Genomic DNA, 72,089 nt, shown 5'->3' on the forward strand with positions numbered 1-72,089 from the left:
ACCTGCTATAAAAAGCCTCTAGCATCAGTGTCTCAGCTGCTTCTGAATCTTTCTTCAAGCAAATACACCTTCCCTGTTCTTATTTTTATAGCTTTCCATAACATGATTGCATTTGATCATAAAAATAACGGGATTAATCTGTATCTCTCTCCGCTGCTTCTGAGGAAACTGATCTGGGACTGCACCAAGCAGTCTCCACACTGCCTCCATGCTACCATCTTCGCTCAGAATCCTTTTTCCTTTTGATACTGTCTCATGTGAGATCAAAAAAGCCTCATCATCCTTCTTCAGAATATTGCCAGTTTCTCACTAAAGAAATAAAAACTTCTCTCTTCTTTTTCCTCCCTCAAACTGAATATACCTGTACTTGTCCACTCATCTCTTAGTTAAAAATATCCATGGCTCTCTTAAGCCATTCTGTCTCAAAAAATTGACCATTTTGGTCACAATTATGCTATAGCATACTTTTTAAAAAAGACATTAAATAAGTCAAAAACCTTTTTCCCCCTTCCTTCTTCAGTTTTCAAGTTGATTTTGTTTGAAGATTTCAGATGCATTTTTATGCTAATTGTTAATGTTTATATATACCCTCTCTATATATATATACCTGTATAGGGTACTTAATTCAACTTTTTCACCATGACACCTTGGACTAAGGGAGCAAAAGATGGTTTTTTCAGCAAGAAAGCAAAAGCAAAAACCTCAGGGTAACAGATGAACTTGGGATCCTTTGGTTAACAACATGTTAGGAAGGAGCCTTCTGCACAGCAATCACCTTTGAGCAAATCTGTAAGTAGAAGAGATCTACATTTATGATAAAAAGCGCAGAGAATGTTTAAACTTCTTGTTTGAAGTGTGATAAGTTAAAAATGTCTACCTAAATTTCAGGGAAAAAAGAATCTACAAAGTCATTTCTTTGCAACAAGTTGATCAGTTCATCACACTGAGCAAATAATGGCATGTTTAATTATTGCGGGAATATTCCAGAAGGGCTAATGTTATATGTGACACTAAAAGGGTTTTGATTAACCAGAAATTGTTTGGTAGAGTATATATGTCGTTTGCCTTAAGTCTTTCTGATTTTCAGAGATAAACTAAACCTATCTCCGTCCCTGCCAAAGGCTGACATTATGAACTGGAGAACAGTAATCTATATTATTTTATTAGTAAGTTTTACTATAGTCAGAGCCCTGCCAAGAAGTTATCGGGACACAGGTAAGAACATATCTCATATTTTTATTCTGTTCTTTCATATAATACTGATGACTGCATCTTAGCATGCATGGTTATTTAGTATTGTTTTATCACTGCTAGTTCTACACTAGAGTTTTCTTGTAAGTGAAAGGTATGCAACAGAACTGTAGCTGTATAATTCCAGCTCTGTGATTAGCCTTAAAAATATCACTTCCTAATGTCTTGAGAGTCCATGAGCTGCATGATACAGGCTAGTCCATGCAAAGAGGATGCCCACTAAAAGGCAATTTAATCTACAGGAGTGTGGTTATTCCACTAAATTTCAGGTACTCCAAAACCTGTTGAAGCAAAGACTGCAAGTTGTTCTAGCATCCATACACAGTCCATGGGAGAAGGACATTTAAGTAAAGAAGAGGATGTGACATCCAGCTAGTTATTCAGTGTAGCTGTGTCAGGAAATTGCTCTTCATTATTCTTTGGAGAAGTCTTACTCTCCACTAACCGCTGAAGTAGCCTATGATGACTGTATTTGGCACTAAGTTTTAAGTTCCAAAAAAGAGAAAACTGAAATCCTCCCACAGTGTGCAGGTCAAATGAGTCTTTCACATTATATATTTCTATCATTGGTCAAATGTTCTCATCTTTAGAACTTTCAAATGCACTAACAACTGCTGTTTTTCCTATTTATCTTTAATCATCATTCCAACTGACATTTCCTCATTACTTAGGGAAACTGGGTTAACTCTTAGTTTTTGCCTGATTCTTTTATACTGCTCTCCGAACTACTGACATGGGTGTGAGATAGAACCATCCTGATTAGGGAAGATGCTCCTAATTTCAAAATTACTCTCTGAAAGTATTCTCTAGGAAACAAGAAACTCAAGAAACAATAGGCTTTAGGCTTGGCCATTAATAAAAGATCCACTGGCAAAGGAAAATATTTGCATATAATCTTCAGATAAATTGGACACATTCGTGTTCCACAGGGCCAGTTAATAGAGAAGGATGAAGTTCTGTGATTTTTTGTTCACCAAGGTAGTCTTCAATTTACTGTGTATTTTCTACACAGGGAAGCTTTCACCTGCAGCCAAATGATCATCAAGTACACTTTTAAATAGCTAACACAAGTCAACAAATGGTTTCTAAGATGTTTATTTAATCATGTGATGTGTACCATCATAGCTGAACACCTTCTAGGTTTGATTGTATCTGCGTTCTGCAAAGCATGAAATAGGCAGGGAAATTACATTGTAGCTCAAAAACAAATTGTTTCCCACCTTCAAGTCAAATAGATAGCATTGCCTCATGCCCTCCACCTTAGTAATAGTACTACTGGCACTGCATTCTGTTTTTCTGAAACTCCTGTATATTAAAAAATATATATATATATTTGATGAAGCATTTGAAACATATTCTATTCAAATGCTAATTATCTTGTTTTTCAGAGGAAAAAAACAGCATCAGCCAACGGTTTTCTCAGCTGCAAGAGAACAATTTTAAAGCCATGTAAGTTGTCTGGGTAAAGAATCTACTTGCAAATTTGCTGCCTGTGAACATCCCTATGGCATTTTGTGTCATTTGGAGATGAGCACGCACTGCAAGTTGCACACTCCCTGTTCCATCAGCCTGAGCGAACTGGTGATAGAAGCTCTCTAACTGTCTCGTGCAAAAAGTAATACAGTTATTTTTATTTTTTAGATAGACAGAAGCATTCTTAATGATCTCCATTCTTCTTATAGAGCCATGATCATGTTTGCGCAGTATGTGCAAGGAAACACATTTGGCCAAGTGGTTAAAATGGCTGAAGCTGTAACAGACTTTGCCAAAAGGTGCACTGATGTAGACAGAGACAATCCAAACTGTCAGAAGCCTTTGGTAAGCAAGCTTGTACTTTTAATGCAGTACAGATTTTCAGAAGTGACATAATTTCGGGGTACTGGTATGCATTTTTCCAGCAGGAGTAAGATATTAGGAGACATGGTTTACTTGTGTGTGAACGTTTGCTCTTATTGACTCTTTCCTTCTCCATGCTCCCACCTTAAAGACATCTCAAGATGAGCAAAGGATGACAAAGTCCTTCATAGAAAATAACACCGTAGCTTTTGAAATCCTTGGCCTCTTAAAACGTTTGTAAACTTGTGCTTTTATGTCTATCATAACAGAACTCAGTAGAAGTCAGATCAGATATTTCTAGCAACTATGATGCTCATAGGAGCTTTCTCCACTCCATTAACTCACATTGCTAGTATTCAGTGGAGTCCACTTCAATGCACTGTCAGAGATCAGCAGATTGAATCATGGAAAATGGATATGAGTCTGTTACAACTCTTATATTTGTTAAACAAGGGGCTGACGCAAATCCTGAATTAAAACAATTCCCAGCTGAAGCATGACTGACAGCAAACCTGAGCATTGCTATGTGATGAACAAGGAACCTGAGAACTGTTGTTACACAAACCTGAGACTTGTCACTACACACTGATTTTGATTAGAAAAGAATATGGATCCCGTTGAGATATACAAATCAAACAATCATCTTGACTCTAATCAAGAAATGAGCGTCTGAATGTTTTAAGTTCAGTGGAAGCTGAACAATATGTTTGAAAACTGTCTCATAATAAAGTCTATCTTGGCATAATAGTAGGTACCAGAAATTGACATATGTTTTAGAAGTCACTCTGACACTGCAGGCAAAGCAGCAGTAGTAAAGAGAGAAACTATACATTTACGCAAATTAGGGCTTTTTGGGTTAAAAAGTCTCCTCAGAAAACTCCTGGGGGTGAAATAGAATCCTCACACACATTAGCTTTTTTTCTAATTTTTCACAGGACAGGATCTTCCTCAACACTATATGCCAGGAGGACAATCTTCCTGGATTTACTGACTGCTGTGCTAAAAAGGACCCTGAAAGAAATGATTGCTTCCTCTCCCTTAAAAATTCATCAAAAGGATTCATTTCTCCTTTTGAAAGGCCAAATGCTGAAGCTGCCTGCAAAAATTATTCAGAGCATCGCCATTCATTACCAGGATAGTAAGTAAATGACTCATAGATTTGTTGTCTGCATATAGTGGTTACGAGCCTTGAGACCACAAATGCAGTATCAACCAAAAAGTTCAATGAGACTTGCTGTAGAGCCATCCTCTTTTTTCTTCCTAATGATAAATATTTGAATAATTCATCCAGGTCTATTTCTCATCATGTGAAACCTGTTCTACCAAAGCCTACTTTGAATATAGGTCCAAACAAATAAAAAATAAAACAACCTGATATATCTCATTGTAGTTTAAATAAAGCACTCATCTGAAATACTAGGGATTTGTCTTTAGTCCTTAAAACCCAAGCAGATGTTCCACTGCCTCTAGACCAGAACTGGAAGGATCTCAGCCTTTAATTTCCAGAAAAATGTCAGAATTCTTCCAAGACACACTGCATCATACAGCTTGTTGTTTTGCTACAATACCACTGCAGCTCCCTACGTTTCAAGGCTTAATCTGATATTAAAAACATTTATCTCTGTTTCAGTTTTATCTATGAGGTTTCCAGAAGGCATCCTTTCCTCTATGCCCCTACAATCCTTTCTGTTGCTATCCATTATGATGAGATGATGAAGGACTGCTGCAGAAGCGCTGAAGACTCCACTCATAACCTGGAGGAATGCTTTCGGAGACAGGTATTACAAAGTGAGGTTTGGTTTTGTAGCATGGGACCAGTGGCTTTCCCATAACAAAACAAATGCTCAAACAGAGCTATTGATTATTTCTTTTTCAGCCTCTGCATCTGATGTTAGAATTCACCCTGCTAAGGACAGGGTGAAATATGACTTGAATGCTACTTAACTACTTAAATCAGTAGTTTTACCACAAAGCATTTTCTTGGCTTTCTTCCATTTTCACAGTCTGTACTGTCTTTCTACTAGGCCCCAAAGGTGGTGAAGCCCATCAGAGAAGATGGCCTGAGGCAGGAACACACATGTGGAATCCTGAAGAAGTTTGGAGAACGGACCATAAAGGCTCTGTGAGTCTTCCTGATGCTCACAAAACAAGGCTTTGGCTTCTTTGCTTCAGCAGTAGACTGGCCACACTCACTGTTAAGATGCAATATGTTGCTTGTTCCAGGGCTTCCTGGCTGCTTCACTGGAGTCCCTTAGGCATACGCATTTTGAAATACATTGTGGATGTCATATGTCAGCTGAAAGCAGATCTGCACCTGCATGCAATACAATGGATGTGAATATTGCAACATCGTCTTTCTGTGCAGGCCAGCAGTAGCACCTAACGAGGCAAACGGACTAGTACAAATTGATGCATGACAGTAGTCACTGTTTTCTCTTGGTGATTTAATGTTTACGAGCCAAATACAGTTTAGCTCATATAAGACACAAGATTGTTATTGTAATTTCATATTCACCTACCACATTTCTGTTTTCTCACACTAAATTTCACTGGAGATCTTAAGATAACTCTGATTATCTCAGCCTTTGGTTTCAATTGGCATTTTTTTTATCAATATCAGTGACAGCAGTAACAGGCCATTTCTGACCAGTTTGCATACAGCCCTCTACAGACAAGTAATGGAAGCTATCACAGTTTCACACTGAGAATATGAGCAATAACTATTTTTCTTCATTTTAGGAAACTTGTGCAGATAAGCCAGAAATTCCCTAAAGCTGATTTTTTTACTGTTACCAAACTTGTGTCGGATATTGCTAACATGCACAAAGACTGCTGTCGTGGAGATATGCTGGAGTGTATGCGTGATAGGGTAAAACATTTAATATTTATGTACATTTGCAGAAATTATATGTCTTTTCTTCTTGTTTTCAGATTTCTTTTCCTTCTGTGTTGTACTGTTTTCTCCGGAGATTAATTTTTCCGACTAAAAACATGGTTGATTATCCCAGTTTACTTTTTTCTGTCATGAAGTCTTTAAAAAAAGTCAGCAAATCAACTTTGTGACTAAAACGGTCTAATTCTGTTTTAGGGAATCCTGTTGCAGCTTCTAGCTGTGCCATATATTTTCTGTTCAGTTTTCAGCAAAACATGTATCTGCCTTTCCTCTGTTCTCTCTGCTTTTCTAACACACCAAACCCATCTATCTCACTACTTGTCTGTGATGCCTAGCTAGATAACTAACTTCTCTGTTCAGGTGGTTATCTGGAACCTATCAAATGGAAAGCAAAAGGCTTCAGCAGGTAGAGTAACATGACTTCTGTCCTGTTCTGCCAGATGACTACTGTACAGCAGTCTGTACAGCTGACTGCTTTCAGCTCCTTCTCCCCTTTGAGTGTCCCCTTCTCTGGCTGTAAAATGGGGATAACAATGCTAATAAAAAAAAATTAAAAATTAAAAAAAGACCAAAATCTGATTAAACTTCCTTTGTTTGCTTTTCAGGAAGAAATTCTACACTATGTCTGCACTAACCAAGACATCATATCAAGTAAAATTAAAAAGTGCTGCGAAAAGCCACTGCTCCAAAGAACTGAATGCATTGTTAATGCAGAAAATGATGACAAACCTGCAAACTTGTCTCCCCAGGTTAGGGAGTTTATAGAAGACAAAGGAATATGTGAACGCTTTGCTCAGGAAAAAGATACCCACTTAGCCAGGTAACATGCATCTTCCTCCAGTCTTCAATTTTGCTGTTCTACTACTTGAGTTACAAGATGGCAGTTTGAAAGATAAAGATCAGCTCATTTAGCCTTGGATTTGTCTGCACTGTGAGCATGTGGGCATGTAGGAACTGCACAAGGTTATCTTCATAAAAAACCAACCTAAGAGGGTATGGAATGAGAACAAATGCTGAACAAGACACAATTATTTCAGAGAAAACTGAAGAAATGCATGTGAAATTTAGGTACTATCAGTTCTGATCTTAGGCTCAAAATCTAGCTTTGACACACTCTTACATGGGAATAAAAACACATACCTAAATGATGCTCATGTCTTGATCCAACAGGTTTAATCCATTTCTTTTCTAGACACGTTCCTTTGTCTGACAAAGCCCTGACCTCACCTGTAGCAAATCTAGGCAAAAAAAAAAAAAAAAAAAAAAAAAGCCACAAGCTGCAAGAAGCAGTATCAAGACACAAATAAAGATAATTAATTTACTTCAAATGACATCCATCACTTCCATTTATGAACAGTGCAGCTAAGAGATTGAGCACAATGCTACGTAGAGTGACTGCTTTTAGGACAACTAATCTTTTCAAGATCTTTTGAGAAATGGCTCTGTTACTGGAAATTATTTCATTTAGATAGGAAGAGCTTAATGAGTCATGTTCTGTTCAAGTTGAATTCTGGGCTGTGATTTTGTGAAATTCTTCCCATTACATGGAAGGTCAGATGAAAGCAACCCAAAAGCATCCCTATTGTCCTTACCATCCCCAATCTCCTGAAAGCCATGGTTTTGTCTTATTGCTAATTCCCAATGCATACATATTGCAGGTTTCTTTATGAGTATTCCAGAAGACATCCTGAATTTTCTGCTCAAATGCTTTTAAGAATAGGTAAAGGATACGAGGACCTACTGGATGAGTGCTGCAAAACTGGCTCTCCAGACAACTGCTGCAGCAGAGGGGTAAGTGCCTTCTATAATACATGGATGAATTCAGGCACACAACCACACAGCTTGTTCTGGCTAAATAGTGCTTCTGTGGGTATCAGAGCTACTGGGGATGGGACAGGAAGAAACCTTCTCTTGGTGTGCATGTCTGATTTCCGGTATCCAGCCTCCTCCTCTCTCTGTGGATAATTTGCAAGAAGCTGCTGCTGCTTCTATAATGATTTAACATGGATAGATAGAGATGCCAGTGGGAGGGATGGAGACAGCATTTCTGTGAGCCCCACTCTCTGTTAGGCTCCCCTGCAGCACCACTTGCCCACTTGAAAATTGAAAAGGCCTTACTCAGAGGGTGGTGAGGCACTGGCACAGGCTGCCCAGAGACCTGTGGGTGCCCCATTCCTGGAGGTGTTCAAAGCCAGGTTGGATGGGGGCCTGGGCAGCCTGGTCTCGTGGGTGGCAACCAACCCATGGCAGGGAATTGGACTGGGTGGGCTTTAACGTCCCTTCCAAGCCAGTCTCAGATATAGACACCTGCATTGCACACGTCTGAAGCTCGGAGGAACTCTGTCTCAAACCTAGCCTTCCATTACTTATAGAATTAATATTTAAAGATGATTGAAGTGGACTTCTGTCACATTCAGTCAGTTTAGAGGTTTTAGACAGGTTTCTAATGAAGTTAAAACTTAGTGGTGCATTTCAGGTGAGAGGCAGCTATGGAGATCAAGGCCTCATCTTAAGGCAATAGGACATTCTGCATTCCCACTGATAAAGTGATTCCTCAAATTAATTCTGTTTCCTCAGGAAGAAGAACTGAAGAAACACATTTATGAAACCGAAAGTGTGATGAAAACAAGCTGTGACATTTACAAGGAGAAAGGAGATTACTATTTCCAAAACGAGTATTTATCTTTTGTTTTTAAAACATGTTTCTGCTTACCTGATGCCTGTACCAGATGGGAACAATGTAGGGTAGAATTAATTCATAGATGAGAAAAAGGCTGGACTAAAAGACATCATCTGAATGTTTGGTCCAATAAGTTGTAAGATTTTCTTTCCTTCTAACTTCCAAGATAAAGTTTTCTCCTCACCTGGCTCCTGAGGCAGTGAAATGACAACCTGTTCAATCTCTCATTCACTTTTGCTATGGATTGGTGTTTTTTGTTTTTGCTTTGCTTTATAACTGCATTTTGAGCTGTGAGATGTAACTTAAGAGTCATTAATTTGGCTAAAAGGCCATTTCTGCACCTTCTGCAAAAGACCTTTCTCTAATTCCATCAGCAAATGCAAATACTAACAACTGTAACAAAAAATTAACTACAGTAGATTGGCTTAGCTGTGTGCTGTGCTTCAATGCAACATGCAGGCACAAGCCTCCTGCAGGAATTCTGGCCTTGATTTGCAATGTTAATGAGTACATGCCTAACAAAGTATGTAAGTAATTTCAAATCTATAAACTGCTTGCATGAAGTTAGGCTTCTGCTGTCTTTGTCTGGGGAGAAAGATAAAGAGAGCTTTTTGTACTCTTGGGCATGTTTGGTCTTTAAAAGACTTCTGGAACTAGAGGTTTCCAACAAATCCAGTATGCTACTTCTACCTAGTGTACCAGTTTTTATAGCTCCCCCAGCCACCAGGACTAATAAGCACAGTTTTTAAGTAGAAAAAAAAAAAATCAACTTTTTTGAGCTTATCTCCTGCTGAGATCAGCTCTGCCAAGAAGTCACTCGAGTTCAGTTTTGCTTCTAAACAAGCTCCCTGCACTCCCAGGAAAGTGAACAAAGCAGGAAAAATATACATACCATTTCATAAGAGAGCCTACCAAAATATAAACAGCAACATTAGCATTAATTTTATTTAGCCTGGTAGGAGACTGGTCAGAAAAAGGAGAGATCTCACAGGGAGCATGCTTATACTTGCCTACATGAGTCCGTAAACACCAGGCTGAGTTCTGCCTTAGTAGGAATGAGTGTTCTGCTGTGGGATTTGGCTGGAGCCTTACACAGTTGAAGGCAGTGGCTTGCTCACTGTTAGCTGCTTGAATGTAAGCACCAATATCAAAGAAATTATCATTTCAGGCTTCTCCTGAGCTTCACCAAGAAGATGCCTCAGCTAACATCTGCAGAGCTGATAAAATTCACCAAGCAAATGACTACAATTGGCTCCAAATGCTGCCAGTTGAGCCAGGACAAGCTATTGCCTTGTGCTGAGGAAAATGTAAGTTTGGTGGTTTTTTTGTTTCCTTACTAGTCTTAGTCCTATTTTTTTTCCTGAAGCTCTGTGTCAATTCCTACTACAAGCAAAGTCCAATAGTTTGGAGTACTAGCAAATGAGCAAAATGCTCAGTGAGGTATTAAGCTGCCCCGAAGAGGTACTTCCACATACACACCTGCAGTAAGCATAACACTGTTACTGAAGTCAATGCTTGAATTACTCTCTGTGAGCATGCACTGCAAGCAATCCATTTAGCAGAACGAATTCAGGAAAAACATTCAGCAGAAAAAATCCCTTTTATCTTACAGACAAAGCTTAATTTAAATCTCAGTTATTATTTATAACTTTACTAAAAGCAGCATGTATATCAGGGATTTTTTAAAATAAGGGAATAACATGAAATTGTGTTTTTTACCTCTTCCTGTAAAGCTGGATCTTGTGCTTGGAGAAATATGTAGAAGACACCTGACCAATCCGATAAACCCTGCTGTTTGCCACTGCTGTAGTAGCTCCTATGCTCTCAGGAGGCCATGCATGGGGAAACTAGAAATTGATGAGAATTATGTGCCTTTATCATTAACGCCTGATCTGTTCACTTTCCACGAAGACTTGTGTACAACTGAAGAAGAAAAGTTACAGCACAAGAAACAGGAGTAAGGCTCACCTCTTTCACTCTCTTACCCGTGTTCCTTATTTTTACCCTGGCAATGCTTACCTTTCCCTTGTCCACTGTACTTGTTTGCCTTCTATAAAATGCCTTGGAAAGCAGCCATGTCCAGCCTCAGCAGCGCACCTACCTAACTGCTTTTGTTTCTTCTTATCTTTGTCCTAGTTTCTTTTGCAGTCTGGTTGAACCTGTATTTATCTGCCTTTAATTAGAGGAAAGTCATTTTTCAGAGGTGGTAGCTGTACTGGTATGTACAGCACCAGATAGGAAGCAATAAGTGCTCAAAGTTAGTTCCTCACACTGTCCTCTACAGAAACTGTGAAAGTCATATCATAAAAACATACCAGAAGAACAAGGAAGCTAATGCACGACCTTTATGATTTAACTGAAGCTTGTCTCTCAGTGAGACAGCCTATGTATTTATCCAAAACCCAATCACTCCTTTGATCTCTGGATGCTTGTTTGCCTTTGTCAGAGAGAACTGTCATGCTGGACCTCCCACTACAAGGAAAAACAAGTTATCTTGGATAACTCATGCTATATTAAACTTATATTATCTAGGACATTCTTGAGTGGTAACAACACAAATCAACTGTATGATTTGTTCAGGGATATTAGTGGTGGAACAACTTCAAAAACAAGCACTACTATTTTACTTCACAGGAGAATAGGGAGATGCTCCCCACTGCAAATACCTGCCTGGTTGTTTCAAAAAGATGAAAAAAGCTATAGAAAGCAAGTGGATAATAAGAAAACAAAGATCTTACTGGACTAGTGATTGAGAAGTGCTTCTTAAGCTGCGTGCTCACCTTCCAGCTTCACAGGACTTTGCTTCCCTTGCAGAATGCTCATCAACCTCATCAAATACAAGCCCCAGATCACACAGGAGCAGTTGACTTCCATCACCGTGGCTTTTACTGCCATGAGGGAACAGTGCTGCAAAGAAGAGAATCGTGAGGCATGTTTTGTGAAAGAGGTATTTGTTCCACTTTCAACTGTATGTTCTTAATCAAAATGAAAGCACGTAAGTGTAAATTTCTCCATTAAGCAACAAAAAACAAAGTCTGTTTTTGCAATTTGCAACAATTCCTTTGGTTACTTTTCCAAAGATCTTTCTCTAGCTAACAGTACTTGACTGAATTTCCTTTTAAAACAAGTTCCTTTGCAATAGGGAGGGAAGGAACATTCAAAATTTTGTCAAGGTATTTCCTGTATTTATTTCTCCACATCTGCTTTTCTCTCACCCTTCCCGTGTTATTTTAGCTTTTTGAACTTCATACTACAGAGCTACTTAAATTTTTCTCTACCTATGAGTACACTTGATTTTCCTTATTTCTCATCTCTCTCCAATGTATTCCTTAACTGAAGTTTAAGAAGCTTTCCACGACCCTTGAGAAATGTTCAGCTCTGCTTTACCCAGCCTATCTACAAAGAACCACACTACTAGCTCTTTATCATAAAACTACTTCAGTGTTTTTCCAACAAATACAAAACCACCTAAGACAATCTGAGCTGAGCAGCGGAAGTATCTTACATACATGTGTTTGTACACAACCCGCAAAGATATAAAACGTTAAGGAATTGACTTACTGATGCACACACATTATTTTTCTTGCAAGTACGTTACCTGAAAGAGTGGTCAGGTGCTGACACAAGCTGCATGACAGTGGGGTCACCGTCCCTGGAGGTGTTCAAGAAACATTTGAATGTTGTACTGAGGGACATGGTTCAGTGGGAAATGTTGGTGGATGGTTGGACTGGATGATCTTAGAAGTCTTTTCTGACCTTGGTGATTCTGTGATTCCACGATCCTTCTGATTTTATTGCTTATAGTTGTTTTGCTTCTTTCAGGGTCCAGAACTTATAAAAAGAAGTGAAAAACTGCTGTCAGCCTAAGGAGCTCATTTAGCATATTGGAAGATATTGGTTGAATGCTATGTAGTTGCAAAAATTAAATACTAAGCGTACCTTTTCTTAATATTCATGAAGTATAAACAGGAGAATATGAGTTATCATAGTGGAGAATACTGTGCTGTGGTTCTTTACCTACAAACCCAATGAAGTCAGTACAATTTTCACCAGCTATAGCTCTGCCAATGCCTGATTTTTTTCCACCGTCAACAAGGTAAAGAGGTGCCTCCAGTAAAACATCACTTTCTGAGAAAAATCTGACAAGCTATGAAACTGTAAACGCAGTCTGCCTTCAGATCTGAGCCTAACAGAAATTTATATAAGTGTATGAATTTCATTCAGATGTGGGAGAAATTTCTGTGATAACTGAATGTGCAGCTCATATGCCCCTGATTCAAAATGATCATGAACACGTAAAATTTAAACCAAAGCAAATAACTTAAACCCACTTGAATCCAAAAATAAGGTGCAACACAAAAGGTAACTGGATGGAAAATGAGGTTTTAAATGTGTCCATAATCTTATGCTACAGAACATTATTTTTCTTGTATGAAATGGTCATAGAAAAAGAAAAAAGTATTCTAATCTGGCTTCTTATGAATCATAAAGAAAAACAAGATTGAAAAAATCTGACCATAACAACTTTTAAAATATTTCTGAATCACCAAATATTTTTGGATATTTTAATAGAACTGTCTTTGAAATACAAAACATTCATTCACTAATAAGGGCTGCAGTAGGGAACAGTAAAATTGCCTTTAAGCACAGAAAGATTATCTTGGTCATCCCAAGCAGAACAAGGAAGAAGATAGATGAGCAAAATGTCATTAAGATGAAATGTGACACTTTTGGTCAGCAGACAAACACTTACAGAAAGCATCAGAAGGCTGCAGAATTTAAAGTATATAATAAGAGATAATTTTTCAGAGTCAGATTGAAGAGGTTGACCAAATGAAGCCTTCTCATAATCCATCTTGTGTATATTGCCAGGCAACATTTTCATTAATGATATAGTGAAAGGAAAAACTATTCATTAAATGTGTGACAGACAGTGGACAGAGACTGTTGCAGATCTCACTGCAGCATTTCTGATGTCAAAATCATCTTGGCATATTACAGAAATAGCCTAGGAAAACACCAGCTGTGTGCTGTGAAAACAAATTAAACATTTGACATAAGTATAACTAAGCAACTGCAGTAGTACAGTACAGGAAAAATATTCATTACAGCATCGAATGAAAAACAATGCAGTTACAACAAATCACAAACTGATCAAAAGTCACTGATATTTTGCTGCTAAGTGAAGCCTAGCATCATGCTTGCATAGTGGTGGTACAAACACAATACTAACTGATAAAACAGAAGAACGAGATATATCAAATATGCATCACGGTTTTGTTTTTCTCACCTTTCATCAGGACTTTGCTGAAGTACTTGAACAAATCTGGGGTCTCAGTTGCAGACAGAATTTCACTGAAAAGAAAGCAACAATTAACAGTCAAAGTTACATTTAAAAAAAAAAAAAAAAAAGGGAAAATGAGACTAGATTGGGGTTGTGTGGTTTAGTAAGAAAGGTTTTAAGAACATGTGAGTCTTCACCTGTTGAAAAAAGCAGGTTGCAGGACAAAGATAGCCAGTCAGCACCTAGCAGGAAAAACAAAGCACTGAAATCAATGGTCTGGGAACAGTAGGGAGCTTCAAAAGAGAGAGCACACACTACCCAAGATCCAGTGATGTTTTCATACAGAAAAATAAACAAAGAGATCATCAAAGAGATCATCAGCACAGTTTTCTCAGAATTTAATGTTCTAATGTACATCACTCTTCCAGAATCTGGGGGTTGGGTTTTGGCGGTGTTTTTGAAAAAAAAATTATCTTTCTTCCTCAAAGTCCAGTGATGACTTGGGGTTTTTCTCACTGGGTTGTTTAGTAGCAGCAAAATTATATAGTATTTTTTACTCTAGTATCTTCTTCATTATGTCTTAGGACTTGAATTTTTTTGTTCATCTTTGAATTTTTTCATTACTGCTACCTTGAGTTTGGAATAACACTTTGGAATAAAATCTTCTTCTGTTCTTGTCAGCATTTGTCAGAAACAGTTCATTTAAGCGACCGCAGTATTCACACAACTCACACCAGTGTAACAGAGCAGATTTATTTCACTAATGCTTTAAATCCAGCAACCTACGTTTGTATTTGTGCTAGGCTCCATTGTTAGTTTTCCAGTACCATTTAGTCCTAATTCAACAAGACAAGTTAATTCAATGGGATCCAAGTGTTTAACATGGCGATGTTAAAATGATGGCAAAAAATGACTCAATTTAGGAACACACAGGATTGGACAATCTGCTTCGCAAACACTTCCACATGCTCAGTGCTCTGGCACTATCTTTCTTTTTAGTTTTTCAAATCTCAGACCAAAGAATTATGACTGTACCATGCTCCATTACTTTCATACTGCACATTCATACAACCACAAGCATTTACTAAGTGGAGCACAACAGAAATAGGCTACCTACACAAAAATACCTTAAATACTTCTTTCTGGTTAAAACAATGAGAAGATGCAGCAAGGCAGCAGACAGCCCTGCAGCACTTGCAGGTTTTTGAGTGCAGGCTAGATTTTCTCCCTGCTCATAAGTTTGAGCTATCTGCATATTGTTCTGTGTTTCAGTTCTGATTTGCTCCTTAGAGTAATTTAGGCAGAACAAAGCAAGAAATACAATCCAACATGGGTCTGTTCCCATACTTTAGCATAGTTTCTAGTGTCTCAGTATGGCCAGCTGGTGCCAAAACATACCTGTCTGCAGCTGAACAAAAAAATGACAGTGCTTGATTTGGTTCAAGCTGACAACATCTTGGCTTTGGACGAAGAACAAGACATGACCATAGACTAACTACTTAAACTTCACTGAAATTTGACCTTACAAGCCCAACCTGTGATGTTTCATGGGGAGTTTCCTATCTCCTAAACACTTGGCTAATCAATATATGAATGGTTCACCTGTGAAATTTCAGTGACATTTGCATGCATCAATGAACTGACATCGGCACACCCAAGGCAACTGTTACAAATGCCATGCATCTTGCTTGACTACCGAACTGTTTTTATTTCTCCCCTCCGTGCTCCCATGCCCACAATAATTTCCTCTGTAAGATTATAATAGATTGCACATTAAAATAAGCACCTGCCCCAAGCAAAATAGTTTAATTAGCACAATGACTTCTCATTTTTTAGTTGCCATCCAAGTAGTGTCACCTCACAGGGAGTACAGCTTTTCACACTTGATTTATTCCACGTGATTTCTAGATATCATTTTCTGTAACCAATTCCCTCCCTCTCAGCACATACATCCTGTTATGTGCAGAAACCAAACACACTGCTGGTACAAAACACAGACATCACATTAAAAAGAAGGTACTACAGGAGGGCACTTGATTGTGCACATTTTATTTACATCTCTACAATTTGAATTTTACTATTCAGCATGATTGAACCACATAGGATCTGATAGAGGAATGCTATACACTGTGCAACTGTCAGACTGTCCAAAAACTGCATCTGCAGAAGGATGCCAACCCCATCCTGTAAGAGTTTTGATGTCAGCCTCTCACTAAACACTTCTCCTTTCCTTCTTCAAATAGGAAACAGAGAAAGTAACATGGAATAATATGTCTCAATGAAAACATGGGATGCCTTCTAGCACCCAGTCAAGCAAATGCCACAATACTTTGTGAGGATTCTTTGCAGCTTAAAATAAGTGTCAGAGATAGTTTTGCTCATACATTAAGAGCTGAGTAGCCATGAAGATGGTGGACTTTGAATTTATATTCTTCAAACTTTGACTCAAAGGTTATATGAGTTACTTACCTACCAATTGGAAGCCACTGGGCTTTCAGGTCTCTCTTATGTAGGTATTTTTGTAAGCTATGTGAAATGCCTAACTGCAATCTTAGATACATAAATACCTTTTGCCACTTAACTCTACAGAAAAGCTTCCTCCTAATAAAATTTATCATTTTTTCCTAACAGAAGGAAAGTCATATACTTTCTTTTCTTATTTTTGGCACGATTAGCACACTGGTTATTGCAACATTTTCCTGTATACCAGACTCTTGGTAATGGTTTGGAAATTAGAAGATTTTGAAGCCTTTGCTTTTCAGAACAGGACTTTTCCCAATCTGAAGTTTCAAGTTAGATTCAGACTTTGTCTTTTGGATGATTTAGTCCATCTTCTTAGGTGGTCCCCAACTTGCATTCCAGAGCCATAGGGGAGTGTGTACAGTTTCAGTTGCATAATTGTCAAAAGAAGCACTTTGCACACCTTTGTGCTCTAAGTGCTCTTCAGTGATGGCACATTCAAGAAAACACAGACTTTCCTTTGCCAAAGGCAGTGGGTGGTAGTTGCAATATGCCAAATCACATCAGACAGTAGTCTCTGTTTTTTTAAAAGTTCGATTTTGAAGGTGCTGGCATATCACACGCTTCTCTTTAAGGTATCTGAGAGAGAGAAAGAGAGGGAAGGGAGGAGAGAGAAGGAGAAATAGTGTGTTTAATCACACAGAATCCTTTAGAAAACATTTTTAACCTGAACTTGAACATTCTAGTTGAATGGGTAAAAAAAGTTGCAGTGAAAGCCATTCTAACAGAAAATGGCAATAGCTTGTATTTATTTATTTTTTTTCCTCTGTTCCTGGCTATTTTTATTCAAAATGATTTGATGGACATTAGTTAGCAGATTCACAGCTAGTTTAGATTCACATTGGTCTCAACCTCATGGTTTCAGAGCCACTGGTGTGGCTTTAATCTCCAGCTGTTGTGAAAACTGAGCTACCATCAAAACCACTCATGCCATTTTTCAGAAATTAAGTTCTAAAGGATATTCTTCTGCATCTGGAGTTCTGCATCTGTCTAAATTGAATGCAGTGACACTTAAGTAGTACCACAATATTTACTGCATTTACACATTCCAGGGAAATACACAGCAGCAAGTAGAAACTGAAGTACCAGTCTAAGGCTCACAAGACATCCAAATCACAACAGAAGTGACCCTGGGGCTCCCAGTTTTATGAAAAAACTCTAACCTTGTATAAGTGGTCTGGAATTTACTCTGGTATCTTCCACAGCAACAGCTCATTTAGGGATGCAGGATACAGAAACAATTGCAATTCCCACAAAGTTCAGTGTAAGCAGTAACTGCACCCTGATACATAAATGCATTAATCTATTGAGCCAAACTATAACTGTAAGAATTCTAATGGACTGAAAGTGATCCCCCCAGATTTCATTTCTATTTACTTTGCAATTGTCTGTTGAATCTCCTGTTCTTCTTCTTTGTTTATTCTGTGCAGAATTGATTCCAAAAAGGGGAGATGAAATTGAATATATTGAGCAACCTATCAAGAAAATGAAGAGAAATGCTCATTAGTGACTATGTTAACTGGGAAAAATACTGTTAACTGTTAGAATGATGATATACATACATCGCTGCTGACCTCTTCCACATCCCTGTCCATGAGAAAAAACTTGGCAACCTTCTCTGACGGCCCCTGCAGGAGTCTGTGCAGCAAGGGAATGTCTCCACTTCTCAGCTGCTTCTTTTCTGAGATTTAAAAGCAATGTGCTGATACATAGAATATACAATAGTTCTTCTAAGTACTAGATGCATCTGGAAGCCTTGTTTCTTGGCAAAGTTTCTATCTTTGCCTGATGTGCAATTATTATGGATATAACAAGTCTCTAATGCATATTCTCAGGAAGATGTGGCACCTACATTTATACTACCATATGCCAGTGTCTTTCAAAATGCAACACAAAGGAGTTGCAGTTTAGGTAATCAAGTACATGTTTAAGAGATTAGTTCTAGGCCTGACAATGCAGCTGTAACTCACTGAGACAAAATTCACTTCATAATTTTCAAACATCCTTTCAAACTCACATTTGGATATTTAAGGTACATTTCCCTCAGTTCTCCCATTCTCTCAAGTATTATTTTTAACAAAATATATATATATATTTTCAAGAAGAAATAGAATCGTAATGCATTGCGAAAGTGGGCATTTTCTATTAAAACTGAATACTTTGAACTAGACATCTGGGGGATCCAAGACTATGTCTCAAAATTTTGAAGTCCAAATGAAGTGCTTTTAGTCTGGTTTTCACAGGTTAGCATTTCAAAGCTGAGCTGGGTATCTTCCAGCACTCCCTAAAACCTTTATATCCCTTTTCCATAATACTGCCAGATGGAAACTGGCATCCTAAGACTGTCATGTGGTCATCTAGAACAGAAGTAACAGCAGAAGAGCATCTCAAGTAGATGTTAATTACAGGAAAAGCTGAGGCTTGTTTAATGGAAGCAGCCATACTCACAGCACTCAAAGCACCCAGAACACAATTATTCAGGTTTTCCTGTCCATCAGAGAGGCACACATATCTAAGGGGCCCCAGAAAAGCAAAAATGCTGCACTGTGTTTCGGCAATGTGTGCAAGGACAGATGCCTGTGATGAATCCTGTCACTCCAAGGTAAGCAGTCTCCCCCATGTACACAGAAGATAAATAGAAATGAAATGACCCCACAATTATATCTGGCTTACCTCCAGACACATGGATAATATAAAGTGCAAATTCATGGGGACTGTTTTCTATCTGTAAACACAAAACCAAAACACTATTCAGACTGACTGTTTCCTGAGCATTTCATCAGCAGCAGATAAGCTACATGTTTCTCAACTCAATGTTAAACCAAAACCCACTAACTAGGACTTTGTTAGAAGTTAGAAGACACTTTTTGTTTGGATAAGATTCAAAGCTGCGCTGCCATTACCTGTCCTTCTACTCCAGTGCCTTATGATTTCCCAATACTACCATATTGCCTAAAGGAGCAACACACACCTTCTTAGACAAAAAAGTGATCTTACTGGAGTTTCCTTTCAGTATCCGTAACTATCTCATACAGTTTTCTTTTCAGATGATAATCGGATTTTCCAAGAATATTATCACTAACACAGCAACCTGTGATCTCTTCCACTTCCCTGCACTACCAGGTTCAGAAAAAAAAAAAGACTGTTTCAAAAATTATTTTTCAATATATGTGTACAACTGTATAGAAGTCACACCGCACAGAACAGAGCACAGAGTGCAGTTTTTAAACTTGGCTTCCTGGATCTCTCCGTGTGCCTGGATCCAATAGTGTGCATACCAGGCACTCACACTAAGCAACGCTTCCTTTTTGCTTTCAGAAAAATACAATTACTAGGGCCTGTCACTAGGGGGAAGCACAGTCAAACATCCTTACTCTGCGCTGAATAACGCTGAAGGTGAATTTCCCCTCCAGTGCACGAAGGCATAAAGAAGCCATCACTAGTTCTCCCGTCACTGCAAATTACATATCTTTTCTAGGCATATCTAGTCATTAAGCACTTGTAAAGTAAAAGCGCCACTCCTCTTACTTATGGCTTACTGTCATGTATATATGTTTTATTTCATGTATTATGATTTCAGTTATGTCCTGCTTTTCACACAGGACTGGTGGGACACTGGTCAAGTTAGCATTTCTAGAATGTAGTTGCACTGGCTTCTGTAAGCATGCAATTACCTTGAACTTTCGAAGCAATTGTTCTATTACTTCTCTTGTTCTCATATGGCTGTTAATTCTTATCTTGGTTTCTGATCCAGAAGCTGGAGTGAAAACTGATGTCTAAGAAACAAAAATAGCAACAAAAGGCTGTGAATATGAGGACTCCTGTACTCAAAAGTTGAGACTCAAACGAATCTAAACCAGTGCAGCTCTGGGATGAAGCAAACTGTCAAGTACATTGTCACTGCTGCTGTGAAGGTACATGGTGTGCTCAGGAGAAGGGAACGCACCCCCCCAGGAAGGAAGGACCACTGTGGATTCTTTGTAGCCCTGACCAAACCACACTTTTGCTGTATGCACTTGAAACCTGCCTCCCTGGAGCTGGAGGCCAAGGCCCAAGGACGCAGGAATGACCGTACAGGGGGGACCAAGTGGGGAATGTCCCCCCGGCTAAGGTGATGCAGGGTAAGTCCAGAAGCTCATGAGAGGTTTTATTCTGCTCCAGTACCCAAACCTCAGGTGAAGAAAAACTGACTACATCCGTACCTCATAGTTGTAGAAGTGGCCATTAATAGAAAACCTGTGAGTTTCTACTTCTGTTCTAGCAATCATGGGGAATTTGGTCCTCTTCCTTACAGCTGCAGCACTGCTGACCGCCCTGGGCAGAGTAGCACAGTCATGTTCCTGCTCGCTCTTGGACTTCAGTGTGTTGCTTTCGTAATATGAATAACCTAGACAGAATGAAACTGCATCAGCATATTGTACAGCTGCACCTTGCTCCTTGCCAATACCAACACAGTGAGAAGGTTCATGGTGGAGGGATTTATTTTATTTTACATTTCTGGGAGAGAGTTGGGCATGGGCACACAATGAAGAGCAGTAGGCTGCTTGCAGTGGCCACAGGCAACAATTGCCACTTTTTCTACTTCTTGGGAATGTTTTTTTTTTTTTTTTTTTTGGTAAAAACACAGCCTACTAGTACATATAATTTGAAAATTTATCAGTACAGCCATATTTTTACCAACCAGTCATATGTCACTATTTCAGCAACATACAAAAAATGGTAAATAGACTGAGAAAAATTACCCTTTACTGAGATCTAATATGCAAAATTATTTCTGCAGTCACAGAACAAAGATCTTAGCGAACACAAGAGCACAGACACTAACTTTTCTCAGAGTTCAGCTTCTCTTCAGTAGATTTCAATGTCTCTCCGCTAATATGATGCAGATCATCAAATTCTCCCCATCGTGTCATTCCCCTGAAATAACAAACCTACATTAACTTAGTAAATTTAATTTGTCTTGTATCCAAGCTTCAGATAACACATTCCTATCCCTGCTCAAAACTTTATGGAACACGATTACAGCCTTCAATGTGGCATGCAAAGCGAGTCATTTTAGTTCATGTCATAATCAAATTTCTGTTCATTAAAAAAAAAAAAAAAATTGGTGCAATTAGGGATCCCAAACATAACAAAATCCTATTTAGAGCCTGTTGAAAGTTAAACATGACAGCCCTTAAGTTATATGCAGTAATTCTTTGCATATTTCATAGCAATGTTGCAGATCGACCACAGGTAAGATGATGTGCAGACACACAGGAAAAAAAAAAAATCTTGGTCATTTCTGGAGTATGAAATATTGTAGAGCTTTCCAAACCAGTTCTGTAGGACAGCAGGGATTTTAAGTCATCTCTTGAGAAGAATGCCTGTTCCAAAGACTAACTTTTTCTATGTCTTTATTTCCATAATTCATTGAATAAAGTCTCTAGCAAAAAGTGTTTGGCCAGTTAACTGCTCTCACCAAGAATAATCTAGTTTGTAGGAAAATAGTTAAAAAAGAAGTATTTCCTATAACTAGTCAAAACAATATTCAACTAATTCCAATGAGCATGCCAAACAACTATCTCAGTTTTGTTCCATGCATTTAAAAAGTTCAATTAAGATCAAACAATCAAGCTGTTCTGCATACCTTAAAGCATGTCAGGGCAGTTTCACATTTCTGTGATCATGAATTAATATTTACTTTAAGATTCGCATCTGCTACCAGTCATACACTCTTGAAAGAATAAAAGGCAAAGAGAAATTTAACTGCTTGACTGGACTGTATCATACAGGACAAATGTAACCGATATCAAGAGACCTACTAAAGGTAAACAAAGAGAACCAGATTTGCCTCAGACTCGAGTTCATTGCTGGTTACTCCTTGCGAGGTTTCCCACTAATTCCAAGAGCAAGAAGATGACTGTTCCTGGTTTTACTGGAGCTAAGCAGCTGCAATTATGACAGAATTAAACCCACAATTCGAACATATACCTTGTGCAATCTAAGACAACAAATTATTAAGAAAAGGAGCTCTTCAGTACAGAATTTACCAGGGAATCATTCAGGGTAAATATTGGCTCAGCCTCCATATTGCGCATTACTCAGCTTCTGCTTGTCAGATGTAATTCCAAATTCACCAATCAAGGCTTGGGAAAAAGTATTAAAAACAGAAAAAGGAAATGTTCTAAGCACTTACACCATTTATTTATTTAAAGATCTGGGAAATCTAGCAGGATTCAGATCAACATAGAACACTCGTAGGCAGCTGTCTGAAGGAACAGCTCATTTGTTTACATCTCTAATGTTTTTTAACATCAGATTTTGCATGGACTAAATATTCATTTCCTGGCTTTAACTTTGCCCTGAGAAGCAATGGTGTCATGCCTGAAACATCTGAGAAAGTAACCTAGCACAGACAATAATTTAGTATTAATCCACCAGCTTTCTGCTTCATGGTATAGAATGTGTACCACTAGGCATTTTTTTCAGGTGCTGCATGTTACTGGATGTATAGATTCTTATTTTTAAAAACATTTTGTGTACATAAATTTCTCAGTGCTTGCATGTGAACAATCAATATAGACAAGAGCAGCTTCCTCCTTCACCTTCTTGACAATTCTCAAGCAGAAAGCCAGAACAAGATGCATCTTTCTGCCCAACAGAGGTGAAAGATCAGTTCATTTACACCTGGTGAAGAGCATCGCTGCACAGTCAACCTGATGTTGCAGCCTTTGGGAAATCTAGGATATGCAACTATATCCCAGATAAGCCATAGCCTTTGAGGCCACCTTCATGAGCTGCCTCGAAACATCATCTATCCCCCCCTTCTTAATATGTTACCTTCTACTGGGGAACAAGCCCACATTCTCTGTTGACTTCAGTGTTACAAAAGAGGGTATCTGCTTCTCATCTTGAATTTTTAAGCGGATAGGATGTCGAACTCCCCAAAATATTGATAAGATTCCTTCAATAAATGGTTTACTTCCTTCTCGCTGTTGGGGTGAAAAAAGAATAAAAAAGGAGCACTGCATCATAGTACAGCCATAGAAATTCCCTTCAGTTAAACTGGAATACTGTTGTGTCATGCTGACACAGACCTGGAAACAGGTCACACAGAGAGGGTGTGAAATCTCTGTCCTTAGAGATTCCCAAAACTCAGCTCACTAAAGCCAGAGCTGACCTGACCTAGTGTCAGCATTACTCTGAACAGGAGGCTGGATTAGATAATTCTTCCAGAGGCTCTTTCCAACCAACATTTCCACAATCATAGGCAATTAGAAGTCAAATCTTATTTGTTCTGCTTGGGTGAGTAGTTCTTTTGGAGCAAAGGGGTAGATAATTGCTGTCAAAGAAGGAAGACAACATTAATGAAGTCACCCTCACTGAGGTAGGGCAATGCAACAGTGTTATTGATGCCCATTCTTGCTGACAACAAATTTGGTCACTAGATCTCTGAGCAGAATGAACTGTGACAGACAGTTGAATACTTCCAATTTTCAGACAATATTTGCCCAGAATTTCTCTAAAAGTCCTTCTGGTTCTGATGCAAGTAAAACAGAAACATCTTGTGATGCTGAAGGATATTTAGACTGCTAAGCCAGAGACTGTGGTATCAGAAGCATGACTCATACTTTCATCAGTCCTTCAGCTACACAGACTCTTCTGGTCTCCACAGAAGGGACATTCCTGGGGCTATTGTTGCATTCTCTGTGCTGAAGGTTCACATTTGAGGAGAGATAGATAATCTGCAAATCAACTCAAGTGATGGCAGCCTGGCCATTACAAACTGCCTGTTCCAGCTGAAGGGGTAGGGGAGGAGCTGCATGTTGCAGAAAGCTTTGCAGTTCAGCTACCTCCCACCTAATGAACGGAGGCTTGAGAGGTCGACCCAAAGAATGATTTTCTGTGACTGGGATTGCAAGCAAATCTCACTCAATGATCTCAAATTCCCACTTGTCTGAACTTACCTTTTTCACCTCTCTTCTCACATACTCTTGACTCAGCATTTGCTGAGCTGTTTTGATTATAGTGATATATTTCATCTAACATAATAAGGCGCAAGGTGTATCCCACATTGTTCAGTCTAACTATGTTAAGCACCAGTACCCATCAGTACTTTTCCAACTATTACTTTATACTTTTTGTATCATTTTCACACAGATCCTTACCTGATCATATGACAACTGCAGATTTTCTTGATCAGAATAGTAAGAGTTATAGACCTTCAGAAGAGAATGGAGCTGCTCTCTAGGACAAAAGACCACAATAAAATTAATCACATTTTAACATCTCTACCACTGTAAAATCTAGGGCTTATGTGGCAGAGTAATGCGCTTTTTTTTTTTTTTCTTTTTTTTTTTTTCAATCTTTGTTACCCACTGAACATTTGAATAGGTTTGTTAATTATTAAGTCTTTCAGGAGTAAAATTTTGTCAGGATACTGGGTTGCCCATAAGTTACTTTTTTAAAGACCTGATATACAGAGGAAATGAATTAGTTGGTCTTAGGTGACATTAACAGCACTGCCCTAGAATAACTGGTACTTCGGACTCCTGCTAGAGTGAGGGGGAAGCAAACAGGAACAATGCTCCCATACAAAATGTTGCAGAAGATTTTAGTTAGGTTACAATTTGTTTTCTCTACGTGACAGTTTTCAATTCATTTTTGTTTTTACATTTATTCTTCATCAAAGCGACTACAAAGACAAAATAATTCAGTTTCCTTCTGCTTGCAACATTACAGCTTTAAGTCTTTACTGAGAGGAGAATGGATAGATATGAAGAAAACATCTGTCTACAAGCCAGAGTTATAACCAAGCCCATTGTATCAGATTCCAAACAGAACTGCTCTACAGTTTAAAGAGCACAGCATAACCTTCTACTGTGAAAACGCTTCACAGAGCAAACGCCAAGCAGTCTGTGGGCACACACACTGTGCTTCTACAACATGCCAGCTAGATCACACATCTAACAGCTGTAGTGCTACCAAAACCCACTGCAGCTCACATGGGCCTTGCAGATAGGGAAGAAGCAATAAATACTGTGCTGCACAAATATGAAATGGTGAGTACTCAGGCACCAGCTCTCTGCAAAAGAGACTTCTGGTCACTGTTCTGTACCAGCAGACAGTGCCGTGCTGTACCACACAAGAAGGTACCCAGGGGAGCACCCTCCTCAGAACCAGTCTGCTTGAATTACAAGCTGAAGGCTGAGTTTGGTTAAACTGCTCTGCTTTTTAGTATTGCTTTTGAAGAACAACATACACCACATTGACAGAGCCCAAAAGAGAGTGGAGAAAGCAAGAAGTGCTGTGAGCCATGAAGGAAAAAAGCAAGTCGCAGCTCAAGCTAGAAAAGCCTAAACAGAAAACCAGATGATGAATATTTTCAGTATCAAGAAACATTCTTCCCAGATCAGTTAAACAACAAAGGTTATTTAAACTACAATTCAAGAAGGTAATTTCTACCTGCATGTATAAAAAAATGCAGGTAGAATGGCCAGAGAGGCATGAGTTCTGCCTCACTGATGGCGATTAAGAATTAACTGAGATGACTAACAATCAAGATTGTCTCATGGTCTGATATGCAGTGGTGAGTGAAAACACCAAGCTTATTTCCAAATAGCATCTATTTTTCCGTACTGTCTAGTATAAAATATCATAACAGAAGTTCTAAACCAAATTAAAGCTTATCTCACAGCAAAGTTACACAGAGACTTACAGAAATCATTCAAGACCCAGAAGCACTACTACAGCTTCAACACCAATTTCAAGCATAAATAGAAAAACTACCAAAACTGACTCACAGCAGCATCACTGAATCAAATAACACATAGCAACCATGCACAGTAGAAATTAAGTTTTATATACTGCAAAAGCCATTGAGTTCACCAAGAAAATTTCAGATGTAGCAGCATTCTGAATGAGACCATATGCAAAGTATTAAACACTTCTATAAGACATACATTTAGAGAGGGAATTAAGAACATAATATTAGGGAATAGGAAACACTGAATGAAGCATTTTGGGAGAATTTTTCCATGTTTGTTTTCCTGTATCAGTCACAATACACCCACACCCTAGAATACACAAGGGCACAATCACTGGTGACAGTGGCACCTTTATTAGAGATGATGAGCTGAAGAGCAACCTCCCCTAGAAGTATGACCAGCCCATCAGCCATTGCAAAGCAGTTAGGAAGGAGATTTTCAGGGATGAAATGAACACTATTTCATAGTATCTCTTTGCTGTCCAGTCTCCATGACTGCTCTAAACAGATACCTTACAGTCTTATGTCTGCCCCTTCTTTCCATTTCTACGTATCCAGAGCGTTTGAGCAAAGGCATTTCTGAATGACACTAACTGAACTTGGTAGTGCCCTGCTGCTTGGTGATCTTTGTCCCTCTCTGTGAGAGGGAGCAAGAAGGGTGAAGAGAAGCAGGGCTTTTATTCAGTAGCTAACACTAGGGCAGTACTGCTGAACTCAAACTGCATTCCCCTCTAGGGCTCTGGATGTAAATTATTTACTTCATTAACTTGCTGCAGTTCCCAGAATATATTTTGAGTGGCTTTATCAAGCCTGTTGGGCTCTAAAACCACATTTTCAGCATCCGCCTTAAGTCACTTTGATCTTAAATCCTGGAAATACAGATGTTGAAAGCCCTTTTTCCTCTCACTGTGTTGGAGTAACTCATTCTTGGTTCTGAGTCTTCTGAGCTACGAGGGATTATATTCAGGTCATTCCACCAAAAGTGAAAGTAATAACAGACTTAGATACGAATCAGGCACATGAAAAACACTCATCACACTGGCTAAAGGGAAGCAAGATTAAGCATGTCTTGGCCTCAGAGGGGCAGAATCCAGATGCAAAACAAGATTAAGGTGCAAGTAAGAGATCCACATTTTTGATTGACATATGTTGTGATAGACCTGCTGATCTTGCTTTTAAGACACTGAATACTTAAGCCTTCTTTGCTTCACAACCTAATATCTCAAGCAATCATTCCACTGACAGCTGTTACCTTGTGGGCTTTTGGAAGGTTGAAAGCTGTGGAGGACAGTTCCCTGAGAACAATTTAAGAATACTTAAGGACTTGTGTCTTCCTGTGAGGCCTGTCTTTTAGGCCATGGTGGTTGCAAAGGCAATTGAAATCACAGGCTAAAAGCAAAGTGATTTAGTAAGGGTTGTAAAATGATAGAATTTTATGAGTTGGAAGGGTTCTTTAAAGTTCATCTTGGTCCAACTCCTCTGCAGTGAATAGAAACATCTATGGATACACCAGGTAGCTCAGAGCTCTGTCCAGCCTGACCTTGAATGTCTCCAGGGATGGGCCACCCACCACCTCTCTGGGCAACCTGCTCAGTGCCTCACCACCCTGATTATAAAAAGTTTTCTTACAGCTGTCTAGACCTCCCCTCTCTTAATTTGAAAGCATTTCCCCTTGTCCTACCACAACAGACCCTGCTAAAGAGTCTGTCTCCTTCCTTCTTATAGACATGCTTTAGATAATGAAAGGCTGCTCTCAGGTCTTCCTAGAGTCTTCTCCAGGCTGAACAGACCCAGTTCTCTCAGCCTGCCCTTGTAGGGGAGGCATTCCATCCCTTGGATCATTTCTGTGCCCTCTTCTGGGCCCAAACTAACAGGTCTATGTTTCTCCTGTACTGAGGACTCCAAAATATGGACACAGCACTCCAGGTGAGGTCTCATCAGTGCAGAGTAGAGGGAAGGATCACCTCCCTTGACCTGCTGGCCATGCTTCTTTTGATGCAGTCCCACATACATACAGCTTTCTGGGCTGTGAGGGCACATTGGTTGCTCACGTCCATCTTACCAAACTTCTTTTAGTCCAAAAAAGGATTAACACATGCACTAGCCTACTAGCTCCAGACTGAGTCCGCCTAGCACACCTTGGCTGAGAGGACTCCAAGACTGCCCTAACAAAGAGGCAGATAGAATCACTTGGAAAAGACCTTAAAGATCATCAAGTCCAACCCTAACCTAACCATCCTACCCTAACTCTAACAACCTCCCGCTAAATCATGTCCCTGAGCACCACATCCAAATGGTTTTTAAACACATCCAGAAATGGTGACTCAACCACCTCTCTGGGGAGCCTGTTGCAGCACTTAACAACCCTGCCTGTGAAGAAGTTTTTCTTGGTATCCAACCTAAAACTCCCCTGAAGCTCTTGAGGCCATTTCCCCACATCCTGTCACCTGTGAGAAGAGACCATGCTCTCACTGTAAGCACCTTTCAGATACTGGAAGAGAACAATCAGGTCTCCCCTCAGACTCCTCTTCCCCAGACTAAACAGCCCCAATTCCTTCAGTCTCTCCTCATAGGGCATATTCTCCAAGCCTTGTTGCCATTGGACCTGCTCCAGCACCTCAATGTCCTTTCTGCACTGAGATACCCAAACTGAACACAGTACTCAAGCTGGGGCCTCACCAATGCTGAGTACAGGGACAGGATTACTTTGCTACTCCTGCTCACCACACCATTCCTGATACAAGCCAGGATGCCATTGGCCTTCTTGGCCACCTTGGAAAACCACTGGCTCACATTCAGCCGACTGTCTAACATTATAACACGGTCCTGTTCCATCAGGCAGCTTTCCAGCCACTTCTCTCCAAGCCTGTAGGGCTGCATGGTATTGTCGTTAGAGTCTCCTCGCAGTTCTGCTGCCAGTAAAGTCAGCAACTCCACGGCATTGCCACGGTGTCCCTTATAGTGTGCCTTTGTGATGACAGTCAAACACAGCAATTAATGAAAGCCAGCACTAAGTAACTGGAAGAACTATGTAGTGACAAATCAAGAAGAGGTTAACATACAGTGCACTTTTACTAGTTTCTTCAGTAAACCAAGAGGTTTTGTGCTTCAATTTTTGAAATCCAAATAAAAGACCTTTTTGTTCTATCAGTGCTTCATAGAAAGCAAGCTGTAGGAACTGCTGCTGCTACAGGACTCCTTTAGTGAATAAATATAGAGCAATGAGTAAAGCAAAGTTACTGTATTTTTAAATTCCGTTTTTAAAAATTTACCTGGTTATAAACTTCTCATCATTAATGGCAACAGAAGGAAGATGCTGTGCTTTCATAGTCACTTTCTTCATTTATTCAGAAGAGATGAAACTAAACAAAAGGAAAAAAAAATGTTTTCACTAATTCTAATAAAACTCTGAATGGTAAGCACAGCAACAAAGCCTTACTTTTGCAAAGCAGAAGCAAGTCAGACACTGAAGCTAAAGGCTAAACAAATCATACTTGAGCTACTTTGTGCATAGCCTTAATACCCAAATATTTTCCACCCCTAGGAAAAACGCCAAAAGGTCATTCTCACCAGGTATATCACAGGAGTTTAAATCCTAGGTCCAACACACGCCATTACTTTTTCCAGTAGTTTTAGGAATACTCCAGAACTCCATGACCATTATTCAATAGATTGAAACCCATTTACTGCTAAGGATTCATTTAGTAATTATGGATAGAGCATTGCCCAAGGTCACACAAAAAAAAAAGTGACTCAGCAAATCACCCTTAACTAGGTTTGTGAGACCAGACAAGAGAAAAAGCATTGATCATAGGCAGAAACTTGCAGCACACAAAGAAACCACCTGAAGTATGAAGTATTAAAGCGAGAACAAGGCTATAATTAAAGTGATGTAGCAATACAATTTACAGATCTCCATGTACTGATTTCAGCACACAGTGCAGGCAAAAAGCCAGACTCACGATACTCCAACAGTGCATTCTTCAATAACATAATTATGGAGTCTTGGCTGCTTTCTTTCACCCCCAGGTATTAGAATAAAAGGTAAACTGAGGAAAGTAACAGAAAATCAGGATTGACAACTGATAAGACACTAAAACAAAAATATCTTAGTCTCAGCCCAAGAAGTAGTAAAAAGGGAAGAAAAAAAAAAGGAATCACAATGCAAGAAGTACAATCTCCATAGACTGCATTAATTTCTACTTTAATTTCTCATGAAGCATGGTGACAGAGGAATCTACCTATTATCACTCATCGTCCATTAGCACTTATGCCAGGAGAATGTCTCCAGCCTGATGTCAGACCCCAGAACCAGCCTTGTAAAAGATGTCTGAAAATCACTTTGTCTACAGTAAAGGCAAATAGCATCCAGGAAATCAAGTTAGAAAGGAAATTAAAGCTTGTAGAGATCATAACTAGCTAAGTAAAAGTGACTACTTTCTGAGCAAGTGATTCCACACTAGCAAGCTTCTTCTTTAAAGTTAGATGTCAAGGTCATCATAGTCTAAGATGCATGACTTGTAAAAACTTCTCTTTTGTCCTCATTTTTCACATTATCTTTCACCCACAGAACATACAGGAGAGGGTTGTCATAAGTTATTACACAACCTCTGAAATCAAATGAGGTCGCTACTGAAATGAACTTTACATGAGCAGCAGGAGAAAGCATTCTATAAATCCACTGCATCTTGGGTGACATCCAGGTGAAGGTGAAATTAATCCACTTACTGAAAGGGCCCAGGGATGAGTTTATATATAAGGAAGAGATTTCTGCACTCTAGTCTGATGTTGCTGCTTCCTGGCCTCTCAGATGAGTTTAGTAACCATCAGCCACACCTTGAAATCTGCTTTTATGCAATTTACTAATACCTCTAACTGAATCTGCTTCCCACTCTGAACTAATTTCAAAATAGTTTTGAAAGATGCAGAGGCGTTCACATACACTGGCACCTGAATACATGGGCATGCACTTGAGTGTCTTTCCATAGGACATGAAAAAACTTGTGAAGAATAGCAGCGAGCTCAGGCACCGTTAGCCAGAGCAGCCACCCCAGTGAGCTCTGGCACTGCTTCTTGCTCAGTGCTGAAGACCTCCCAGTATAATTTGACTGTAAAGTGATTCATATGAATGAAAAAGTGACCTTAACAGACTGGAGTGATTTTTTTTTTATTTTTTTATTTTTTAAACACAAAAAGGAGATTACCAAAGAACCACCTGTTCTGCTAAGTAGTGACAGGCTCTTACTGAAGTATTTGCTTTAAAAATCTTATGCATACCTTAAATCTGCTGGCTGCCCCAAAGCACTGACAGTGAGACCAAATGAGATCATTCAGTGACGGAAATAACCAACATCTCCCCTTTTCCTGTCTCACAGTCCAATGAGCGTTTAACTGCAGCTGGCACAGATGCTTATTGCCTCCCCCAGTCAACCCCATCTAAGCGGCTCTGCTCACCAGCATCACACCACACACCTCTATCTGCCCACCCCAGAGCAGCATGATGGATGGGGCAGCCCATGCCCGTGGGCTCCTCAACAGCTGAGCAAACTCGTGCGCTGCCATCCAATCCTTTCACAGAGCAGGAGTTCCCTCTGGGATCTGCACGTGTCTGCAAGCTATATTTCTATAATTTGTTCTTTATGCATGCCAGTAGCAACATTTAAGTGAATAAATATCATTAGAGCATGATCAGAGTGTGTTAATTTTCCACCTTTCTCAACAATGTATAGCTATTGCTATACATGGCACTTATCCAATGATATCTCCTGAATAACTTCCCATCAGACATTGCCTCAGAGAGGCAAGATTTTGAAATCCGGACCTTGGAAGGACCAACCTAAGGCCTGACACCTACTGAAGAAGAAACTTAATTATTGGGAGAGGGCTGACTAAAGCCTAAAATACATTTGTCAGGAAACAAAAGACAGAGAAGAAAAATAGGAAATGGAGCAGATGCAAAATGAGAACCTCCAGAGGAAGACAACAACTATTAGAGAAGTGCACAAAAAAAAAAAAAGGGGGAAAAAAAACCCTGCTTTGCAGTCCCTGAGCTGTGAAAGGACCAATAGCCTCATGAGGGTACATGACCAACCTGACGAGAAAATAGATTTTCCTTTTTTATAATATTTATGTCTTAAAGGAAAAAGTCAGAGTGTTTGGAGAGATAAGAGAACTAGTTTAATTTCATAACATGCTACAGTTTTAAAGTTCTTGGCTTTAGGAAAACAGCAAAAAGACAGGGATGGAGGAACAACAAAGGTAAGAGCAGAAGTCCTCATAGATTTTTATACCAGGATAAAAGGATGCAGCTGCAGGAGAGGGCACCTGATCCACATGTCCAGCTGAGCGGCAAAGCAGCATTTTAGTTCATATTTAATAGCCTATGGAAGATGCTGTGTGCAACAGACTAGACGTGCTTCTTGACACATTCATAGATTAAGATGGGGACAGCAGAGCAAGCAGTGTGCTACACAGAGCTCCTACCACTGCTGAGAAGAACTGGAAACACGAAAACCCCTAAGGATTTCTGTGTATTTTGAACCTGTACTTTCTAAAGCTATTCAAAAAAATACTGGAAGTCAGGATTGCGTGAGTGTTCTTATTTTCCTGTATAAAACCCACAAAGTCCAGCTATCTATTTATCACACAATCATATTTACTTGGCTATCAGCAAAACTTACATATAAAATTTTGTACAGCACAAGGAGCTTTGCATTGTAAGAATATTAGCAATGCAATAAACTCAGCACTCTGGTATTTAGGCCGTTCTTGAACCACTACCTATTTCTAAAAGAGTTATCATCTCTTCATATTCATAGGAAATCCAGTATCAGCAGAATATTGCTATATTGCTGATCAGTCTTTATCTAGTCATACACTCTAATTCTGTGAGTCTTTATATATATATATATATATATATACACATATATACACACACACATATATCGTTCTTTTTCAATTACATGTCCTCACCACCAAAGCAAAGATCTAATTACAAGAAATTACTTATTTTGAAATAAGTTCGAATACTTGCATTTTTTCCCCACTGAATACAAGGTGATTTTGTTTGCCTTAAGTCTTCCAGTTTCTCTTACATTTCATTCTAAAATTCACTATTACAGAACAGCACGCTGCACTACTCAAATATGCAAAACATTGCAACCCCTCCACTCGTGCAGCTCCAGACCAGCTTTGAGTACTGAAACCAAAAGCAAGTTGGTGTTAATCGGTGAACAAGGCCCCTCAGCACCCAGAGGCTCCCTCCCTTTGAACAGTGACTGCACAGCAGGGCTTCACCAAGTGTACTTCAAACATGACTCACCCATTGCTGTGAAGTTCCTTTCTATTTCAGGTCACTCCAGAAAGATAGCCTCCGCTCCCCACACAGAGTAGCCAAGGTCACCACACGGTCTTTAAAACCTTACTAGTGACTGAGCGACAGGCAGCATGGGGTCTGCCTCCTTTATCACAAGGGACTAAGGCAAGTCGCCTTGAGATTTAGGAACTTTTTCCAAGAATTTCCAACTGACTGAACATTTCTTCTTCCCTCTGGCACCTTAATTACATGAAAATAATCTGACTCAAGTTCTGGATGACTGCAAAGGACATTGCTTTCCCCTGACGCTGCAGGTCACGCAGCTAGCAGAACAGCTCCAGCTTTTATGTTTCACTTACCTGTGCACACGAGCAGAACAGAAGCAAAGGAGTACCACATACCTTGGAAGAAGCATGACAGCATAGCATGAGCTAACAGCTACCTCTGTTTCTCTACGGAACTCACGGAGCTGCTAATTGCTGTTTTGCTCACCAACCTGGGAGTGCTGGAAAGCCAGGACACTCCCCGCACCTCGGTGCATGTTGGGAGCATTCACCTTCCCACTTTCCTTCCTCCCCGCAGCTGAGGGAGTGCTCCCTGAGTCACGGCTGCACCTACGGGAGGCTCCGGTTAACACTTTAATCACTAACCCCATAACGAGAGGCAACCTGCTGGCGCTCGGTAATTATTTGCTGACAGAGCACACCCTGAAACATCCTGTGCTGAAAGCACTGCTAGGCTTTAAACTCTTCTCATGTTTGTTTTCTACTCCACTGGTTAATGTGGTTGTTCCTTCTCTGGATATACCCAAATCTCTAGTGTTTAGTGAAATAAAGAATGCATACAAACAGGTGATGTCTAAGGATAAATATATGGATTTATAACATTATGACAAAAAACTGCGACAACACATCTTGATCATTTCATCACAAACAGCTCTAAACTCAGTTCCTTGCTTACCCACTTAATATTCTTATGCATGTTATTCACTGGGCAAGAGAAAGCACCATTACTTAACTTAATTGCTAAGCAGCTAATCCCATAAGCAGATGTTTAAGCTGTAAAAAAAAAAAAATAAAAAAAATCACACTTATCCAAACCTTCCAAGCTCCTGCTATTTGTCCATCCAGTTTTAGCCATTTATTCACAGGATCAAGCTTAAGACTGAGACTCGTTGGGCCAAAGAGAGAAGAGTATGAGAAATACAGGACCTGAATTTGTCTTCATGCCAGTCCTGAGGCGCCATGATTAATATCAAGTTGCCTCTGGTTTATATCATCTCATGCCAAGGACTGGCAGACCCGTTAATATTTGCTTTCCACCCCTGTCATTATCCTCTGGTGTGCTCCTCTCAAGAGCTAGACAGATGTACATGCAATACAACGTATCTGATATTTGAGATTACAGTCTACACTGCAGAGCTTCTAGTCCTACACCTGAAAAATACGTAAATACAGAATTTATTGGTTGGTATAATACTGAGAAGTCTCTCAAAACACACGAAGAAGTAAGCGTGCAGGATTTTTGCTCAATTCACCACAGCATAGAAGCTCCACACTGTGGTGAACTTGGAGCTTCACATCAAGCTCCACCACTCCTGCAATGATTTAACACAAATCCATACAATTTCAATTTATTGAAATTGATTTTTCCTTTTGTACCTTCAGATACCTGAGCACTCTCCTGACAGCTCCGGATTAAAGTAGAGAGAAAGCAGAGCCTACCTTCAAACTCCTAAACTAAGATAAAATCAAATCCATCCATATCTGACAGCTGAGCTACCCTGCGGGACACTGACACCATGAAGCTATTTGGTACCAGGAGGTATCCAAGTATTCTAAAATATAAAGTGAAGTTAAACCCTTCAGCGTTCATGCTAACAACCAACATTTAAGGTGTTTGGTTGCTGCTGTTGTTTAGAGTGCATGGGTGTGTGTGTGGTGGGAATGGTTTTGTTTTGTTTTTTTTTTAAATTCAGGTGTTACAGATACCTTTACACTTACTAGTAAGGCTTTGAAAACCCTATGTACTTACTAATTAAATTCATGCAAACATCTCAAATTAAGATACCAAAGCAGTAAGAAAAATATTGTAATAATGGACAATAAACCTCACTTTCAGTTAAACCATGTGGACTGATTTTTACAGTAGGGGAACATGGCTCAGGTTTGTTTCTCATTTTCATTATCACACTTGAACTACCTGTACCACTGACCCCGATATGATCTCATTAAGGTCACATGTAATTAACTGATAGGCACGTAGTGGAAGCTGATTGGTGCAGTCTGGGAGTAAAAATTACGTAGGAAAAAAATGACTTTAGGACCACAAAGCAATGATTAATTTGCTGTAAATTACAGGAATAAATATTCCTATTCCTTTCATAGGATAATAAAATCTCACATGCAGAGTGAGTACTGTTACTCACCTTTCTTAGTAATTGTAGCTCATTTGCACTGGAAGTCTAAAAACATTATGAAATGGTTAAATAAAAGGGTAAAAAGGGTTTTGCTTTTTTTTTTTTTTTTTTTTCCTGAACAGGCAGTGAATACTATGATCCTTGTGTCCTTAAAGGCTACAGTCCTTTTTGGCTTCTTACACTATTAATGCAAATTATTTTAGGTTAATAAATAATTGGAAGCTGAAGTCCAGTTGTTTAATAACCTGGCCTCAAATCATTAACTGACAGACATCTCCAACAGTAAAAGACAAGAGCCCCACAAAAAAAAAAAAAAAAAAAAAAACCACACACACTCAACAAACAAAACAAAGGTTTCCACTTTTATAGTACACAGTCCCAGTAAAGAGATTGGCCACAGCATGATCATACAGTCATGCTGTATTCTAATGGCAATGTTTTGAGAAACATAAGTGCACATAAGCTCACAAGAGATATTTTTCATTGTGAAGTAGAAAAAAAGTCCTCAATATTGTTTGCAAACAGCTGTTCATGGACAACTTCGGATCAGCATTTCCAAATGTGGAAATGGCTTCTTGGACCTTCTGAGGCAGAATTCTGAGTCTCAAATGACAGGATCTGAATTTCACAGTCAAATTCTTTGCTTTACATTATAGAAGTTGCCAGGAGGCATCATTAATAGCAACCAATGAGGGAATTCAGAACAACTGGGTTTACCCTGCAAAGGATTACCCATTCTTTAAGAAGACAGTCTTCTGTCAGTGTACTCAAGCATCAACAACAATATTTGTGTAGCATGGTGTTTCACAGACACAGCTGATAAGCATAGCCAGTAGGAATTAAAAAATGATAATTAACGATTAGCTCTGATAGCTAAACATGCAAAACATACAGTCTTTACAAGGCAGTCCCTTGTGGACCGTAATTCCTCACACATACCTCTTTGTGAGTTTCAAGCTCTTCAGAAAACAGCAGGAGCAGAACCTGCTGTTTATGGCAAGTTTATGCACCAACAGCTATGGTATTTCACACAGCTGGAAGAACTGAGGTGTCACAGGCACTAACCTTTGCCTGAGTAGAAATCTGCCCACAAGCAGCACTGCCTTTAATCTCATAAGCAAACTGTTAGATGGGCAGCTCTTACTTAACAGACTGAACCAGCATTAGTCATGCATCATAGCTTAGTGTTGACCATATGCCCCATTAAGTCATACTTTTGATAGTCCAGACCTTCATAAAAACATACATGCATTTTCATTGCTTGGAGCTCATAAATATTGTTAAGGGCAGAACCAGAAAGAAACATCCTGCACAAAAAAGCTGCTATCACACCTAGCCAGCCTTCACAGCTCTTCTAAGCCCTTGCTCCTTGTTCTAAAGATTTTCAGACCAAAAAACCTCCTAGAATACTTTTTTTCTTAACTCCATAAACAGGTCCTACATATTCTTTTACTTACATACACACACACACACACACACACTTAATTATTCTTCTTTAATTACTTCCTTCTAAAAGAAGCCTATTTCGTTCTTGTTTTAAAAATATTCTGATCACGCAGAATCATAGAATCATAGAATTGCTCAGGTTGAAAAAGACCTTAAAGATCATCAAGTCCAACCACAACCTAACCATACTACCCTAAATCTAACAGCCCTCTGCTAAATCATGTCCCTGAGCACCACATACAGATCTCTGGCAAATATCAGACCAGTACTCACAAGCAATTTTTTTTATGTATAAAATGGAAGATATATTTTTAAAAATATTCCTTCTTAGCAATTGAAACTGAATAATCCCTATGAAGAAAAACTTCCTAATGTTAAATGCTGGAGTTGGATCTGAGTGAAAGAGTATTCACGTAAACACCTTGTCATTGTTTATAGAATCATAGAATCATAGAATCACCAAGGTTGGAAAAGACCTAAGAGATCATCCAGTCCAACCGTTCACCTATTCCCAATAGCTCCCACTAAACCATGTCCCTCAGCACAACATCCAGCCTTTCCTTGAACACCCCCAGGCAATATATATATATTATATATATATATGTTTAAGTGGTTAAAAATTTCTAGATATCACTGTGCTTATACTTGCTAACAGAAAGTACTCTTTTTTCAGATAATACTCTGTATTGGAGCACCAAATGTAAACAACTTTAACAAAGGCTGACAACCTTGCTACCCAGCATTACTAGAACTTACAAACTGCAAGAAAATGGGAAGGATAAGGGAGGAGGATATTCTACTGAGACTGAGAATATAAACTAATCTTCATTAAAATTGTGTGATACAAAGCTATTTGTCATCTCCATATTTTACATGATGGTAACTTGATCAAATTTCTTGACAGTGCAGATTGATGAAACTCTGTCACTACTGAAGGAAAATAACCTCTTAATAAACATATAATCACTAGCAGACCTAGGAGACTGAACCACAAGTCACCTGGAAAAAGATCAGCTACTGTATTGTTTTCTCATGGCTAGGTACCCAGATAAGTGGTCCGAAGAGCACACTGACACTTCTTCTGCTTCATTTAATCCAGCCTCTTTCCAGAAGAAAGTCAGATTTTCTTTAACAGCCATTACAAACCATAGCTTCTAGTGAACAGATGTGGTGGTGCAGCTTCCCAGATCACTCTGTGATCTCCAGATAAACCACCATTGTGCTTTGATCTTGCATGAAGTGTAGTAAGTTGGGATGACCAGATACTCCCTGTTGGTGACAAGAATTCCTGCTCCTTGAGACACAGCTTGAGCTAAGGGGTACCAAAACAGTACAAGCTGGAGAGTATTAGAACAGCACAACTTGCGGAGAACGCTCCAGAACTCACCAAATTATTATCTTATCCAATAAGATAATAATCCAATCTGCTTCTGGCCAGAGTAGAAAACTTTTTTACTAAAATCAATTATCTCAAGGTCCTATAAACAAGGGTCCTATGCAAAGAGCCCTTTGAGCTCCTGTGGTCCACAGTGGGCTGTGACCCTTGATCTCCCTCTGACTTGAGACACCACTCAGGGTAGGTTTTTTTTTTTTGTTTTTGTTTTTGTTGGTTTTTTTTTGTTGTTGTTTTTGTTTTTGTTTTGTTTTGTTTTGAGGTCAGTGTTAAAGAAAAAGAGGCCCTTCTGGGATAGATCCCATTGTTTGCTGAGAGCCGGTGAACAGGAAGGGAGTAATTTACCAAGGAAAAAGGTCCTTGTCTGTGCAATGAAGTTTAGAAATTTCTGCTTGAATTGCCCTTCATGTTCCAGGTCTATCTTGCCAATCTTGAACCATTAAATTGCTGTATTTGATTGCAGTACTTTCCATTAAATCATGGTGTTAAATTGGCTAATGATTAAGTGCTGATTAAGTGCTACTAAGAATTATACACTCAAAACTTGTTATTTATCAGCAAAATATTAATAAAACTTAAACTGCCACTAAAACTAGACTTGTACAGAATCGATCCTCAGCAACAGATGAAGACAAAGCACACTGAGCTTCAGATACCATTATGGTTGCCTTAAAGCTACCTATTAATTTCCACAGAAACTATAACAGATAAAAAGAGCATAACAGTAATATTTGATAGAGCAAATTCACAGTTACAAAACACTACTTTTCAACACAGACATCACCATTAACTGTGCTCTTTCACCAGTGATGAATAAGAGCCTGCAAGCCACTGGAAGTGACAGCTGTGCATGGCTGTCTAGGAAGTAGCTTGTCTTTTATGTTGCTGTCACCACTGCTGATGCACCACACACAGTCTCTCTGTGCTTAAATCAATTAGTGGGTCTCCCCTCAATATTGAACAAGCATTGATGAATGTCAAGGGATGCCACTGTTTCTGCATGGAGGAATTCAATGATACGCCTTTGCTCCATACCACTTCTACATCAGATGACATTCTGTCAGACTGCCCCTCTGCTGCCACCTGTCACATGGCATCAAAATAAAACAGTATTTGCAGGACAGTTCTACCTCTACTGCCATACCACCAACATCCACCTCTGACATTGTCAGACAGCATTATAAAATAGGAGGCATTAATTTTTGAGCAGCCCTTGTATGTAGCTTTTAGAGTAATGAAAGCATCAAGGTTGATAAAGAATAGCATGAGAAATAACATTCATGAGTTTTTGTTATGCAGTTATGAAGTGAAGAATCAGAGGCAAGGGGGCATGGAAGGAATGCATAGCAATTGCAGCCCGCTTCTGTCTGAGCTGCCCACTCGCCTTTGCTCAATACGGCTGTGCCATGCAGACATTTTTCACATTGTGTCCTGGTGTCCCTGCACAGCAGACACTTCTTCATTGTATGCTGCCAAGCACAACTAACTTGAGTGATACATCAAGCTGCTGGGAAGCTTGCAGAGAAACTGTGAAATCTGAGACTTGAAAACTTTCATTTCTATACTGAATATTGACTAGGTAAGCAAGTAACATCCTGAAGTACACAAAAATTTTTTTTTACTGTTTGTACTGCATTAGATATCTAAACGGACAGTAGGAAATGATCTGTAGCACTTAGGTGTTATTTTGCTTTTTAAAATATCACATGAACATGGAGAGCACTATGAAGAGGAAAGTACAAAGCAGAACAAATGGGATTGACTGTGTGATGTTCTGCCTTGTGTGGTAGTCTAAGGAGACCTCTTCGGTTTTCTCCAAGTCTTCCCTCTGACAAAAAGACATTTCTTAGCTCTATTTGCTCTTCTTTCTTAAAATCACCTACTAGACACTGTAACTGCTTGTTCCAAATCCCTTCTATCCTTGCATAATGCTGCTTTTCTATTACAATACCAAATAACCCTTTCAGGAGGAGTTCAGCTATCTAGCACCCGTTACAAAAAGTAAATACAGTCACATACTTACTGTGTCATCTCATATTCTTCTCTCTGTGTTTGACCTTATAGATCACATTTTTTCTTTTCATTCAGCTTTCCAAGACTCAAACTCTTCTGAGCAGGGTCCTAGAGCACAGTGAATGCTGCTTGCTATGGGTGGCAGTTATGTGCCAGCTCTGTGGCAGAGGCGGTAGCATTTCAGTGGTGTTGCATGGCACAGAATGTCTTGAAATCTGAAGTGATAAATCTTCTCTTGGTTCTTGGTTAACACATTCACAAACAATGCCAGGTTTCATGGAAATTAGGTTAAAATTTGATCTCCTTGATGAAGATGTCTGAATTTCTTTCTAGTTGATAAGTACTTTGGAATAATGAAGATAGATGAGAACAGAAGATGGAACACAGCAGTGTGTAAAATCGCATTCTGATTAGGACTGTGAACTACACACCTTGTGTAAAGTAACATAAACAAGTTAATAACTGTTTAGGAGATATTGAAATTCTGGAAATATTCTTCCCTATTCAGTTGTTTACAGGGTGTGTCTTTGAGTCTGAAACTTGATCCCCCTGAAAATGTCACTCAGCCCTGCTGGCAATGCCTTGCTTCCAGCCAGTACACATGTTCCTGCAAGTGAAGAATCTGAACAAGCTCCTCTCTAGAAATGCAAATTCATCCTCTGGGATGGTGTTGTCCCAGATGCCACTATGCTATCCACACTAGGGAACCAATACCACACTTACAGAAGGAAGCTCTCACATCAGATAACCGTGGGCTGCTGGATGATAGAGGCTGTCTCCAAGAAGAGGAAGTGCAATCAGCTATAAAGCTGTAGAGAAATAAGAGTGTCTTTAGGACCGTAAGTTGCCTGGTATGCTCAACCCAAGTTTGTGCAGAAAGCACAGGTTTGAACAGGTAAAAGAATGGAAGTAATTTCAGGTGTGACATTTTATTGAAAAGATATTGCAGAAACAGATATTGCAGAAAAAGATATTGCAGGAACTGAGCCTGAACAGTAAATGTCCAGCTATTACTGGAGGAATTTAGTTGGGGAGCCAAATGTTCCTCACCTAAAGCTCCCCGTAGCTACATGATCCCTGCATGCTTCTGTAGCAGTCAGAAGTGCTACAGGAGTGGGCACTGAATTTTTATGCTTTGATTTAGAGCAATAAATTCCAGATACCTGTGTAAAAAATTAAGGAATATCTAGTAAAATAACCTGAAATTGAGGATTCTCAGGCCATTGGCCCTTTCTACAAAAGTGACCTGCGTGTTCAATCTGGTATCATTCCCTTGAAATGTGACATAATCAATTTGCTCTTAAATAAGATCCCAGAGAAGCTGTGGGTTTCCCATCCCACAGGCATTCAAGAGCAGGTTGGATTGGATCCCAAGCAGCCTGATCTGGTGGGTGGCAATCAGCCCACAGCAGGGGGTTGGGTCTGGATGGGTTTTAAGGTCCCTTCCAACTCAAGGCAGTCTGTGATTCTATGATTTTATGAATGTTTTAGGAAAGAAATAGGACTCTGCTGTTCACACTCAGCCACCTATGTTACCTGAAATGTCATCAGAGGTGATATTCTTCCTGGGGCTGGATCCTGCTGTGCCCATTCCACACCAACAGGACGTGTTTTTTTTTCCCTGTGTAATGGATTCCATGCTGCAGACACATGCGTAACTCGATGCTGCAAAATAAAAAGTATAATCTCTTACAGTGTGCTGAAAGGGGTGTGCTGAGTACCCAAACTGATGTAAGGAAGTAGCTGAGCAGGGGAGTCTCCTACTGCTGGCCAGGCTTGTGCTGCAGGCAACTGCATGGTGAGCTTGCACTGACATCTTGTGGCAGCAAAATGTGCACAGACTTACACAGGCCGTTGCTCTTGCTTCACTCCATGTCCCAGGAGCTGCTGTGCTGGACATTACATCTACGATGTATTTACCCTAAGAGCTTTATTTTAACTGCTTTTGACCTTATCACAGTAATGCAAGCATACAGTCAAATTAAAAATAATTGAGGTAAAGCACTAAAATCCTGGTGTTTTCAGTTCTTTGTATCCCAGAACTTAAATCTGTGGTCATGTTGCACATACCGCTGCAACAATTAACTTTCACAAGCTGCTGGGGCCTCTGCACTACAGTATTATAATAATTTGGATCGTTTGCTCTGAAAATGTTCTTGGAAGAGGAACCTTTTTTGACTGAATGTAGAATACATTCAATAGAATACATTCAATAGAATACATTCAAACATTCATGTTGGAAGTAGAATTCTATTTTAAATTTAAATTTATTAAAATTCTATTTTAAATTTATCTTGTAAAAGGGTACATTTTAAATTTAGAAACCTAAAGACAAGCAAAATGCTGCGCTTTTTTTGTCAGAGATTTTTGTGAATGTAAAAATTATTTATGTCAGCCCTTATGTTGTCTACCCCAATGTCTTCTGATTTTCCTTATCTCTATTTTCCATCAAGTCCATTTTAAGAAACATCTTATTGCAACCCTTCTTTGGTACATTAACTCAGAAAACTATGCCGTACTCAAAAGATTTATGTAAGTGCTATGCACTAATGAAAGTAATTTGATGTGCTAACCACTTATTACACTGAGCTTGTTTCTTAGTTCTTCACACCTTATAGACATTTCTAATTATGCATATGAACCTTTTCTCTGATCTCTAAAGAAACAAAACTCCACCATTGTAATATAGGCATCAATATCAATAATTTTATCTAATTTATGTCAACAACAAAGTAACACAGGGAAACACTCTTGAATCTAGAGCAGTGTCTGTTCCATAACTCCAGGATAATATAGATGCAGTAGAGTAGAAGTACCACTAGGTGGGGTAGCCCCAAGGATGCTATTTGGCTGGGAGAGCTTGTCTCGACAAAATTTTTTATTTCATTTGGCAGAGCTAGAATAAAATTACTCTCCTGCTGGTTGAAGGGGTGTCAGAGCTGTTAGCACCTATGTATTAGAGTTAAAAGCCTGCTGAGAATGTTTTATTCACTCTTTGGCAGGCAGGGAAATAACACATATTTATGTTGGAAAGTTGTTTTAAAAACCTGCAATTAAACAATGTCAAGGGGGCTATTAAGCCTTTCTAAAAATAGCTTCTGAAGTTTAAAGAGTCATCAAGTATTGAAAGAATAAAAGGAAGATGAATGTATAGACACAATACAGTCAGAACTCTCATGTAAACATGCTTTGGTACCAGACTTGAAATTGGCCAAGAAGCACAGTTTAGAAAAGTAGATCTTGGAGTTTGGGAAATTACAGACCAGAATATCAGGCAAATTAGGAGAAAAATAAACAAACAAACAAAGAATGGACAGTGCACTCAAGACTAAATATTAAATACTGAGGAAGGGTTAAGCCAGCTTTTGCTTGGGGAACATGTGGCTAAGGACATGTTCAGGTGCCTGTACAAGTCAGTGAGTGGGCAGGGAGAGGCCTCAAGTGTAGGGAATCCCAGAGGGAATCTATGTCCAACAACAAGGATAAAGTATAGAAAAAATGGCTGATGTGGAAGAATGAAAGTTTGGAAACAAAGGCAGAACACTGTTCTTATCATAGAGGTGGTTTGAGTCCCACAGATTTACTTCGAACCTGTGCTGTTTGGCATGAAGCCAACTGAGAAAGTGAAAATTCCCAGTTCCAGAAGCTAAGTCATATGTAAGTATCAATTAAGTCTCCCATTTGTAACCTTTTTGGGGACATGTGATTGTACCTAATAACACTAATATGTGAACAACTACAGATAATAGTGGGGCACAACTTCTGTCACACCACTGCTGTAGCTTCCAGGGTGAGAGCAAAACAATCTTACGCACAAATACTGGTCAAATGGAATGAACTCAATAAGAAGCGCAGAGCTAGACATACAGACAGTTTTTAGAGGTGGTGTTGATTTATTTCCCACCATTAAGGGCAAGCTCTTAATGTCACTGACAAAAAGTTTCTGCGTCAGCCTCAAGGTGGAACTGTAGGCTCATCTGGACCCACGGGTAGGGTGAAGCACTCTCGGAGAGGGCTGCTCGCAAATCTGCTGTGTAAGAGCCTGCAGTCACTACATCATCTACTCAGAAAATTGCTAACACTGTTTTTATTTGAGCAAAAAAACAGTGATGGACAAAACTCAGCGTTTATGGGAGCAGAGGTTTCACGCATAGTATTGCTGCCCTACCTTTCATATACCTCCTGGCTAAAAGATCCAAGGAGAAAAACTTGATTTCTTAATGAGGTTGCACTAAGAGGTGCTGTAATAATGTTATGTTTTGCTGCATTTTATTGTGGTGACTGGGACACAAAAGAGGGAGATGGGATGGACAGATGGATGAAACTGTCATAGCTCTCCACAGTACACCAGTAGCCAGTGAGCTGCACCTGAGCAACCAGACCTAACACTTCCCTGTCAAAGGAGTGACTGCTGAGGCTATGGGAGCAGATGTGAAAGAGAGAATGAAGCCATAATGTGGGTTACTGGGAGATCATCAGGCAAGAAATAATAAGAGGGAAAGACCATGCAATGTTTAGTTGTAGTTACAAGCTTTACAACAGTTCAGTGATTAAAAGGTAACTGTTCCTGGACAAAAAAGGTGAAATGACACCACAGCCTATGAAACATTTGGAAAGAGAAATCCCATTAGTCCTAGCATAGCCAAGTATTATTAAAAGCAAAAATTTCTGGACTGAAAATGAAGAGCCCTGAACAAAACAAGAAATAGATGTCCATTCCAGCCTATTCTGTCACAAATGCAAGAAGTTGCTTCTGCCATTGTTGTGAATAGGCAAATATTCTTTCTTTTAGTTTTCCAGTGAATTAATGGCTAGACCACAAAGAGTTAAACATTCTCTTTCCATCAGGCACTGCAATCACATAAGTAACTCTGAGCTCTTATGTTGGATCTATGAGTACTTGCAATAATTGAGACATTGGTGCTCTGCAGTCCTCAGGAGGCTTGACAGCATGGGATTACTTATGAGAAGTATGGATGTTATTTTTCATTTTGCCTGCTGTTTTCAATGAGTGGACTGCAAATAAAGCCATTATGTGAAATACAGGGATTGATACAGGAGCAAGTGGTAGAAGAGGATGATGTTGAGAGTCCTGGGATAAGATCATCACTGCCTATTATACATTTGTCACTTGTGTTTGCTTTGTGACATGTATTTCTTGTAAAACGTAAGCTTCTTACCAGTTATGACCCACATGGATAATGTGACAACTTCCAGAACCAGGTGGATGTGCCTGAAACTGCCACAGCAAAACAGGGCAAGTACAAACTCCAGAACAGGCTTTACAATACAATGGAGCAGCTGTGTGGAAAAGATAACTCTCAATGAGTCAGCCAGCAAACTTTCCTGAGTGGTTTATCTATGCGTGCAGTAACTTGTCAGTGTTTATTACTTTCAATCTGGTATCATAAATGATGCTATTTCTCATAAAACAGAATATGAGCACTTCTTTGTCAACTGTTCTGAAAATCACATGGGCATCAGAATATTCTACTCCTGTTCAAAGCAATCCTCAAAAACACAATTTAGTCTATGTACTGCATCAGAACCCTAAAATACACTGCAAGGCTTCTGAACATGCAGTTCAAAATCTACAGGAGAAGTAGGATTATAAATTAAGCATTATTCTACATTTTACACATTCATTTCATCAATAGTACTTCTGGTGCTACTAAAATGTCTTGCTAATGTATTGCTGTGTCTTATTATAAAATAAATGCCAAAATGTATAGGAAAACTATTTCATTGCATGTGATGTCATGGAGGGCATATTTTTGCACTCTTTCTTTCTTTCTCTCTTTCTTTCTTCCTTTCTTTTTTTTTTTTTTTTTTTTTTTTTTTTGTTTGTTTGTTTGTTTCCTCTGGTACAACTGTAGAAACAATTGTCTTAGGAAAAAAAATCAAGGAAAGGCTGTTAGTGGTAGCAAGCTGCCCCAAGACAACACCTCTGAGTTGGCAATATGAATAAATATAGTCTAAAATCTCATCACCAGTCACAAAATATTTATAGTAAAAACCTAGGGAATGGTGAAATCCATGAGGATGAATTTTTTGTTTGTTTGTTTGTTTGTTTCTGAATGACGACACTGTTTTGAAATTTTCTTTGAAATTTAAATAAACCTGGCTTAGAGAAAGAACTGAGAGTATACTCTGAAAATCACAAATCTTTTGAGCTTTCAAGAAAAGCCAAAGGCACCAAACAACAGAACCATGCAACACAGCAGGAGGCAATTTTGCCACTGGTGATGAGAGACACAAGACCAACCCAATAGAAAGTACGTGTGATACAAAATCCCTTCAGTATCTTGCACTGGGCAGGTATCCTCATGGAGGAACTAGGAAAGGACTGTTTACACAAATGTGTACATTTTCTTTCTGGTTGCTCTCTCATTCTAGATGTCATAAATTAGGTTGATGTTAACTGAAATCAACACTTAAAGATGTTTATATAGTAGGATTCAAGCCATAACAGAGAAGATTCTTTGCAATCTACTCGAAGAATGGGTTCTGTTTATTTATTTCCAGAGTAACTAATAATTTCCCTCAGTCAGTACCTTTCTGAAGCATCACCTTTCTTGTGTCTACCATTGTAGAGCTTGATCTCAGGCTTTTTAAAGTAAAAGATTTCAGTGAAGTGTAATAGTCATGTAATGATCAGATCTCTGTTATGTTTGCTTATCTTAGACCTTCTGAGGCAGAACAGTTAAACCGCTGAATTGCATTTATGTAAAAGTTACAGGGTAGTCATAAAAAGTCTTTGATGCTTAAGTTCTTGAAACGTGCACTATGTCACTTAGCTAAAGAAAGTCCTAATAGATGTTTTTAGTTTAAGCAATATTGTTTAAGGCATGTGAGACAGGGAAAAAATCTCTGATTTCACAAGTGAAAGGTATGTCAGGGAAACCACTCCAGTGACTTCAGTGGAATGAATAAGACCCTTGTAATCCCAGCAGTGTATCAGATCAAGTACTGCAAAAGAGATATAAGTCATCAAAATCCTTCAGGGGAACTGTTAGCTGCACTGATTTCTGGCAGGAAATTCAGCTTCCAGCTAGTGTCTGTTACTAGCATTACTATGAAAACAGAGCAGTTTGGAACAAAAAAGGCAGTTAACTGTAGCTAAATTTAGTGGCCCTAAGGTGTGGGACAAAGCCAAAATACAACATAAATATTTGATTTTGCTGTTTTGGCTTGTTTGTGAAATGCAACAAAGGTAAGGTGTAGTGCTGGAATCCTTCCAAGAGGATGAGAAAGTAAATATATTTTAGAACAGAAGAAAAAAAGTTCTTGCATTTCTACATTATGGATTCTGAATCTGTTTTAAAATGTTTTGAAGTCCTATAGTGTTAAAGAGAATCTCATACTGTTTAATTGCAAATGTTCAAGCAGAATGGGCGTGAGTCAATGGGCAGAATCAATAATGTCTTTCAAAGGTCTTCTAAATCCACATTTTAAATTCTACTTGACAATCTCACAAACCCAGATTAACTTGCATTGTCTGAGGTCTTTACTGTTATGTCTAAGAACTGTGCTAATGATTTATTGAATGACAACCCACAGCAATCCCATGTTCCTTTTTTTTTTTTTGCATGTACACATTTTACTAGAAGAAAAATATTGTTCACCAATTTCTTATGGCTCTTAAGCTAACATTTCTTTGTACTATAATCATCAATGTTTCTGTGACTTCTGGAAAATAGCTGTGGTAACTCAAATTCACCTCCTGGAAGACAGGTGGCTTCTAGCTCTGCAGTCAGGCCATTTTATAGTGGGGAATTCAGGTGCAAGAAAATAACCCACAATTTTTAACGTAGTTAATTTGTTCTGGAATCACCTCAGACAATGACAATCTCATTTTTGGCATCTTTGCAATTGACCTGACAATCACAGATTTCAAAACTCTGCAGCAAAGCCAAGAGCTGTACTGAAACTGCCTGAATTTTGTCCTGGGTGGTTCTTATATTTTCTTTCTTAAAGGACTACCATTAAAGTGAAATTCCTAATAGTCCATGCATTCATACGGGCACTCCTCGAGCAAAGTACTTACATTGTCTTGCTTACTGCTCTTACATATATCCAGCAACCTCGCCAGCAGTTAGAAATACACAGTGGTTGTGAAAATCGTATGTGAAGTATCCACATACAGATTTAAATGTAAAATTTCAAACATCCATGGGTTATCTTGCCTGCAGAACATTAACATCTCATTCACTCTAAACAGAAAATACACAAGCTTATGTTTTCTTTTCACAAAGGCTTTTCAAACCTTTGGAGGGTTTCCAATCAAACAGACACAGGAATGGGAGCTTTAAGTCCAGGTTCTGATCTCGGGCTTGCAATTTGAGCCTCTGATGCTTAAGACAAGAGTAATTGTCTGCTGGCTATGCAAGAGGTTCCACGGACTTGGAATAGCTGCAACTCAGCAGTGGACAGTGGGCAAAGCACCCTGAGTCACTGTCACCTGTATTCATTTCTGCTGTGGCAGTGTGCAAAAAAGCCCTGCTTTTGTGAAGTGACAGTTATTCTAAGTACTCTTGAAAAGTTAGGAAAACTGGGATATTTGCTGTCAGGTGTTGAAGTTTTACAACCTGATGTAAATCCTGCACTGCACACTCTGAAACGTCATCTAGTAAGACTACAAGTGCTGTCAGAAACCCTGCATATGTCCATTCTCTATTTCTGGCTTCTGTGTTTGCTGGCTTTATGCTTAGAGAGAGGATCTAATGCAACCTCTTGGATGATTGTTCTGAACTCACTAATGTGGCAGGCTCTTAGGTGGACAACACCATCTTCTCAGAGCAATAGCACTCACTTAGCAGAAATGCTGAAATGCCAATCGTGGTTCCTCGGCAGGAAGCTGCCCTGCTGTTCTTAAGGAGGGACCACCACCATTGTTTCAAAATGACAGCATTGTGCTTGCGTGCCAGTAGTGCAGAAGTGACTCCTTACACAGGATGGCTGGGATGACACTGTGCAACACAAAGAGATTGCAACATAATGTGGTAGGGCTTTATTGTCTTTCTGGAACTCATTACAAAGTTCCTCTCTCTAAGAAAAGTTACGTGGTAATTGCCTTTGGATGTTTCCACAATGCATGATTCACTTGTAAGTGAGTGATGCTGGCACGTCTGCTTGAAGTTAGGGCCCAGCAAAATTGCAGAAGTGATACCTTTTGCAGATAAGCATTGCTGGGAGACATATTCACAGCCTGAAAGACATGAGGCACCTGTTGCTTGCCTTACTGCTCTTCTGCCTCCAGCCTGCTTGTTTACTCTTTATACTACGCAGCACAATGTTCCAGCTGTAATGCAATAGTTACAACAGTCACTGTAAGCTAGAAATAATAACAGTATGATCCGGTAGCTGAGTATAATTGAGTACCTGCTATCTGCATTGTTTTGTGTCAGTGTCAGGGTTAAGGGAGTTGGCATATTCGTACGGATGTCCAGCACTTCCTTACTTCATGACCACTGCAGCTAGTAGAACAAGACGATGTGACTGAACTTGCCAAGAAATGAGGCAAGCTAAATGTTATTCTACAAGGCTTAATAGAGATACCTTTCCTTCTACAATATAAATGTCATTATACCTTATTATTCCACAGCTTATTTGATGACACCTTAGTTCTTTAAGGCTTCAGAACAAGCCTTGCTAATCCTTTAGATATTATCTGCCAGTCCATACAGCATGTCTGATGCTTCATACAATAGATTACAGTAAGTAATTTTCTAGGCTATGTTGCTACTGCTCATAGTAGTTTGAGGTATGCACCTTCAGGGAAACTGGAGTGTGACCATGCCTTCCTCAGCCCAGGTTTCTTGTTCCCACCACTTAATCATGCAAAAGAGAATAGAGCCACAAAAATGATTTAGGGAGTGAAGCATCTCCTTTATGAGAAGAGGCTGAGGGAGCTGGGTCTCTTTAGTCTGGAGAAGAGGAGGCTGAGGGGTATCTCATTGATGTTTATAAATGTGTAAAGGGTCGAGTGTCGGGGAGTGTCGGGAAGATGGAGCCTGGCTTTTCTCAGTGACATCCAATGGTAGGACAAGGAGCATTGTGTACAAGCTGGAACACAGGAGGATCCACAGAAACATGAGAAAAAACAGTCTGTTCTGACAGGCTGCCCAGAGAGGTTGTGGGGTCCCCTTCTCTGGAGACATTCAAAACACCTCTAGACATGTTCCTGTGTAACCTGATCTAGGTGCTCCTGCTACAGCAGGGGGACTGAACTGGATGATCTTTCAAGGTCCCTTCCAATCCCTGATATTCTGTGATTCTGTGATCATATGCTCAAAAAATGAATAACAGAGAAACATATCTGCATTTACTCATTCTTCAACAGATAAATGTGTTTCATTTTAGATTTATTTTGCTGAATGACTGCAATAATGTTTGGCATTTCCTTCCTAATTGTGTTTAAAAAAGAGTAGGATGTGAACTGGTTGGTATGGAAAAAGTAACATTCCTTTCAGAATGCACTATGTTAAATTTAAGAGATGACACACAGTTTTTAATTATTAACTTCCTAAACAAGTTTCCAAAACACCAATTTAAAAAATAAGACAGTTCATTGGACAGTATCCTCTCATCTATCACTGCAGGAGTATTTATGCCAGGGCAACAAAGAATACATCAGGTTTTTCATTTTGAATGTATATTTTGATACATCATGATTCAAAGCTTTGTAACAAATTCAGCCTTATCTTGAAATGTTTGGCATGAAGTCTAAAAATTTGTATAAGGCTGCACAAGTGTGCTCTAGAAGCCATTTTTCCCTTCCTCTCCCATTCCATCACTTGAAGTTCAAGCCTTATTATTCAAACATTACAGTAACAAAGATTACGAGTGTAAGTGTAATCTATAGCCAACCCTTTTCGCACACTTCTATAATGTAATTTAAAACCTCAGATGAAAGGTGAACAGAGTGACGTTCAAGTGCACATCCTGCTCATTTTGCAATGTTAGCTGGAAGGAAATTGTTTTCAAACTGAAGTTTAGTAACCATACCCTAGTCAAAAATACAGCTCAGTTGTTAGATCTCAAACGAATGCTAATGGATTATTAATTGCATAGTGTTTTAAAGGGTGCAGAGTGGTTAACAGACCTCTGCAGCTTTGGAAGTGTAAGTTAAAGCCTTCACCAAAAAAGGCTCCAACTTAACATTAGTATATACATGTTTATTCCACTTGGAATAATGAAAGGGATTTTAGTGCTGTACTGAGTAATTACTCTTCAATGTGCTACTACCTAAAAAATATTTATTTCTTCACTGTGCTATTGTGCTAGGCTTTCAGTGCTCATATAGGGTCCTGTCACTTTTTAAACACTCACTATGCTCCACCCGACAGCAGTACCAAACTCTAGTTCAAAACCAAAGCCAGCGTGCAGTAGGAGGTGTGTTGGAGCAGCCATGCTGATATGCTGTAAGATCCTGATCTTGTAACATAAGATTTCATATGTGTTAAAGTGACTATTGTCACTTAACTGCTTTGACAGAAATAATGAATCACCCATTGTTACAGATGAAACCTAATAATAGAGACAGGTTCTGGCAAAAGCTTGACTAGATGTAATGGTGCTCCTCGTACATCTGGGAAATGTCGCTCTATTACCACTCTGTTGCCACATCAAAATGATCAAGTTATCATCACATTTCATACTGCAGCTAATTGTGGCTGCAGCTTCCTAAGTGGTAGAGGTCAGGAGTCTGAGAGCAGAGAGCATGACAAAGACCGGAATCACAGCTATGGATTCAGGAGACCAGAACTGGACTACATTTTGAGATGACAGACAGCAAATCATAGAATCATAGAATGGTTTGGGTTGGAAGGGACCTCTAAGATCGCTTAGTTCCAATCTCCTGCTATAGGCAGGGACACCTCTCTCTCTACCAGGTTGCTCAAAGCCCCATCCAGCCTGGCCTTGAATGCTTCCAGGGAGTGGGCATCCACATCCTCACTTGGCTTACCACCCTCACAGTAAATAATTTCTTCCAGATATCTAGTCTAATCTACCCTTTTCCAGTTTTAACCCATTTCCCCTCATCCTGTCACTACCTGCCTTTGTAAAAAGTCCCTGCCCAGCTTTTCTGTAGGTCTCCTTTAGGTACTATGCCACTATAAGGTGTCCCTAGAGCCTTCTCCAGGCTGAAGAGCCTCAGCTATCTCAGCCTGTCCTCATAGGGGAGAAGTTCCAGCCCTCTGATCATGTTCATGGCATTCCTCTGAACCCACTCCAACAACTCCGTATCATTCTTGTGTTGGGAGCTCCAGAACTGGACACAATACTCCAAGTGGCATCTCATGAGAGCAGAGTAGAGAGGCAGAATCACTTACCTTGACCTGCTGGTCACACTTCCCTTGATGCAACCAAGGATACGGTTGGCCTCATCGGCTGCAAACACACATTGCCAGCTCGTGCTGGATCTCTCTTCAATCAACACTCTCAAATCCTTCTCTTCAGGGCTGTTCTCAAGCTATTCTTCACCCAACCTATTTCTGTGCTTGAGATTGCCCCAACCCAGATGCAGGACCTTGCATTTGGCCTTGTTGAACTTCACGAGATTGGCATGGGCCCATCTCTCAAGCCTGTTCAGGTCCCTCTGGATAGCATCTCTTCACTCTAGTGTATCAACTGCACCACTCAACTTGATATAATGTGCAGACTTGCTGAGGGTGCACTCAATACCACGCTCTGTGTCACCTACATAGATGTCAAATAACACCTGTCCTAGCACTGATCCATGAGGAACGCCACTCATCACTGGTCTCCACTTGGACATTGAGCCATTGACTGCAACTCTCTGAGTGTGATCATGCAGCCAATTCCTTATCCAGCAAGTGGTCCATCCATAGAATTCATTTTTTTCCAACTTGGTGACCAAGATGTCATGTGGGACACTATCAAACACTTTGCACAAGTCCAGGTAAATGACGTCAGTTGCTCTTCTTTAATCTATTGATGCTGTAACTCCATCATAAAAGGCCACCAAGTTCATCAGGCATGACTTACCTTTGGTGAAGACATGCTGGCTACCACCAATCATGTCATCATTATTTTCCATGTGCCTTAGTCAGGCCACCACGAGGATCTGCTCCATGACCTTGCCAGGCACAAAGGTGAGACTGACTGGCCTGTAGTTCCCTGGATCTTCTTTTTCTCCTTTCTTGATAATGGAGGTTATGTTTCCCCTTTTCCAATCAGTGGAACTTCACCAGACTGCCATGACCTTTCAAATATGGTGGATAGCAGCTTGACAACTTCATCTGCCAATTCCCTCTGAATCCACGGATGGCTCTCATTGGGTCCCATGGACCTGTACACCTTCAGGTTCTTTAGATGGTCTCGAACCTCATCTTCTCTTACAGCAGCTAGATCTACCTTCTCCTAACCCTAACCCTAACCCTAACCCTAACCCTAGATCACTTGCATTTCTCATTTACTCTCTGGCAGTATATGAGAAACTCCTCCTGAGGTCATCTTTCTACCAAAGGAGGTTTTGTCCTCCAAAATAGTAGAAATCACGGAGATTTTGCAGAAGCAATGGAAACGTTTTCTGAAGAGTACATGTGATTAGCAGAATAAAACTTAAGGAAGACTGTCAGTGAGCGTGCAGTCATGGATACCACTTCAGAAATGAAATGATAAAAGTTGGAATAAAACCTCGTAATAACTCAAAACAGTTTTCAGGCTCTCTAGCTATTATTACAGTTAAGAAAAATGTGGAAGAGATACAGTTTTGTGTGGGTGGTTAAAACATTCCACTCAGTAACTACTTCCAGTGCATGCCTTGCATTCATAATGATTTCCTGATTAACTGCACCAGCACTGAAGATCTCAACAGGTTGGACTTAACAAACAGGTATAGTAGACCTTCAGGAAGGAAGTGCTGGGCAAAATGAAACTCCTGGCTGTATATTTGTATCTCTTACATAAGATTCAGTCTGTTCCTGGTTTGAGTTGGCACACATCACTAATTATCCACATTGACAGACAATTTATCCTTAGTTGGAAATCAGTAGATTCGTATATTCCAGTTAAAATAGTTTATGTGTGAGTAAATTAGGTCTGGGCTAGAAGTAAGAGAAATGATGACACATAAGAGTAGTTTTCACATCTCACATTTTTCCTAAAATGAATAGGCAAAGATGTCTTTGATTCAAACTACTTGTTCATAAATAGCCATGGCTGGACACTTGATTCTACCAGTAAGAACAGCTGTAGCTATCTTTAGCAAAGAGCTCTTTGCTTATACTGTTGCAGTTAAAGAAGGTTGGGCTGGATGATCTCAGAGGTCTTCTCCATCTCAGGTGATTATATGATTACTGCGTAACTCAAGGAAGTGTTTGAATTTTACTGCTATTTTATTGGCAAAGTACTATGGCTCTGTGGAATCCTATGCTCAGATGCACGAGAATCCAAGTCCACACAAACACTGAAGAATAATATGAAAGGGAGCAGGGTGAGACTGGCAGAGGGAGATGACGGCTTTCAGAAGTTCAGGATGAACCTTATGGCTAGGAAAAGGCATAAAATCTCTGGCAGTTGTCATTCTAACAGTTCTAGCTAGGTCAGATCTTGCTGATGCTGGTTTGATGAACATTAGACCCACAGTCATACTTTGCACAAATCAGTCATACAGAAGTAAGATCTATCTTAGGTTAAAAGTGATCTGAGTTGGCAGAATACAAAACGACTACTTGCAGTTGTCAAGTCACCTTCTCTTGAAGAGTTAGAGAATATCACTTCACTTCATCACTTTCCCCAAAGGTGAATTGTAAGTGACAAGATTTATAGGATGTGAGAAGACATGATTCAGAGTATAACTAAGTCAAGATGGTTACTGCTAAACAATTACCTTTTTAATGTCAAATTCACTAAATCTGAAAAGTCTTATGTGCAAACAAGAGCTGTTTTCAAAAGTGCTATGATACTGTAGGCAACCTACAGAGGCTTAAAAATGTGAATTCTGTCTTTATAACATCGGGCCTTTAAAAAACTAGAGAGCTATTTGTCAATGCGTGGAAAAAAAAAAAGAAACAAATTCTCAAATCACACAAATATGCTAATTTGCTATTACATGTCTATGAGCAATGGAAGAAGATAAAAGAGGTTATAACTAAAGCAGGTTCAACCTGCTGCTGAAATTTACTTTTTCTATCTAGTTTCACTAGTTCAGTCTGCCACTAGGAATACTCAACTGTTGCTCATCCATCATCGATTTTCAGATAATAGACAGTAAATTTGATGATTTTCAATCAGCACTACAGAATTTACTGGAGTTAAAAGAAGTTCTCTACAGCAGGAGTTGCCAAGAAGTCAGAATAATGTAAATTTTCAATTTGATGTAGGAATAGAACTGCAACTTAAAATGAAGGAAAGAAGTAAAGCTGTGGCAAGGAAAATGAATATGGTTTCCTTGAAAAAACATAGCCTTCCAGCACCATTTTAGCTGCACTAAAAGAGAACATGCTTTGCTCCTTTTCCTTGAGGAGCAAGACTGAATGGAAAGAGACAAGACTCAGGGTCCGTTCCCATCCCAGCTGACTTTCCTCCTATGAGGAAAGGCTGAGGAAAGGAGGAAAGGCTGAGTGAACTGGGTCTGTTCAGCCTTGAGAAAAGCAGACTGAGAGGGGACCTGATCCAAGTCTATAAATATCTAAGGTGTGGGGGGGCAGAATGGCGAGGCCAGACTGTTTTCAGTGGTGAGTGGAGACAGGACAAGGGGAAACGGCCGGAAACTGCAGCATAGGAAGTTCTGCACAAACACGCGCAAGAACTTCTTTACGGTGAGGTGACGGAGCACTGGAACAGGCTGCCCAGGGAGGCTGTGGAGCCTCCTTCTCTGGAGATGTTTAAGACCTGCCTGGATGCCTACCTGTGCGACCTGCTGTAGGGAACCTGCTTTGGCAGGGGGGTTGGACTCGATGATCTCTGGAGGTCCCTTCCAACCCCTACAATTCTGTGATTCTGTGATTCCTGAGTCCTGCCCAGTGTCTGTACCAACTGCAGAACCAAGTGCAACAGCAATGCAAATCCTTATTTTTACGTTAACAGGGGAAAGCAATCTCTTCCGCAGCAAATACTGGAAATCAACATACTATGGAACAGAACAAACACAAATTGTTAATCTACCAAAATGGATTGCAGGCACTCAGTAAGGCAAATATTTAAGCAGAACCTGTAACTAAACCAGCAGAAATTGATTCCTGGAGCAGAGTTACCTGACTGACTGAGCTAAGGTTTCTGCAGGGGCTGTGCTAGAATCATCTCTCCGCAGTTCTTGAACATCTCCAGGGACAGTGACTCCACCATCTCCCTGGGAAGCCCATTCCAGTGCCTGACCACTCTCTCAGAGAAGTATTTCCTAACATCCAACCTGAATCTCCCGTGGTGCAACCTGAGGCAATTTCCTCTAGTCCTATTGCTAGTTACATGGGAGGATAACTCCCACCTCATCACAACCTCCCTTCAGGTAGCTGTAGAGAGAGATAAGGTCACTCATGAGCCTCCTCTTCTCTAGACTGGACAATCCCTCAAAACTCAACACAGTATTCAAGGTGCAGCCTCACCTGGGCTGAGTACAGAGGGATGATGCTCCTGCTCCTGCTGGCAACACTATTTCTGATACAAATAAGGAGCAGATGCCTTAGGATGTGCTTTATCTGTTCTGATCTCCAATTTGGTTCTTATCAGGATCACTTTCCCTCAGCTCCAGTGTCAGAGATATCTGTTTGAGGAACTGAAACCTCTGTCTTGGTTTCACGTTATGTAAACATACATACAGTTCACTTAATGAAGATCAGAGCCACAAGGAGCCAGCTTCCCACACCACGGGGATGGGCCCTGATGAGTAAAATGCAGGCTGTGATTTCCTTCTTCTTTGTATTTCTCTGTCTTCACTCTTTGTTGTCTCATGTGCAGGCAAGAAGAATATGTGTAAACTCTTTCTCTTTCTTGCTCATACTAATTTTTCCTCCATATAGGAAACTTTGGAAATAAACAATGCCAGAATGATTTACACACTGCAATTTGAGGCCAACATAACTTTTTTTGTCTTCTAGTAGCTGTCCTGTCTCACATCATCTTTCTGCATCTGAGTTCAGGACCTTGTTCTTTGTAATTTGATCCAATGCAGAAGTATGACTTCAGTGATATTCACTTATTCCTCATTTATATCAGTAGACAATTAGAACAGCAATACACGTGTGGCACCAGGTTAATAATTCTGCCTTGCCACCAGGTTAATAATTCTGCCTTGCTTGCAAGTCTAAATAGCAATAGACTTGAAAACACAGTAAAACTGTCATAAAAACTGTATTATTTCATCCTTCTTACTCAAGTAGATCATGGCTATCTAGAAAAAAAATTCCAGTTTTGGCACAGCTGGGAGAATAGAAACTTTCAAAAGGGAGGCCAAGAAGTAAGTGAGTGTGCATGAGAATAGAAGCAAATGGCACTCATACATATTTTACAGTTTCCATCTTTGTTCTCAAGAACTGCTTCTGTCTAGAAGTCATAGATTTGCCAAACTAAATAAAATATTTTTTTGAAAAATTCTTTAACTCATGTATTATTAGTGTTCATTTACTTAAGCATATTTGTGAAAAATAATTCCTAATAGGAAATACAACACATGGTGATACTGGCTGACATTCTGGAAAGCCTGTGAGTAATACTACCACTGAATTTTATTTTTTTAAGTAATGTAATTAGTGCGATTTTGTTTCTAAAAAGTAGCTGTAATCATTAAGCAGCATTCTGTCTGTTAGTTTTTGTTTTGTTGTTCATCTTTTGTGGGTTTTGTTTTATTTTGTTTCAATTCTGCTTCCCTTTTTTGAGGTGACTTCATTTCCTATGCAGTTACTACAGACCTGGGGAAACCCGGGAATATACAAAGACATATTTTCCATCAAAACTGATCTGATCATGGCTTTTGATTATATCGTGAATAGGCCAAAGGGCACAGAAAGGAACTGCAATTTTGGGTTTCTTTGGACTTTTGAAAACTATGAACAAAGTTCTGAGTCAACAATAAAGGCTCTGACTGAGGTTCAAGAACTTTGCTGAATCAATGCTCAACACTGGCACCAATGGATTTTAGGATGGTGGAGTAATAAATACATTGGACTAGGATCCAGGACAGCTAGCAAGATGAACAAAGAGAAACCAAGAAAGCACAACAGAAACTGTAGAAGGGGGAGAAGAGAGATGATTTTTAATTGCAGAGCAAGAAGCTATAGTGGTAGTTTCAGATGTGTTACATAGTTGTCTACTGTTGGAGCACTCATTTGTACTGCAGGGAGATCCACATGCCAAGCCCTGTCAAGACGGAACTTGAGAGCTTTCCGCTGCAGAGCTTTCATCATCAGTGGAGGTGGAAAAAACTATTCACCAACATAGGTGTTGCAATTGTACTTTTCTTCAGCAAGCATCACGGGACTGCACGGAAAATACAGGAATAGGGATCATCACCTCCTGTGCAGTGAGGAAGTAGCACTTCAGGACAGCAGAGTTTTGCCTCTCATCCTTCTCATAAGGCTTTGTGCAACTTCATGCCCAAATGATACTTATTAAATCACTCACACAGTGACCTTTGTAACACCTGCCCAGTAGAAGACTGTTTTAGGAAACACACTTTTCTCCACGTGTAGCCCTCCCAGAAACAAATGCATGCAATTTCTGTTCTGTTTTTAATGGTGTTAAATATTGAGCATAAGCAGCTGCAGGAAGAGGTGTGCAGCCAACCAACAGAATTTCAGCAAGCCTTTCCTGAGAAGGAGGACTCAGCCAAAAGAATTGTAGAATTCTTGGCTTGTAGAATTCCACATTAACTAATCAAAGATGAGCAAATATTTTTGCAGGGTGCTGATTCAGATACTGCTGAAGCTCATTAAAAAGATGGGTATTCAACACATAACTTAAGGGTAAATTTCTATTTACATCCATTTATTCTAGACCTTTCATATGAAAATAATTCTTGTGACAGCTGGCAAACTTAACATCTTGGTTGGGTGTTTTTTTATTTTTTTTGTCACTATCTAATTAAGAAATAGTTAGGGGAACAAGACACATACCTCTGGTACATTTAACTAAACGGAAATTCTCTATTTGGCCCTCACAAATCAGTCAAATTGCCTAAGGAAGGTTCACAGCACAGAGTGTTTCACAGTCAAAAGAAAAAAAAACGTGGACTGACAGACAAAGATGGAAAGAAGCTGACACATTTTCCCTTTGCAGGTCACACATATGCATAGATTTTACATATGGGGTTACAAAAGTGTGAGAAAATAAGAGGAAGAATTTGCCTGAAGGAAGTGTACAGCTGAAGCAGCACTAGCCTCTCTTGATGGACTGACTATTCTCTTAAGGAAGGAGTTAGCATGTTCACTGACTCAGCTATTCAGCTACTTCCAATTGACCTTTAGATGTCTGGGTCTAAAACTTCAGGCATATAGGTAGGATTTCTAAAGACGGTGGTAAGGAATTGCTGAGGGGAATGAGGTCAAAGCAGTGTTGGAGGAACATCAGAAGAAAGAAATCCCCCATTGATCACAGTTATATAAGGAAATGTGAAGTTCCATGTCACGCAAAGGTTGAGGAAAGCTGGGGAGAAGAATCTAGGAAATAATCTGAGGAACTCATTTTTTTCACTCAAGCACTTTCCTACCTTTTGTTATGACATAGCAAAACAGATAAGGAAGCCTACACTAATGAAATTAGCTAAATTCAAACCTTAAGCAGTACCTGCGGAATGATTCAAAATAATCTAACATGCCAGTTTGTCACATCATTTGGGCAGGGACTTCAATACCACACATCACTGTTAAAAGTCAGCTGCAGGATATTAGTCTCTAGACTGCATTTGTACATGTCATACAGTGGGCTGACACTTCTCAGGATCTTTATCACCAACAAGTGATAAAATCCATGACCAAAAAAAAAAACCCCAAACATTTATTTAGCCAGAAACTGAAAACTTTTCCATCAGAGACAGTACGCATTGAAAATTCAGGAGCTTTTAGGTCATGTCTTCAGCTGCCTCACAGCTCCAAAAGTAGAAGCTTAGAAATGAAATGAAGAAACAACTCCTCTTTTTTTTACCCTAATCACAAGAGTTTACAATAAAACACATGATCTTTTCATTTATGGTTCATCTTTTCTGACTTCTCCTTGTAACCACAAAAGAAGTTTTCCATGTGTTGGTTGAGGATTTTCTGAAGCCAAGTCTTTACTCAGTACCTCTTGCTTTTCTGTCTTTGATTTTTAAATTATTACTCAAAACACAGGCTCCAGAATCCTCCTCTTGGTTGCTCTCATTGCTGCATTTCAAGAGTTGTTACACTGTAATCACAGTATTATACAGGGAAGATGTAACACATCTAAGTTTTTCATTAACTTGAAGATAAACTTATTGCTTCTGTATTGCATATGCAATGAAGATGATATACCTTGTGCCCTTTGTGTAAAACTTACTGCTTGCTTTGCTTTATGGAAATGTTATTTCTGCTTTCTTACTATCTGGTGTTTATCTCTAAGTTAATTAAAAACTTTGATGAAATGATAGACAAAGAAGAGTCCATTGGGTTTATTCAGAAGAGGTCTACACCCTGCAAGCTATGCCATTCATACTTCTGCTTTCTACCAGTAGGCCAGAAGATGTTTCCACTGATATCTTAGTTTACATTTCTGCAGACTGTTGGCTATTCACAGAAATAATGTGTCAAGGAGCAAAAAAAAAAAACAGATGTAGGAAAGAATAACCCAGTGTACGCTGCAACAGGAAACGGAACAGCATTTTCTAACAAGAGATCATCTGCAAGAGATAAGATAGAGGACTATGGAATTACAGAGTTTGAAATTAGTGATAAGGATCAATTGCTAACTCCTGTTTTCTAACAAAAGAGTCAGAAGGCATCAAACCTGGCATAGCATGGCAGTGTAATAGGAGTAAGTCTCAAGTACGCTAGATCTTTTCTTTCACAATCCCAGCCATATGCCTATGGCCATGGTTGAGGTTGAAGAGCGGATAGTCAATTAAACAGACCTTGGGTTTGTAAAAGAAAGGCTGTTATTAAGTGTTTATGTGCTTACATTACCTAATCCAGCTATGTTCACTGTAAGATGAAAGTTTACAAAGAAAAGATGCTTAATTCGATGTCTACACATCTTATTTGGCTACTATTCAGAGCACATCCACTATCTGTATATTTTTGTATAAACACAGACATTGTTACATACAAAAATATTAAGCAGAATTCAACTTTGCTTACTTAAATCTCCGTGTTCTTCACAATGAGTTGGAGAACAGTAAACATATATTCATTCCTATTTCATCCTATGCTTTATTCCTTTAACTGTCTCCACTACCAGGCAGAAAAACAATAACAAAGTTCCGTTATGAATTAAAACCCCACAATCTCATGTTTATGTTATAGTATTATTGTCTATCACTAATACAAATGTTTGTACATATCTGACTTCATCTGAATAATTCTCCACCACATTTTCATCTTTCCTTTAATTTTACCATAAGAACACTCTTTTTTACAAGGCCAAATTTAAATTTGCAAAAATGTCTCAATAATGTCAGAGTGAGAATCCTACAGAACCTTCTGGAATTCTCCTCCACCCAAATTCAAAATTCAAAATGCTCAGTAGTACTCCAAAAACAATCCTTATTTTGTTGCTTATTTCAGTGATGCTAGACTTCATTATACTAAAAAGTAACATAAATAATCTCAGAAAATAAACATTTTTAAAATGTCATTGTATGTAAGGAGTAGGAGAGCTTATTAAAATCCAATTCTAGTATCTGTCATTCCTACAAACTGTAGTTCCTAGTTCTAACAGTTCTCCCAACAGTAATAACGTAAAATAAACAAACAAACAAGAACCACTCACGTGCACAGAAAAAATACCCCAAAGTTCAAGGACACACATGGAAGATCACATGCAGAAAAAGTTGCAAAGGGAATGTTGCAAAGAGTAGCAGAATAATAACTGCAAAAGTTTAAAAGTATGGAAAAGAACAGTAGCAAGCATGTGACACGGGAAAATACAGAGTACACAGTGCTAAATAAAGGGCTATTTTGTACATGTTCTATGTTTTTATCACTCTCCAATTAATAAAGTGCTTCCTGCTTATGAAAAGCAAGTTCATGGTAGTTGAGGGAAAGGGGTTTGCCCATACCACCATGACTCATTCTCCAATAGCACACTACAGGTTCAGGAGTTTCCAGTGGTGTGACCCACATATGATGCAGGGGGTTCAGGACAGTATATAAACAAGGCAGATACTGAGCACAGCCACTGACCACCCTCGAGGCTGCAGGAGCAAACCCCTCACCAAAATCCCTCACCAAATCCAGGAGGCACACAGAAGAAACACTCTTGCAAGATGATGGGCAAGGCTGTGGCTGCTGTCATGGCTCTTCTCCTGATCTCAATGGCTGGAGCAAAAGGTAAAAAAATCATTCCTAAAACCCTTATAACTAACTGCCAATGTGAGTGCTGATGGGGGAAGATATTATTTTGTCTTAAAGTGCAGCAAATAACTCTGTGTGGGGCTAGATTTTACTCCCTGGTGGAAAGAGTAAATCCGTGTACACCCATCTGACGCAGCCAGGTACAAAGATTAGCGAAATGAAAGCAGAGTGATAAAACTGCTGGTGCTCAGTCATTATCATTTTGTGTTTCCTAATAGCACTGGCTGCTATACAAACAGTTTTTGTATAGTGACAGCGACTGGGCAGCCCAAGAAAATGGGTGAAGGCAAATTTTTCAAGTTGTCTGGCTCATAAAAAGAAAAATTATTTCTAATACTCTGAGAAAAAACAACATGTATTTCCTGGGCAAACAGTGTAACAGTCCATACACTACCTGTGTTTTTTTCCTCCTTGTTTTATAGGTATGGCTCAGGCACGTTCAGCGATTGAACTCCGATGCCAGTGCATAGAGACTCATTCCAAGTTCATCCATCCAAAGTTCATTCAAAATGTGAACCTCACCCCTAGTGGACCTCACTGCAAGGACGTGGAAGTCATGTAAGTGCTGTTGCAAAATAAACCCTGCTACTCAACAAAAGGGAAACGGATTTTACATTAGGGATGATGTAAGCATTCTCTGAAAGATGCAACAAGACAGCATGCCAGGTTAATCAGAATGCAGTGCGTGATGCTCCTACAAATGACATAATACATGTCATATGTTGCATAATTTCTGTAAATCTGTACTTAAATACTACACGGAATTTTTCAGCATAAACCTGTACTCATCAAAAAAGCAAATAAATCTAAAACTCTGAATTCCTCTGACATAAAGAAAGAGAATTAAAGCCACTGAGCTGCACTGAGCAGTTTATCAAGACATGCATTTTATGATCCCACTTCTACTGAAGTCAATGGAAAGATGACTATTAGCATAGAAGTCACAGAAATCTTACTGTGGCAACATTTTTATGGACTAGCCAGTAGAGTTTCTGAATCAAGACGGAAACATTCAGCTCCTCAATTAAATACCATCACAAATGCAAACCAAGCTATCTGAAAAAGAAGCGATTTTGAAAACAGTGAGTCCTGCAGATAATCTAATCCATCCACAAAGATATAGGAATGTATGAAAAAAAAAAGAAAGTATGTATTAGGCTACAGCCTCAACTGATAGCAGCTTAAATTAAGGGAGACCATCTCAGTGTACATCTAGAGAACCTTGATGTTGCAAGAAAAAAAGGGAAATTGCCTAAGGAAGAGAGCTTCACTAAATAGACCTTTTGCCTTCCTTTTTCTTCTCTGATGTAGAGCTACTCTGAAAGACGGCAGAGAAGTGTGCCTGGATCCCACTGCTCCCTGGGTGAAGCTGATCATCAAGGCAATTCTGGACAAGTGAGTATTTTCTTCTCTGTGGGCACAAATTATTAAAGAGCAGTATTTTGAAGAAGCTAGCAAACATCCTATGCACAAGTTGTTCAAAATACTGTCTCATAAGGAAGTTGCTATCAGGAAGTTTACTGACTGGAGCAAATACTGTGTTTGCTTTTGTACTTTAATTATATCATCAGGTTCAGTCCCTTAGTGCACCAAACATCCTATGTGCATGCTCGCTACAACTCTCATAAGGCACAAGTATATTGAAAACTTAAGCGCAAGTGCTCAGTCCTTTGGAAATTCAGGCGTTAAGTGACTGTTTTTTTCTTGCTTGCAATGGTTAAAAGCAACGATAACTTTTTCAAAAAGAATAGCATTTAGGTGAGTGGGTGAAAATCAGGCCCAAGGAGTGTTAAGCAAAGGATCAAACTACTGAGATCTGCTGAGTTATTAAATACTTGTGAAGAGGTGACTGCAAACTAATGTCTCTTTTTATTTTTATGCAATGGCTTTCAAAGGACTTGGACAAAGCACAAATCCTTTGAGGCCGATTTCATGCAATTCCAGCACATGATACTTGTTCCATTAGTTTTAATCTTTTTTTATTTTTTTATAGGGCAGACACCAAGAATAAGACTGCATCGTAAAGCAAAGAACAAAAATGTCCGACCTCCTCCAGGAAGACAAAAGTGGGAGACACCGCCATTCAGCTTCTGGCAGGTCATTTCCTCCTGCCTCCTACTTTCATACTTTCATCACTGTCTAGAGGATGTATCCTCCCTCTTTTTGTAGTTACAACAGCAACTTGACAACAGTAGCTTAAGTGTTTTAAAGAAGTGTCATACAGGAGAAAAACCACTGAAATTAGAAAAAGTAGGCAAAAAAATAAAACAAAAAAGATCAGGCTTGTGAAAGGAGATGGAGATGATTCTAGCCACCACATAATCAATGTGGTGCACTCTATGCAGGTCTTTCTTTAAATAACGTCTTTGCCAATAGTTTAGAAACTGCCCAACAATTCCTTTTCTCCAGGAACATGCTGACAGGTAGCATCAACTGTACCTAGGTTACTGCTTCTCATGTGGGCTGCAAACCAGAAAAAGGGGGCTTTCAGAGTCAGTAACCCAAAAGTCTGAGGCATCAGTTTTGGAGCCATCATTTTCAAGGTATTATTTACTCTGAATTACTGCTGTGAAGCTATAAACATATGTTTTCATGCCATCTTTTGGTTACAAAAAGGGCACTTTATTTATTTGAATTCTATTAAATAGTTATTGCATCTCTAATATTAATTAGTTTATACTTTGTCATAAGAATGTAGATGATCTTCGTGCTTCCATTATTTATTTATTTATGGAAAACATTGAAGTTTTTATGCTTTTGTTATTTATTTATTTATGGAAAACATTGAAGTGTTCGTGCTTACATTATTTATTTATTTGTGAAAAACATCTCCGTTTAGGTACCTAATAAATGCTTATTTAAATGTTTTTATTTCAGTATTGTGTGTTATTAATTTCCTTATTGACCTAAGAGGGTACGTTTATTTTCCTTCAGTATCATATAAAGGTGTCTCACAAGGTCAAGTGGAGGCTGAGTTGTGGGGACTGATAAGTACCTCAGGGAATTCTTGCCTGCAGTACGTGCAGATGATTTTCAGTAGGAAAAAAATACAAAAGTGGTCAACTTCCTTCTTCTTTTCTTGCTAGACTTAATTTTTTCAGAGAACTGGGTGAGAAAACCCATGGGAAAAAAGAAACGAACAAACAATGGTGAGTCACAGAAATCCCAGTCTCAGCAGCAGAGTAAAACAGCATGTCAGCCGTGGATCTGGCACAGAACCAGGTTTCTCATTAACTTACCGTAATCAGGCATATCTGATAAACTGCAATGGAGTCAGTGAGCACCCTCTGAAATTTCAGGGAAAAGGGAGTATTATACCGGGAGAAATCACAGAATCACAGAATCACAGAATCACCCGGGTTGGAAGGGACCTCAAGGATCATGTAGTTCCAACCCCCCTGCCTAGCAGGGCCACCAAACATACACATTTAGATCAGGTTGCCCAGGACCCCGTCCAACCTGGCCTTGAACACGTCCAAGGACGGGGCATCCACAACCTCCCTGGGCAGCCCGTTCCAGGGCCTAACCACTCTCCTCGTAAAGAACTTCCCCCTAACATCCAACCTAAATCTTCCCTCCTTCAACTTGGATCCATTTCCCCTAGTCCTGCTATTGTCAGCCCTTATGAAGAGTTTACTCCCCTCCTGGGTGTAGGTTCCCTTCAGGTATTGATAGGCTGCAATGAGGTCGCCCCGCAGCCTTCTCTTCTCCAGGCTGAACAAGCCCAACTCCCTCAGCCTGTCCTCATAGGGGAGGTGCTCTAGCCCCCTGATCATCTTAGTCGCCCTCCTCTGGACCCTTTCCAAAATCTCCATGTCTTTCTTGTACTGAGGGCTCCACACCTGGACACAGTACTCCAGATGGGGCCTCACAAGAGCCGAGTAGAGAGGGACAATCACTTCCCTGTCCCTGCTGACCACCCCTCTCCTGATGGAGCCCAGGATCCCATTTGCCTTTCGAGCTGCCAGAGCGCACTGCTGGCTCATGTTGAGTCTCTCGTCCATCAGGACCCCCAGGTCCTTCTCTGCCGAGCTGCTCTCAAGGACCACTCCTCCCAGCTTGTACGGGTGCCTGGGGTTCTTCCGGCCCAAATGCAAAACCTTGCACTTTGCCGTGTTGAACCTCATTAGGTTCACCCGAGCCCAGCTTTCCAGCCTGTCGAGGTCCCTCTGAATGGCATCCCTTCCTTCCACCGTATCAACCGCACCACTCAGCTTGGTGTCGTCAGCAAACTTGCTGAGGGTGCACTCAATTCCCTCATCGATGTCATTGATAAAGATGTTAAAGAGCACCGGTCCCAAGACAGACCCTTGGGGGACACCACTTGTTACCGGCCTCCACCTGGACATAGAGCCATTGACCATCACCCTCTGTCTGCGGCCTTTCAACCAATTGCTTATCCATCGGGTCGTCCACCCATCAAATCCACTTCCCTCCAATTTGGAGATGAGGATGTGGTGGGGGACCATGTCAAAGGCCTTGCTCAGGTCCAGGAAAATGACATCGGTCGCCTTCCCTTCGTCCACCAATGCCGTCACTCCATCATAGAAGGCCACAAGATTAGTTAGGCATGACCTTCCTTTGGTGAAGCCGTGCTGGCTGTCTCGGATCACATGCTCATTCTTTATGTGATCGAGCATGTTGTCCAGGAGGATCTGTTCCATGATTTTCCCAGGCACGGAGGTGAGACTCACCGGCCTGTAGTTCCCCGGGTCCTCCCTGCTCCCCTTCTTGTATATGGGAGTGACGTGACCCTTCCTCCAGTCGTCCGGGACCTCACCTGACAGCCACGACTTCTCAAATATGATGGAGAGCGGCTCGGCAACCACCTCAGCCAGCTCCTTCAGGACCCTGGGATGCACGCCATCCGGCCCCATAGACTTATATTCATTCAGTCTAAAAAATCTTAAGGAATCTTAAATCTTAAGGAATGAGCTCCGATTGTAAGGCTACATGACACTGACACAGTGATTTACGCTGAAACCCTGTGAGACAGTGATTTACAATGAAAAAGCTAGAATACCAGAAGCAAACACTAGAGAAAATGGGAAAGTTGAGCAACTGTTTAGATATCTATTCTTCTTTGACCTTATCCTAAAAGGAGCCACTCCATATTCTGCACAAACAATGTATGTTTGCTCATGGAGCAAGAAGATAAAAAGGGAGTTTCTATTACAGTTTGAGCAAGTTCTTGCACAATATGTAACTGTCCCCACCATACTTTGCCTCCATTCAGATCTCTGCCCCTGTCCCAGTGCATTACAGACTACTAGACTTCATCTTCAAGACATAAAGACGACAGAACTCCGCATGGGGCAAGGCTTTGCGCAAATTTGTCTTACAACAGTAAGACTTCTGGTTTCTGGATGATTTTTACAAGCTGGCCTCCCTCAATTACTTAGTGTAAGGCAAGCAAGAAGAGGTGAGGAAGAAAGACTTCAAATACACAGCCATGAAAGCATGTGTCTATCTTAAGGGTTTAGGACCAGTTTTACTGGAAACATTGGTAAAGCAGTACGTGCGCAGCCTTTGTTGCGAGTAAAATTCCAGTCAAGTTACTGTCAGCTGAATCACGGTCAAGGAATCTCTTAACACTTCTATCCAAAATTTCAGCAGTAGTTTACTTAGGACCTGAAGCAGAACATTTGCACAGACTGAACCATATCCTTTCTTTCTCCGTAGGTGAAAAGCGATTCAGAAACTGGCTAGAAATGGTATTACTGAAATGTATTTCTGTTCAGCATGCAATTACAAAAGGCCTTTCTTAGGAATAAATAACAATTCTCATTGGAAACATGGTTCCAGTTTTCGGATCCCCACCACAAACCAAAAAAAGCACCACAGCTCTTCTGACTTGATGATTACCTTTGTCAAACCTGGGCTGTACTTCTGTGTTGTTTCTTCTTTGCCCATATTAATTCCAAAGCCATGACAGGACTAATTCTCCTAGCAAAATATTTTTATGTTGAGACACTTCAAAATTCAGTCAATTTCCTTTAACTATATCCTTTTGCCTATCAGTATAAAAAAAAAAAAGCAAACCATGAAACATGCACAGTTCATTTCAAATCAGAATGTTGTTAGAGACACAGAACAGTATCTGTACTGGATGATAAAATCTAGTGCATGCACCATGCTGCTGTTCAGCCAACTTCCATCCTACTAAATTTCACTTGCATTTTTTCTCTTTTTATTGCTGCAGCCTGAGTACACTGAAAGTCTTTACTTGGCTTCTGCTAAATATCTGAATGCTAAGGTCTTCTTCAAATGCAGATGACACGCAGCAATCTTGTTAGTGTGCTATCATGGTAAGAATTAGAGAAAAGACTGAATTAAAATGAACTTACAGTTCAGTATTGTCCCCGTGTTTGTAGATCAAGTTAAATCATTAAGCTGGGAGTTGTCAGTGTCCAGATGCACTCACCTAGGTCCTCCACCCATTCACCTGCCCACAGGCCTAGGAATCTCATTTAAGCTTGGCGTGGGACCTTCATTCTCTCAATATGTTCTAGAAGTGTTGCTCTCCAGCTTAGCCACTGTCATGCCTGTTCCTGATTGCGGACCCTGCTCATACAGCCAGTGACTCATTTCTGCTTGGACTTGGACCTGCATCATCACTGAGACACCTGCTGGGGTGCTTGCTTCCTGGTTTAACACCAGCTGGTGACAACTTGCCCTGCTGGCTGTGGAGTCCCTTTTGTCACCTTATCTTTCAAGGAGAAGGTGTCCAGCACTGCTCCCTGGCATTAGTTATCATTCAAAATACAATTTTCTTTCCTAGGTCTATTGCAAGTTTTTAAAATGTCAAATCATTAGCAACATTTCCATGTGACTGAAGGCCTTAGAAATGATGTTAATAAGTTCAAGAACAGAACCTTCCTTCACATCCCATGGAAATAGCAACTTGTTCATCAAAGAAGTTTGACTTCTACAGTATCCTAAAAGAAGATTGTGTAAAAAGACAATGTTATTTTGTTTCATCATGGATGCAAGTATTGCAGATGAACCATAGCATTCATTGTGTATAGCAACATTCCCCTCAAAAGTTATGAAACAAAGTTATTACTAAAACAGAGTTATAAATGAAAATGCTATGGGGAAGCAGGTTAAAGGCCTAAAGTAAGATCTGAAGGGCAGCTAACCACAACAGTTCCACCCGTAACTCTGAAAAGTTCTCTTCCAACAGCAGAGGTGTGATCTCTTCTGCCCTGACACTGACTGTGCAGTGTTCTTTCCACAAAGCTCTGGGCAGACAGTGCATATCAGTCTTCAGTATGACTGCATTCTGGGAAGCTGTGGGGATAACTGTTTAACTTTTGGAGGTCATAGAATTTGCTATCAAAAAATGCCTTTTCTCTGGCTGATCACAATTTCTGTAAATGAATACTATATAAAGGGATAGAAAATAACCACAGAACAGAAAGAAAATGTTATGTTCCAAGATAATGTAATTTCTCAAGGAGCTGTTTTTACAAGCTTGTGTTATAAATAGAGCAGGTGATGTGACGTGTCTCCACCGCAGGCAAAGCAACTCATGTTGACATACTGAACCAGGTTCTTGTTAACTACTGAACTAGCAACTGATCTCAGCTAACATATCCCAAGCAGTCCTGCTCCCTGATGACAAAAAGGTAGACACTATGTATGCCCAAGACAAATGATAATTTCCCCTCCAGACAGCATCAAGGCTCTCATTTAGCAGAGCCCTTTTCAAAACAATTCCTTTCTTAATTCTTAATTTTATAAAACTACTGAAATAACTTCATATGTGTTGCATATGGATATCCATATGCATCCATATGGATGCCGTATTTTTTCAGATCACATTTTGGTTCAGTTTCTTTTCTTGAGATCACCTTTCTCTCCTCACAAAAATAAGAATATCTCAATGTCCCAGTGAGCGAAAAAATACATACTTTGTGTTCAAGAGATATTTCACTCAAGACATCTATTCATCTTCTGGTTTAAATACCTATGATTATTTTGCAGAATATTACAGAGAAAAACAAATTTGCTCTGTGCTTATCTGAATCAAATTTTAATATTACATTGTTAAATATATCCTCCTATCATAGATAGAACAAATGAAATATTCAGAATAGCTGAAGTGACTTAACTGACAATCCACCAGACATTTTAAGCTTATCTTTTTTTGCTCAACGGGTAGAAAAACTTTTGGTACAGAACTAAGTATCTAAATCCCGTCAGCCAAACAGAAAATGATAGCTAAGATCCTTTCACAGAACAGCAGAAACTAGTTGCCTGCGTAAGACACTATCAAAATATAGAACACCATAACAACTATCAAAATATAGTCCACAACATTGTCAAAGTAACTGTTGGGCACAATTTTTTGTGCAAGGCATTTAAACTAGGTGGAGAAAGCTTGACAGAATAGACAATTCACAGCAGTGAACAGCACTTCAGAACCAAACTAAAACAGAAAAAGAAACCCAACCCACATAAATATAATGTTAGGAGTTTTCTTTAAAAAGCAAGACACCCCCGGGTGAATGTGATAGAAGTAAATCCATATCCATTTCTCCAAGAAAGATCTGTCCTTGAGAAAGAGGCAGAGATCCGTATGACAGCTGTTTCTGACAGTTATAATAACGGGTAGTACAAAGACCAAAGCCAGCTTCATTTTCTACGTGTGCCAAGAAAATAAATTTTTGGAAGTGTATCTTTAAAACTGACCTTTTAACAAAAGATTTAAATGTCTGAGAGATGCCATTCACTGAAATAGGCAATACTAGTTAAAAAGTGACTAAAGAAGATGAAGTATGTTTAGAAGTGGCTTCAAC

At 39.6% G+C, this 72,089-nt stretch overlaps 3 protein-coding genes across 3 annotated transcripts; 2 read left to right on the forward strand and 1 right to left on the reverse strand.

Moving 5' to 3' along the window:
* Nucleotides 1-1,130: 1,130 nt before the first annotated feature.
* LOC306945857 (alpha-fetoprotein-like) lies at nucleotides 1,131-12,527 on the forward strand (the record flags this gene model as incomplete). The annotated part of the gene is made up of 14 exons (XM_079534687.1): nucleotides 1,131-1,215; nucleotides 2,640-2,700; nucleotides 2,934-3,069; nucleotides 4,023-4,225; nucleotides 4,718-4,865; nucleotides 5,112-5,209; nucleotides 5,827-5,956; nucleotides 6,586-6,800; nucleotides 7,639-7,771; nucleotides 8,558-8,655; nucleotides 9,829-9,967; nucleotides 10,394-10,617; nucleotides 11,475-11,607; nucleotides 12,483-12,527. The coding sequence occupies 14 exons, from the start codon at nucleotides 1,131-1,133 to the stop codon at nucleotides 12,525-12,527; spliced, it is 1,848 nt and encodes a 615-aa protein (XP_079390813.1).
* Nucleotides 12,528-16,967: 4,440 nt separating this feature from the next.
* RASSF6 (Ras association domain family member 6) lies at nucleotides 16,968-29,555 on the reverse strand (the record flags this gene model as incomplete). The annotated part of the gene is made up of 10 exons (XM_079535155.1): nucleotides 16,968-17,043; nucleotides 17,842-17,939; nucleotides 18,027-18,145; nucleotides 19,138-19,189; nucleotides 20,139-20,240; nucleotides 20,667-20,851; nucleotides 21,290-21,381; nucleotides 23,287-23,438; nucleotides 24,615-24,693; nucleotides 29,485-29,555. The coding sequence occupies 10 exons, from the start codon at nucleotides 29,553-29,555 to the stop codon at nucleotides 16,968-16,970; spliced, it is 1,026 nt and encodes a 341-aa protein (XP_079391281.1).
* Nucleotides 29,556-63,197: 33,642 nt separating this feature from the next.
* Nucleotides 63,198-64,684, forward strand: LOC306945557 (interleukin-8-like; the record flags this gene model as incomplete). The annotated part of the gene is made up of 3 exons (XM_079534296.1): nucleotides 63,198-63,261; nucleotides 63,708-63,843; nucleotides 64,597-64,684. The coding sequence occupies 3 exons, from the start codon at nucleotides 63,198-63,200 to the stop codon at nucleotides 64,682-64,684; spliced, it is 288 nt and encodes a 95-aa protein (XP_079390422.1).
* Nucleotides 64,685-72,089: the final 7,405 nt, after the last annotated feature.

The sequence above is a fragment of the Tetrao urogallus genome, assembly GCF_951394365.1.
Source record: "Tetrao urogallus genome assembly, chromosome: 4".
Classification (NCBI taxonomy): domain Eukaryota; kingdom Metazoa; phylum Chordata; class Aves; order Galliformes; family Phasianidae; genus Tetrao; species Tetrao urogallus.